General features: G+C 44.5%; 2 protein-coding genes, 1 long non-coding RNA gene, 1 other non-coding gene and 1 pseudogene across 4 annotated transcripts; 2 read left to right on the top strand and 3 right to left on the bottom strand.

The window, feature by feature from the left end:
• Nucleotides 1-2,739: 2,739 nt before the first annotated feature.
• Nucleotides 2,740-19,277, bottom strand: LGALS3 (galectin 3). Its single transcript, XM_004279328.4, has 6 exons — nt 19,144-19,277; nt 12,190-12,211; nt 10,392-10,751; nt 8,847-8,935; nt 4,836-5,001; nt 2,740-3,050 (listed from the first exon to the last, which is right to left on the bottom strand). Exons 2-6 carry the CDS (start codon nt 12,205-12,207, stop codon nt 2,895-2,897), a joined length of 789 nt encoding a protein of 262 aa, XP_004279376.1. The 5' UTR covers nt 12,208-12,211; nt 19,144-19,277; the 3' UTR covers nt 2,740-2,894.
• On the top strand, nt 6,162-6,268 carry LOC117196413 (U6 spliceosomal RNA). Its single transcript, XR_004476581.1, has one exon. It is a non-coding gene; the product is annotated as a U6 spliceosomal RNA (small nuclear RNA).
• Nucleotides 18,738-41,143, top strand: LOC125963562 (uncharacterized). The gene is made up of 3 exons (XR_007475688.1): nt 18,738-18,946; nt 22,830-22,929; nt 39,830-41,143. It is a non-coding gene; the product is annotated as an uncharacterized LOC125963562 (long non-coding RNA).
• LOC101285291 (calpain small subunit 1-like) lies at nt 30,770-32,235 on the bottom strand (annotated as a pseudogene).
• A 15,313-nt stretch (nt 41,144-56,456) lies between the features above and the next one.
• LOC101275199 (60S ribosomal protein L23a-like) lies at nt 56,457-56,963 on the bottom strand. The gene has a single exon (XM_033404657.2). The coding sequence runs from the start codon at nt 56,961-56,963 to the stop codon at nt 56,550-56,552; it is 414 nt and encodes a 137-aa protein (XP_033260548.1). The 3' UTR covers nt 56,457-56,549.
• Nucleotides 56,964-57,785: the final 822 nt, after the last annotated feature.

The raw sequence follows: 57,785 nt of genomic DNA, 5'->3' as shown, positions 1-57,785 counted from the left end.
TCTTTCATTTAATCAAAATACAGTGTTAAACTCTGACAAATATTTGCATTCCTTTATACTTTATTCTTAATTTGAACTCTTAAATTTGTTGATGTTGAACAGCTTTGCATAGTGCATTTTCCAGGGTACGTTGAGTTTCTTTAGATGAGCTTTCTGGATTCTGAAGTCAGTTTACATGCTGCAGTTTCACATGGTTAAATTATAAGCGGTTCCCATTAAATTCTTGTATTTTTTTTTTTTCATTTTCCCCTTGACGTGACTGACAGCCTTTGAAGGAAATGCTGCCTTCCCTTAAAGAGAATTATATCAATCACTTAATGCGTTCGAAATATTTTCTCTTTTATGAAACTCTTAACTACAGGATTTGTAGAAGACAGGGTGATCAGAATAACAGAGCACCAAGATGACTCATTGTAGCTAAAGCTCGTCACCAGACCTGGATCCAGTTATTTCTGTTTGCAAATGAGGTGAGTGTTCGAGGTATTCACCAAACAAACAGCAACTTTATGGATAGTCCTTTAAGGTGAAGAGTTTGCAAACAAGAAGGGAAAGCACATCTACTTTTGTTGTCAGAGGAAGGTATGTTAGGCTTGTGGAAAAGACAGTATTTATTATCAAGCCCACGTGAGCAGTTAGGAGACTATGTGAGGTGCTGGTTTAGAAGCATATTCTCAGAATGCCTAGTCTTAACAAAATATAAAAGCAGCTTTAACAGCCCATTAATGAATAATCCAAGCAAGACATTCAGAACAAAGAAACATTTTATGTAAAAGTTAGGGTTTTCTAAGGGTCCAGGGCCATGAACATGTAAAAGAGATGGGTACAAAGCAACCCAAGACTTAGAATCTATATAAAGCAATATGCAACAATGGGACTGCCCTGGTAGTGCAGTGGATAAGACTCCGAGCTCCCAATGCGGGGGGCCCGGGTTCGATCCCCGGTCAGGGAACTATATCCCACATGCATACCACAACTAAGGAGCCCGTGTGCCGCAGCTAAGGAGCTGGTGAGTCGCAACTCAGGATCCCTGGAGCCACAACTAAGGAGCCTGCCTGTTGCAACTAAGACCTGGCGCAACCAAATAAATATTTTTTAAATGCAACATAACAATAAAATAATGTTTGCCCTCAAAGATAAAGTAGATGAGAATAAAACAATGTGAGTAAACATGATTTTTTTTGGTAGGTTTAATAAGATGTACTATTGAATCATTTAGAAAGCTTTTGGCTATTAAGTGATAATGAGTTGAACTCGAATTGGCTTAACAGTAAGGAAATTTATTATTTCACAAGTTGTCAGGGTGATTTCAGGCACTTTACAATCAACAGCTCAATGATGCCATCTAAGTCCAACATCTGTTCATAGTTCATTCTGGCATCCTTGGTGTCAGTGTCTCTAAAGCTGGGTCCTTTTGGAGTCACATGATGGTGCTAGTGGTAATCAGAGCTGTGTCCTTCCCTTTAGTCTGGTTAGGCCAGCTAATGCCACATCTCCATCTGCAGATCAGCTGGGGTTTGCTTAGACTAATCAGGTTTCCCTATTTTATCTGGGATTATACCTGGGTAAAACCAGGACTGTTAGGAAGCAGGGAATGAGTTGGGTAGGCAGCCATCAATGTGTCCTACAACTAGAGAGAGTGTCCTTGGGCTATTGGACTCTAGAATTATGAGGTATTACGAAAATCTTTAAAGACAAAATGAAAGAAAACTGGGTAGAACAAGAGCCTTTCCAAAAAGAAAAAAAAAAAGGAATTTCCATTTATTGAGGACCTACTATATGACAACCTCTTTGCAAACAGTATTTTATTCAATGGTCATAGTAACCCATTTTATAGACAAAAGATGTGTTATAAAATGTATTATACAGTTCGTTTTACAGACAAAGGAACCAAGGCTCAGAGGATTTAAGTAATTTTGTATAAACCAAATTCCCTTTTTTCTCCATAGCTTACTATGTTCTTCTGTTTAATCACTGGAGTACAACAGTCAAGATCAGAATGTTAGAATAAGGAATTAACATACTTTTTGAAATGAGACGTGATGTGCTGCTCACATCCCACTTTAGGACTAAAGGACTCACTTTTTTAGTTGCTATAACTTTTTGAAGCTGATTACATTTCTAATTAAAAACCTACTTTTTTTTCCCTCTATAAATCTGGAGATTTCATAAAACCAAAAGAACCCACGGGAAGATTGTCTGATACTGGTATCCATTACTGATTTGAAAGCAGTGAAGTATAGTTTAGAGAGATGAAATAGTTAAAAGGAGTCCAGAGAAATATACCAGAATGCTAACAGTAATTGTCTATGGGTTGCCTATATGTAAACTTTTTCTTTCTGCTTTTCTCATTTCCTGAATATATTATGTTTCCTGAAGTAAGAAAATAGAACAATTTCTTTGTAGCATCTGTTGGAGAGGTTAATTTGGGGGTAGTATTTACTCCTATTTACTTTTTTTTTTTTTGTCTTTATTGAATGTTACAATATTGCTTCTGTTTTATGTTTTTTGTCCATGAGGCATGTGGGATCTTAGCTCCCTGACCAGGGATGAACCTGCACTTCCTGCATTGGAAGGCAAAGTCTTAACCACTGCACTGCCAGGGAAGTCCCTCCTTTTTAAAAAATAGTTTAGCAAATATTGAAAACTTTGGGAGACTCTGATGCAGTATTAACATTGCTACATATTTCTTTTTCCATTGAGTCCATTGCGCATTATCAAGAATAAACTGCCCCAATTAAATGACATGTGAAGACAGGTAACTCTTTATTAAATGGATGATTTGCAAGAAGGACATTGATGAATAAAGGTAAAATTTTTCACTCACAGTGAACATGAAACTTTTAAATGTGTAAGGTTTACATTCAATTTCATTTCTTTAAAAAGTATCTGCCCCTTTATATCATGGTGTGCGAAGCACTGGTGAGATTTATGTCACCAGAAATTCCCAGTTTGCTGATTTCCCCGAGATTTTTCACCCGATGATTGTACTGCAACAAGTGAGCATCATTGACCGCAACCTTGAAGTGGTCAGCTTCAACCAGGACTTGTATCTGAAATGGCACGTACACAAAACTGTTAGGAATGCCCATTCATCACAAAACCAGTGTGGCCTGAGCTCAGGATGTCCAGCATTTCACCTTTATGATCAATTGTAGAACTAATTAAAGTCAGAAAAAGTAACTTTACAGCAAAAATAAACTCCAACTTATTCAAGATTTAAACAAAACAAAATGATAAAATTTTTAGAAGGATATATAGTTGAAGCCACAGAGGAAAAGATTAGGTAAAGTTTTTGGATGGCCTCAACCACCTAAAACTAAAAATAAAAGTAAATGCTAAAATAGGAATCCTCTACTTAGAGTGGCAAATGTTATGAAGATTGATAATAACCAGTTTTGGCAAGAGTAGGGGAAACATACTCTCCCAGTAGTTAGAGGATGTGTTAATCCTTACATCCTTTTGGAAGCAGCACTTTGGCAATATCCTTATCTAAATTTTAAACATGTATATTCTTTGAGTAAAGTTATTCTAGGAAGCAAAGATTTATAAGGATAGTTATCACAGTATTTTAGTAAAATAAATAAAACTTTCCCGGTTTTATTTGTTTGGAATATTTCCATACTCCAAATTTTCATCAGTAGGGTACAGGCTGAATTATTACACATCTGAACAATGAAGTACTATTAGGTGGCAATGTTCTCATAAGGAAAGATGTCCACCAAATGTAGAATATGGTCCCTGTTAGACCCTGCCCTTGAGCTGGCGGTCTAGCTGTTTTTTTTTTAATTAATTTATTTTTATATGTGGCTGTGTTGGGTCTTCGTTGCTACGCACAGGCTTTCTCTAGTTGCGGCGAGCGGGGGCTACTCTTCGTTGTGGTTCACGGGCTTCTCACTGTGGTGTCTTCTCTTGCTGCGGAGCACGGGCTCTAGGCCCATGGGCTTCAGTAGTTGTGGCTCATGGGCTCTAGAGCACAGGCTCAGTAGTTGTGGCGCACGGGCTTAGGTGCTCCGCAGCATGTGGGATCTTCCTGGGCTAGGGATCGAACCCGTGTCCCCTTCATTGGCAGGTGGATTCTCAACCACTGCGCCACCAGGGAAGCCCGGTCTAGCTGTTTTATAACCCAATCTATAGTCAACCCTTACCTGATACTGTGGACCTAATAAATATTTGTGAAGCAGTGCTTAAAAATGAAAAGTGTGTTGCTTGTCATAGAAAACACTGGAAAGTTACTCATGTTGAAACCTTTGTGAGGATGGGGGAAGCAGTAAAGGATGGAGGACTTTTTAGTTAATTTTTAAAAATCTATAAATTTTTCTTTTCATAAAACAAGTATGTATTACTTTTAGAATTTAAAAATTTTAGGTTTTTAAATTTTTTTTGACTATGCCACACGGCATGTGGGATCTTAGTTCCCCAACCAGGGATTGAACTCACGCCCCCTGCATTGGAAGCATGGAGTCTTAACCACTGGACCACCAGGGAAATCCAATATTTCGTTTTGATTGCCATGCTAACTATGTTGTTTTGAGGAATTAAGTCTCAGCCCAACTGTACCATAAAGACTCTCTACTTTTTTTTTATTAAAGATGCTATTTTTCTCACTTCCAGAAAAGCTTAAACTCAGAAGGGTGGTAACGGGTGATGGTAAGGTGCCTGAATGGAGTTGGGGAGAGTGCCACTATTTCTGAGACCTGTCCCCTGGTATGGAGAGCAGATGTACTGGTTAGGTGTCCCAGGACAGCTGATGAAAATTCATTTCCAGTGCATTGTGGTTTAAGAGTGATTCCCCATGAGAAATATACATTATCATTATAATAGTAGCAATAACTTACTTTGAAAGGTTTACCACTTTCAAATGGGAAAAACGTCTGTCTTTCTTCCTTCCCCCAGTTATTATTAAGCTTCGAATTGCAAACGATGACTTTCCTGTTGTCCTCATTGAAGCGTGGGTTAAAGTGGAAGGCGACATCATTTCCTGTCTTGAAATCTAAAGCAAGTCTGTTTTAAACCAAAGACCAGAGTTAGTAAAATTATTCAAGTTGTACATTTGTATCAAGTGAAGAACATAAAATTTTCTAAAGAGCAAATCATTTATAAAATACAGGAAAAATTTCTAAACAGAAAGCAAATAAACCAGAGAATGGGTTCAAACTGGAAAGTATACTGGGCCAAGTACAGTAGTTCCACTTTATGTGCAGAGGGTATGTTCTAAGACCCCATTGGATGCCTGAAACCATGGATAGTACCGAACCAAACATCTATTTAGCTAGCTAGCTAGCTGGCTAGCTATCCACGCACACTTTTTTCCTATACATGTATACCTATGATAAAGTTTAATTTATAAATTAGGTACAGTAAGAGATTAATAATAAAATAGAACAATTACAGCAATATACTGTTGTAAAAGTCATGTGAATGTTGTCTTTCAAAATATTGTACACATTTAATGCCTTTTCCATCTGAACTAAGCACTTATGCACTGGGGCTGTAACTTTTGCAGTTTGAGGTATGACAGGAAAAAAAAAAACTAGCATGAGTTTCTTTCCTTTCTCACAATTTCATGGACAGAAGATTTGTACTTACTATAGATCTTAGCAACCTCAGCATACAATTTTTTTCTTTCCATTAAGTCAAGAACCTTCCCTTTTTCACTTAAAAGGAGACTTTATAGCTTCTCTTTGGCATATATGAATTGCCAGCATCACTACTCTTGCTTTTGGGGTCATTATTAAGTAAAAGGTTACTTGGACACAAGCAGCAGGGTACCACGACAGTGGATCTGATAACCGAGAGCTACTAAGTGACTAATAGGCCAGATATTGCTGCACAAAGGGATGATTTCACGTACTGGGCAGGATGGGGCTGGACAGCGTGAGATTTCACCATGCTGCTCACAACGGTGGCAACTTAAAACTTACGAACTGCTTATTTCTGGGAATTTCCATTTAATATTTTCAGACCGCGATTGACCCTGGGTAACTGAAATCGTGGAAAGCGAAACCTCAGATAAGGGGGGACTACTGTATTCGATGTACTACCACAGTATCTCAAAGTACACAAGACTATGTGTTGAGTTTTTTGGCCTCGTTGTCTTTGGTCAGATCCTTCTATTCAGCTGTAATTCTCTTTTTACTCTCTACACATGAAACAGTCAAGGTGTGCTCGCTTCGGCAGCACATATACTAAAATTGGAACGATACAGAGAAGATTAGCATGGCCCCTGGGCAAGGATGACACGCAAATTCATGAAGCGTTCTATTTTTTTTCCCTGGTGGTGCAGTGGCTAAGAATCCGCCTGCCAATGCAGGGGACACGGGTTCGAGCCCTGGTCCAGGAAGATCCCATGTGCCGTAGAGCAACTAAGCCCGTGCCCCACAGCTATGAGCCTGTGCTCTAGAACCCACGTGCCACAACTATGGGTGCCTAGAGCCCGTGCTCCACAACAAGAGAAGCCACCGCAATGAGAAGCTCGTGCACCACAACTAGAGAAAGCCTGTGTGCAGCAACAAAGACCCAACGCAGCCAAAAATAAATAAAAATAAATTTTTTAAAAAAGAAAATTCAATTGAGTAAAATTTTTTTAAAAAAAGCAAGGTCTGCTTTCTAGACCTACTAACAATGATTCCTTGGGTATTTAATTCACCCAGTAACAGACACATACAACCACCAATGATTAAATTCACAGGGAAAGGACCAATATGGTCAAATGGCAATAGAAGTTGTATTTGACTAAATATGCAATGCCTGTATTTTCTCAGCAGTGGAAAGGAAGATAATTGTCAACTCTACCGCCGTACAGATATTTTTCTTTCATGTAACTGCTCACATAGATTTTGCAGATCAAAGCAATACATTTCTCAGTTTACTACCACCTTAATCATTTCAACCAAAATTGGTTTTGACCTGCCACAGTCTCAGTCGACATCTCTATTGTTATTGGAACTAACCTTTTTAGTGCAACAGTCATAAATAAGGCAAAGATACCAGTGTGGTCCTGCGTGACAGCAGCTGCAGCAGGAGGAGAGCAGATATTACCAAATCGTGAGTGCTGTCTGCAGAGGATCAGGGCGCTGGGTCCTATGTTATTTTGGGAGGCAAGATGGATAAGGACACAGGCAGAGGATATATATGTTGTGTAACTTGCTGTGAGACAAGCTTTATTATGTAGGGAAGTATTGTGCTGAGAGAAGCTGTATAGGCTGTGTGGAAGGAAGAGCTGGCTTAGGGTAGTGACTACCACGTAGAACCAGAGCAGGCTGGCTGGAGGTGGAGTGAACTGGTTAGCTGAATGTAAAACGATCAGATCAGAATCTGAGTCCACCTCCTAGTAACAGAGGAGGTTGCTCCTGCCGATTCACGCGGATCAAGATGACAGGCACTCACAGGCGCTGTTTATAGATTCTTAAATAAACCTGTGTACACAGCTGGAATTTGTACCTTTTGTGTCCTGTCTATAAGACCCAGAAACAGATATTAGTTAATCTAGGAGCTTTAATAGTACTACTAACCTCAAGGACAGACATACTGAACAGCTTCAGGATAGCCCTAGCCTGCTTGTATTATATATAAATATAACCAGTGGTGATAACCAGAGCCAAGCATCCCAGGGCAGCCTGTAAATCAGCATGGATTTTCCTAAGTGAGCTCAAAGTCTTACCCGCCCCGAGCTCACCCCACCAGTACCAATGGCAGAGGCTGACTTATTTTTACAAAGTCTTTAACTTGCAGAGTCTTTTCAAACTTTTTAAGTAAACAGTGTCTACTCAGAAGACTGGGGTTCCCCACCTTGTCACTTATCATCTGTAGACCAGGCCGACACGTGGGAATCTGTGACTGCTGTTTCACCCGGTATGAAGACGGAAATGGCGGCCAAGCTCACAAATCTGAGAGTGCACCAAGATCTGCACAACTGCAGGGAGATTTGTACCACTATGAGGACAGAGAGGTATAATTTTTTTTTTTTTTTTTTTTTTTTTTTGCGGTACGCGGGCCTATCCCGTTGCGGAGCAACAGGCTCCGGACGCGCAGGCTCAGCGGCCATGGCTCACGGGCCCAGCCGCTCCGCGGCATGTGGGATCTTCCCGGACCGGGGCACGAACCCCTGTCCCCTGCATCGGCAGGCGGACTCTCAACCACTGCGCCACCAGGGAAGCCCCGAGAGGTCTAATATTTAAGCTCTCAGATCAACTAGACATCTTTTTGTCTTTGACCCTAGTTTTTTTTTTTTTTATATTTATTTATTTGGCTCCACCGGGTCTTAGTTGCGGCACGCATGATCTTCGTTGCGACATGCAGGATCTTTCAGCGGTGGCATGTGGGATCTTTTTTAGTTGTAACCTGAGAACTCTTAGTTGAGGCATGTGGGATCTAGTTCCCTGACCAGGGATCAAACCCCGGCCCCCTGCATTGGGAGCAGTCTTAGCCCCTGAACCACCATGGAAGTCCCTGACCCTAATTTTTGATGGGCTTTGTGTTTTAGACAATCTATGGCTCAGAGGTGGAGGGATGGCCAAACATGACATTACAAAGGCTCTACTTTCCTTTAATTCTAAGGCTTTCACTGCCTAGAAGAACCAACAGAATGGGTTTTCCTGCTCTTCCTCTTTGTCCTCACAAAGTAGAACTCTGTTTTATTCTGGTTCTGGGAGAAACACAAGATTTAGTGAGGGAAACCTTGTCTTCTTGGTGGGAATGCGTATTGATTTATGGGGAAATCCCAAACTATGGTATAGCCAAGATTCTAAATGTGCAATTTTAAAAACTCTATCAAAATTCAAAACAGATCACCCTTTATTCCAAAAGCAATCAGTAAATATGTTAGACTTGCTGACTTTGCTCTTTACCTGTTTGCATCGGGCTTTACTGTGCCCAGGATTGTTATCAGCATGCGAGGCATGACTCCTCCGGAAAAAGGCAGGTCATAAGGCACATTCTGGGAATTTAAAAAATATATATATATATATCACTAAAGAGTCATGTTTTCTTGAGGCAAGAAAGAAAAAGATATCGCTAAAGTTCAACCACTTTTAATATGTGTGAATAACACATAACCCTACTTTAGCCATCTTTTCAGACTCTCAGGCCACCTTGCCCAGGGCCTGAAGAGAGAAGGCTCCCTACACAACTGCAGCTAATAATCGAGAATAAGGCCATCAGTTAATTGGTGCCAAAGGCAGAACATGTTCCCTTTCGGAGCACTGTATCTCTCATGACAAGGCCCATCCCAATCTATAACTCATCCACTTGACCTATTTTTTGGAAAGACCCTTGTCATATAACATTCTCTGTCAGGTTGTTCTGCTCCCTGTGGGCAGGCACTGTGGTACCTTCTGGGCTTCTGAGGCCCCCTATGTTCCACTCACACAAGGCCCTGAGGAGTGCTTCGAATGTGGCAGGTACTTGATATTTGTAGAATGGACACTTTCCAATTAATACCTTCCCCAGTTCATTTTACAAATATTTCTTGACCTTCTATGTTCAAGGTGCTGTAAATATTCCCAATGCTCTGTCCTTGGCCTCTTCTCTTCTTCCTGTAAAATTGTTTCCCCCTGGGTTCGACCATCACCCAAGTCTTTTCTCTCTAGCACTGATCTGTCTGATCTGTACTAGTCCTGTGCTTCCTCCCGGAACTCAATAGTCCTGTGCTATTGAACTCTTTCCTCATATCTGTATCTTTTCTCCCAACTACACTATTTGGAAGGGAAGGGTCTGTGTCTGAGATGTGGCTGGAGCCCCACAGTTTTATGCTTAGAACTCATTTATTAAAATGGGTTTTAATGTAAGTGAAAATTTAATCCTTAGATGACAAAATTATCTTTAGAAGGTTTTTAAAAACCCGATTACCGTGGTTCCCCCAAAGGTTCCCTCTATGACCATGGGAAGGTTGTATAACTCTTTATTGCCCCATTTCCTCATTTGTGAAGTGGGGATAATAACAGTATCTTAGAGGGTGCTTATGGGGTTGAATGAGATCATCCATGTAGAAGCACACAGCTGGCACATGTTATATACTCAGTGTTTATTCATAATAATAACCAAAACTTCCCCCATTGCTATGATCTTAACTTGATTTATATTAAAGCTGCTTTACAGATGCCTTCAAAAGATGCACTAGCTTCTCTTTAACACTACACATACTGAACGCAACATGAGCAGCAATTTTTTCTATTGGACCAACATACACTGTGGCTGGTCCTTGCAAAGCAGCTGTAAGCAGTGAGTTTAAAGCTTCAGCTCTCCCAGGAGCCCTTTGCAGGTCAGTACCCAGAGCCAGCTCCCAGCCACAGCACCTCAAAGTGATGGCACCACTGCTCCAGACAATTGCTACGGGCTTCATTAGCTTTGTCCTGATCACAGTCAAGCATACGAAATGACTAACACCATCTTACCAGGGGTCCAGAGGGGACGCCATAAGGGCCAGCAGCAGGGTAGGCTCCAGGAGCACTTGGCTGTCCAGGAGGTGGGTAGACCCCAGGCCCAGGGTAGGCACCTGGTGCAGTTGGTCCAGGATAACCAGGTGCAGTTGGGCCAGGGTAGGCCCCTGGAGGTGCCTGGCCTGGGTAACCCCCAGGAGGGGTTACCCCTGGGGGTAACCCCTGGCCAGGGTAGGGGCCGGGTGGTACCTGGCCAGGGTAGGCCCCAGGATAGGATGCTCCCGGGTAGCCTCCTGCCCCAGCAGGCTGGTTTCCCCATGGACCAGGCCATCCTTGAGGGTTTGGGTTTCCAGACCCAGATAAGGCATCATTAAGCTGGAAAGAAAGACATAAACAGTTACAGGATGAAAGACATTCACCACAACAGAATTTTCAGGAATATGTGATCTAAGAATTAGAGCGACATGCTGAAGATATGAAATTCATATCAATAAAATTTCCCCCACCTATTAGTTTTGAGTTCCTAAGACTAAAATTAGACTTTAGGATTATACATGCTTGATCACTCTATTCTTGCTTCCCATCGTCTCAGATCATTAAGGGTTGCCTTTTCGTAATTTGCTAAAGTCAGGAGCTAGCCATCAAAAGCACATACTTTCTGACACGAGAAAAACAATCATGAAAATCAAGATGCATGTGGGCTGGAAAACCTCCACCAAGCTGGCGCTGGTTGCCTTGGCCTTCCCTTGGCTGGATGTCTACTGCACTTCAGGTGCACCAGGTTAGTCACCACTTAGTGGCATCCAGGCTAGTATCAGAGAAGCTGCCTTGTACACAGGGATGTGGAATCACAAGATCTGGTTTGAAATCCAGTGCCATCCTTCAAGAGCCCCAAACTCTTGGAGCCATCATGCCACTTGTACAGGACTTAGTGTCTTTGTCTGTGTAACAAGGATAATGATCTTATCTCATGTGATTGTTGTGAGGAACAGATGAGGCAGCATTTGGGACGGCTCTTTATAGACCGCAAGATGCTGTGCCAGTGTTGGTTTGTGTCCTTTCTCTCCAGGAGGAGACTCTGCCTTCTCCCTCTCTGACATCTACAGTATTTAGCAGAGTGCTAGGTGGTACATGGAAGATACTCAGTAAAAACTTCTATGTTGATTGAATATGATCTGCCAGGATTGTCTGACCCTTTGGTGCATCAGGAACCCAACCCCAGACCTGGTATCGGGGCAGCAGAGTGAGGCTGTGAAGGGAGCCCATGGGGTCTGGGGGAGGGGGAGAGAGAAACAGAGGGCTGGATGATGACGGAAAGTAAACCGGATTTAGAAAACAACTCAAGCTCCTGGCTGTAGGTGGTGTGAGTCATTCTGTTAAGGAATTTGAGAATACATAAGCATGCTAATAGGAATTTATTTTGGCTGCTTCTTACTCCAGCATTTGGGAAAGGAGGAGTAGAGGGCACTGCAGGATTTAAAAAAAAAAAAATCAGGATGCTCAGACTGTACCACACTGCCCTTTGTTCAGCTGGTTTCTCAGCTCCTGCCAGTGGAATCCACCCACTTCTGTCCTAGGCCTTGGGTAAAGGGGTTACTGTTAGTGAGGCCCAGGCCTCTCTCTTCCTGGCTTTCTTCCCAAATCTGTTGCTGGAAAAACAAGACTCCAGCTAACAAGCCCTCATTGGACGGGTGAGGCCAGAGGAAGCCAAGTGGTGGGAGAGTTAGGAAAACTTGAGTGGTTAAAAAAAAAAACCTTCAACCTGCATGACTGTATACATATTAGGGTAGGAAAACAGACATAAAACACTTACCGAAAAACTGTCTGCCATTTTCCTGAAAGGAGAAGCAAACAAACAAACACAGGTTATTGATCCTAAAAGATTTCACTGGTTTCCGTATGAATTTAACATCACAAACAGCTCATTGTGCAGGTCTAGTCAGTGCACAGGCATTCTCCTAACACAAGCCAGTCTATTACTCAAATATGCTGAAATCATTAGCGGGGAACCACAAAAATATCCCATCAAAGGGCAGAGATGCACTCCACCTGGATCACCACGCCCTATTTAACTCATACCTTTAAACTCTAATCACACTAGCCTGTGGCCTGAATCCTGGGAGTACCAGGCGACCCAACGCAGGTGGGAGAGGGGGGAATAAAATGCTTTGCCCCTTTCCTAGGTAACAAATGTAAACGGTCCAGGGTTTTTGGTCCTCCTTCACCTTCCTTCCTGTGTTCTTTTTCTACTACCTCATAAAAAGTGTTCAGTGCAGTAATCTCACCCACCTCCCCTCCGGTTCCCTCTAACAGCCCCACACCCTCCTCTGGGTTTTGGGAGGAAGCAGTTGGTTCTTCCTACTGAGATTTGAAAGACAATCCTTGCCTTCCCCGCCCCACCCTCCAAGACCTAGTTGCTGCTGTTGATTTATTCCTTCATTGGTACACATTTATGCCTACTCTGGGCCAGGCACCGGGTGGCTCCTGTCTGGGTTTGAAGATGAAATCGACCAAGATGTATGGCCAAAGGGTCCAGAGGCCAGAAGGGGGTCACAAGTGATGGACGCTGTGAGCCAGACTGCATGCTGTGGGAAGTCACAACGCGAAAGATGACTTCTAACAGGGGAAGAGACAGTGTTGCTTGAGCTAAGCCTTGAAGGAAAGGTGAGATTGTGATGTGGAGCAATAAAGAAGAAAGGCGGGCACAAGATGATTCCCTTTTTTTTTTTTTTTAAAGATACTTGTTATTCCAAATGAAATGTCTGGCAGTATAACAAACAACTAAGGTTTAAAAAAAAAGTCAGGGTTTCCCTGGTGGCGCAGTGGTTGAGAGTCCGCCTGGCAATGCAGGGGACTCGGGTTCGTGACCCAGTCCGCGAAGATCCCACGCGCCGCGGAGCCTGCGCGTCCGGAGCCTGTGCTCCGCAACGGGAGAGGCCACAACAGTGAGAGGCCCGCGTACCGCAAAAAAAAAAAAAGTCAGACAATGTGGAGGAAAATATTTTTGGGTAGGATGCTACCAGAAAGGGTTGGCCTTGCCCACAGCTGCCTCAAAGGGTAGCCCCGAGACATCATTCTTGCTTCTCCGGCTCCTCCCCCTGTGCCAAGGCCCCATCCAAACACGATCTTTTACACCTGCTCCCGCTGCTGGTGCTCTCTAGCGGTGAGGGGAGGAGAGTAGCTTTGGACTCCTCAGGCCTGGGTGAGTTTTCTCAGCTCAGGATCACTGGTGCTGTGGCCAAAATTACCTGGACTTGAACAATCAGAATCTCTTTTTCCTTAAGTCGCCTATTTGTGATAGTTACTCAATTATTATTCTTAAAATAAACGAGTAAATGGTGGCTACTTGATAGGTCCTAAAAATGTAAAATATTAGATTTTATTGTTAAGAAACCAAACAGGCAGACCTCCTCCTAGAACTTAATGTGTGCTTTATTTATACACCAGACATTTTATCCTACTCTGCTGTAGGATAGAATACTCCTTCTTTTTGCACCTTTCTTTTAATCTGGGCATTCTCAAATATATTTGGAAACACTCAGGTTGTCACTGTTACCACTGTGCCCACCTTCCAACGTGGAAACTGCTAGCAATTTGATTAGGAAGTCACGGTGACTCTCCCAGGGCTTATAGTCACTGTATTTAGTATATAGTATTTGACCTTTTAAAGCAAAAGTCAGGTGCTCTTCTGTGCTTCCTTCCCCAAAAGGCTACCACTGCCTTGAAAACTGTGCTGCTACCCCGGAAAGAACTTAAGAGTTGTTAAAGAGAAAGAAAGGACATTTCTTAAGTCAAGAAAATAAAGCTTCTCATTTTGGATGCCAGTAGGAAACAATCTTGAACTTCATAGTGGGCAGAAAGCTTAGTTCCTTTGATTACACTCCTGGGCAACGTATCAAAGCCTCAGCAATAACACTGTAAGTGTTTTGACTTCTTTTAAATATCCCCATTGTGTTCAGGCTTATTCCCAACCTCACACCACTGACATTTCAGGTGGGATACTTTGTAGGGAGGGGCTGTCCCCTGCATTGCGGTATGTGCAGCAGCATCCCTGGCTTCAACACACAAGATGCCAGTAGCACCCCTCCCCCGCCATCGTGATAATGCAGAATGTCTTAAGACATTGCCAAATAACCCTGGGGGAAGCGGGAAGAGGGCAAAATTGTGCCTGGTTTGAGAACCACTGGTGTAGGCTAATTAGCATATGTATCCTCACATAAATGTACCTATGCAGGTCAATAAAAAACAGAAAGGTAGTTTCAATTGTTAAAACTAGCTAAATCTGTTCCATTGGCCTCATAAAGTGTCGTATTAACATAAATCCAATTAAACTTAGATGTGTTTAAAGGCTGATCATAACCAGAAACTCACACAAAGACATTTACATTTCTAAAATGTAACATTTATTCTTTTCAAAGTTTCTGTTCAAGCATATTCAGTTTATTTTCCAACTAGCCCCAAACAATTTAAGAAACAAAGCAGATTCCACTTTATTTCTACTGTGTTTCACATGACACCAAGGATGACAGTTTGGATTGTGTTGTGACACATTAGACAAGCCCATTAGAATAATGACACCCTGCATTTATGTGGTGCTTTTCAGTTTACAAAGCACTTTCACATACCTTACCTATTTTGATTCTGATAATAATCTTATGAGATTGACAGGGAAAAATTAATATCCTCACTTTAAAGGTGAGGAAACTGAGTCTCAGAGAGGTAATGTGGTGACCCAAAGTCATTCTGTCATTGGCAGGCCAAGGACCAGGGTCCAAGCATCCTGACTCCTAATTCAGGCTGATTTTACACTAGTTTAAAACCTCACACTTTGAAATTTTATAGTCCTTCGAAAGTGTTAGTTACTTCATTTAGAAATTCATTCTCTGGCTTAAACATTCAGAACTGCATAAACATGCTGAAATTGTAAACAAATTAAAAAGAGATCATGGGGACTTCCCTGGTGGCACAGTGGTTGAGAATCCTCCTGCCAATGCAGGGGACATGGGTTCGAGCCCTGGTCCGGGAAGATCCCACATGCCGTGGAGCAGCTGAGCCTGTGCGCTACCACAATGGGAAGCCCCGCCCATAGCAACGAAGACCCAATGCAGACAAAAATAAGTAAATAAAATGAATAAGTTAAAAAAAAAATCATGTTTTTGTCAGAAAACTAGCTGGGTGACTCAGTGTGCAGTGATATTGAATACAAGGATGGCATTTTGCACAGTCACTTTGCTAATTATAACCACATCTAAACCGATAAAGCTTACTTTTCCAAAAATTGGGTATGCATTGTTTTGATTATGTCAACTCCCAACCATCAGATCTCTGATGAAACAGGTTCTAACCATGTTCTTTTGAAATCAACGTTAGCAACCTTAGAACTTAAAAACAAAAAAAGGAACCAAAAAAAGAATAAAAAGAAACACACATCTATTTGGGTAAATATCTTCCCTACTTGCCTGGAAATTTTCTTTTTTTTTCTTTCTTTCTTTCTTTCTTTCTTTTTTTTTTAGAGGAGTAGCTTATAGAGACAATCAAATGTAAAATTTTAAAAATCTTCCCACTCCACAGGTACTATAGGTTTGTGAACTCTGGCATTCCCAGAATCAGAGAATTTTGAAAAGCCAGGATAGAAACACTACGTCAAAGACAAAAACATTTAAAAACTACTACCTGAGTCTTCACATTTGGAAAAACCTACAGAAAGTAGTTCAGTATTGCTTTGGAATAAGGAATTTAAACATGAGTCAGAACGCAGGCCACTTTAATCGGTTGTTAATTGCAGCTCTGCCCTTCAATAAAGAGTAGCTATCCACTGTACTAAGCTATTCTAGGCCCATGCAGCAATTAATTCAGTTGCCAGGGTTCCCAGGAGCACTTCTGAAATTTCTGCCCACAAAGGGCCCCAACTTTTATACGAGCTGTAAGGGAAGTAGATCACAAACGTATTTCCTCAGAACCCCAGGCACTGCCCACACTCCTCCCCAAAGAACACAGGACAGGCAGTCTACGACCTGGACTTACTGAAACACGGAACAGGCCTTGAGGAACGCCCACTTACCAAAGCCAAATTCAATGATGCTGGTTAGAATAAAGGAAACTGGTCCTTTACTAGGATTTCTTTTTCATCATTGTTCCTCAGCATCAAGGAAGGTAAAGTTACTTTGTGCCTCTCAGTTACTGATTTTTTTTTCCCTTATGGAAAAGCTGAACATCAGTCAAGAGAGAACACATGATACTTAGTCAGCAGCACATTGGAATTACTGCCCTGGCAGGCTTACCACTCAGAATTTAATGAGAAGAACCCGTTCAGGCACCAGACACAAAATGTTAACTAGCTGTCCTCAGAGAAGCCTGTGTCCCAAACTATCACAGGAAAGAGAGGCTAAGTTTTAGATCAGTTACTATGAGTCTCAGGTATATGAAGTTTACAAGCCAACTGGTATTTAAGGTAACATAAGAGTCTCAAGTTTTACTATATGAATAAATATCTGTATTACAGTTAAAATTTAGAGTCTGACTGATGAAGGTTCTAGGCAAACAGTATCTAAATCACAGGTGAGACCAATATTGGCCTTTGACCTCACTAGCAGTAAGTAAAAAGTCTTTATAAAGCACTTCTGCATATTTGTGGCATAGCAAAATGTCATTGATTAAGGACCCCTCAACAGAGTGAGATTTGCTATTCCATTTTTTTTAAAACTAGCTTTTGCACTTCCCTGGTGGAGCAGTGGTTAAGAGTCCGCCTGTCAATGCAGGGGGCACGGGTTCAAGCCCTGGTCCGGGAAGATCACACATGCCGCGAAGCAACTAAGCCTGTGCGCCACAACTACTGAGCCTGCGCTCTAGAGCCCGCGCTCCACAACAAGAGAAGCCACCGCAATGAGAAGCCCGCGCACCGCAGAGTAGCCCCCGCTCGCTGCAACTAGAGAAAGCCCACGCACAGCAACGAAGACCCAACACAGCCAAAAATAAATAAATAAAATAAATAAATTTAAATAAATAAATAAAAATAAAAAAGGCATTGGTGACTTACAAAAGAAAAGCATGTCTTAAAAAAAAAACAGGGCTTCCCTGGTGGCGCAGTGGTTGAGAGTCCGCCTGCTGATGCAGGGGACGCGGGTTTGTGCCCCGGTCGGGGAGGATCCCACATGCCGCGGGGCGGCTGGGTCTGTGAGCCATGGCCGCTGGGCCTGCGCATCCGGAGCCTGTGCTCCGCAACTGGAGAGGCCACAGCAGTGAGAAGCCCGCGTACCGCAAAAAAAAAAAAAAAAAAACCAAAAAAACCCCCAAAAAACTAGCTTTTGGGGTCAATCTATCAAGCAATGCTCCTTCTTTTCTGCTTCTTATGTAACCTGGTGAGGCACCACCTAATATTTCTAAGCTCAAAACATTTCAAGACCCATCATCAAACTTCTCCCAAGAATATGAAGTAAATGCTGATTCTAAGTATAACGCCCACACATTATTAACTTAGGAAAGAGCTCCAATCTCCCATAGATCAAGGATGAGGCATAGCCATCAAAGGATTGAAAGACTCTCCTCTAGGGATTCAAAGTCAATGTCTGAAAAGGAGACTATTGTGGAACAATAAATTTTTATTATTAAACTTTAACTTTTATGGAAACAATTTCCTAGTATGAAAGATAAACTTGAGGCAAATGAGTCAGAATTTTGGAAGCTGGTGAAAATTTTCTCTCATGCTCTGTGCCAAGAGGTCAATTTTCATTGCTATCATTTTCTTCAGAACTAAATGAGCCTTTCTTCCATTCCCTTTCCAGAATCCTAGAAACAGACTGGGTCACTGAGGTCCAACTGTCCTCATTGTCCAGCAACCCAACTCCCAGGAGTCAGTTTACAAATATTCCACGGTATCTGGAATAGGAATCGCTAAGGGGAGGGCATGAATGAAGCCTAAGGCACGGCCTCAAGCCCTGTGTCCCTGAGCTCTTACTCCTCAAAGTGCATGCATTTTAGTGCTTTGATTTGAGCAACTCACAATCCAGAATAAATGCTCAAACATGTTTGAAAAGCCTCCCCACCCCCGCCTCAGCTAGGCCTCTGCACCCTGGGACCAACATTGTGCCACACCCCACATATCCCCGGCACAGATGTGAGATCGTTAATGCCCAAATCTGGACAGGGATGAGTCACTGATTTGCAAAAACTGAGGGTGTACGGTCTTTGTCAAGCCGGGCACATGTCCACTCAACCTTGGGGCAGCACCCTTTTCTACGGGATCAGCATCCTGAGAGAGGCTGCAGCCCTTGACCCTGTTGGCCAGGTAGCAGGGCGCATTCCCATCCCACAGCAAGATCAAGTGGTCGACAGCCAAGTCAGGGGTCGTGGAGCCGCCCGACAGAGTCCGGGAGCAGTACCCTCTGTGGACTGGGGGCAGGAAGGCCTGCTTCCTCCCGCCCAGCTGGAGCGCGCGGCTGGGGTGATGCGCGCGCGCCCGCCGCTCACCGCCGGCGGCCCTGGGCGGCCGACGACGGGAAGGCGCGACGCCGGGGCTGAGCCTCCCAGTCGCCTCAGAGGGTAACACACCCGTCCGCCTCGAGTAAATGCAGGTGAGTCCTTGTAAGGCGTTGCTAACTTTCCCCGAGTCTCAGACTCCGCTCTCCCTTCTCGGCGACCCCCTCCCGCGGGCCTCCAGGAAGTCAAGCCCCGGCCGCGCACCGAGCAGCGCCCGGGCGCCCTCGCCCTGACAGGCTCAGCCGCCAGCAAGCCCGTGCGCGCCCCAGTCCCGGCGCCCCGCGCCACTCACCCGACGCCTCGGCACTAGCTCGCGCGCTGCGGGGGTGGCTTCGGCAGAGGTGCTGTCGTCCAGGCTGGGCGGCGGCCGGCTCTGCGCCTCAAATACGCCGGGCCAGGCCCGCCTTTCCCGGGGCGGGGCCGCCACCCCTGCCACCCACGGCCTCGCTCTGCGGACCAGGCGGGGCGAGTCCCCGGCCTCGCTGGACACCCGGGCGCCCAGGCGCCGCGGTTCCAGGGCGCAGAGGAGACGCCTGACTCGGAACAGCGGCGGGTGGGACCCTGACCCGAGGCCTCCATCCCCGCAGCGTCCAGTCGGTCCTCTCCGCAGCCGCTGGAGATCGGGGTTCACCGCCCTCTCACCAGATTCACCTGCTAACTCCTCAGACCGAGATAGGGAGAGTCTGCGAAGCTTTTTGTGTGTGATTCTTTGGGGAGTTTTGCTTGCTTACTTGCTTTAACCGTGTTTACTCTTTTTCTGCCTGAATCTCAGGCACTGTCAGCCCTTCTGCATTTACTTTACCTAAATCCCTTCTCAGCATCAAAGCCTTCGCACAGTGACGTGGGTCACAGTTTTCTGAGATGCTAGGTGAGATGCTCCATGTTCTTGGCCTTGCTTTCATTCCCTTTATGAACTGTGATGTGGGTCCACACCTCAGACTAGGAGCCCTAAATTGTTTTGCTGTTTGCTCCCCACTGCATCCTGAGCATCTACCCTGTGTTTGGTAAATATTTGTTTAATGAATGAATGATTGAAATGATGAATCACTTCCTATTGGGAAGAGTCCTGATAAAGGAGGGAAGAATTAAATAAAATAAAGCTATGGCTCCAAAAAGGTTGTTACAACAAGTAGTGATGCTTCCAAGAGAAATGGTATTTGTTTGGTAGCATTTAGCTGGGTAATAGCTGAGTGAAATGGCTAAGGATGTCAAAGATGAATTTCTTTTTAAGTTCAGACTCACAAAAATTAACTCGACTCACAGACATCGAAAACAAATTTATGGTTACCAACGGGGAAAGTGAGGGGGGGATAAGTAGGAATTTGGGATTAACAGATACATACTACAATATATAAAATAAAAAACAAGGAACTACTGTATAGCACAGGGAACTATATTCAATATCTTGTAATACCTATAATGGAAAAGAATCTGAAAAATAATATATATATGACTGAATCACTTTGCTGTACACTGAAACATTGTAAATCAACTATACTTCAAAAAAAAAAAAGATTAACTCAAAATGGATTAAAGACCTAAATGTAAGACCTGAAACTATAAAGCTCCTAGAGGAAAACAGGGGAAAACTCCTTGACGTTGATTTTAGCAATGATTTTTTAAGATATGACACCAAAAGCACAAGCAATAAAAGCTCAGAGTAAAAAGTGGGAGTACATCAAACTAAAAAGCTTCTGTACAGGGACTTCACTGGTGGCGCAGTGGTTAAGCATCTGCCTGCCAATGCAGGGGACACAGGTTCGATCCCTGGTTTGGGAAGATCCCACCTGCCGTGGAGCAGCTAAGCCAGCGAGCCACAACTACAGAAGCTCATGCACTCTAGGGCCCGTGTTCCGCAACAAGAGAAGCCACCACAGTGAGAAACCCGTGCACCGCGACTAAGGGTAGCTCCTGCTCGCCACAACTAGAGAAAGCCCGTGTGCAGAAACAAAGACCAAATGCAGCCAATATATAAATAAAAAGCTTCTGCACAGCAAAGGAAACTATCAACAAAGTGAAAAGGCAACCTACAGAATTGGAGAAAATATTTGCAAATCATATATCCAAAGAAGAGGTTAATATCCAAAATATGTAAGGAATTCATTCATACAACTCAATTAAAAAAAAAATCTGATTAAAAAATGGGCAGAGGAATTACGGTGGAAAAAAAAAAAAAAAATGGGCAGAGGAACCAAACAGACACTTTTCCAGAGAAGATATACAAATGGCCAACAGGTACATGAAAAGGTGCTCAGCGTCACTAATCATCAGGGAAATGCCAATCAAACCCACAATGAAGTATCACCTCATGCCTGTTAGAATGGCTATTATCCAAAAAGACAAGAGATAAGTGTTGGAGATGATGTGGATGGAGAAAAGAGAACCTTTGTGTACTTTTAGTGGGAATGTAAATTGAAACAGTATGGAAGTTCCTCAAAAACTTAAAACTAGAACTACCATATGATCCAGCAATTCCACTTCTAGGTACATATCCAAAGGAAATCAGATCACTATCTTGAAGAGATATCTGCTCCCCCATGTTCATTGCAAAATTATTTATAATAGCCAAGACCTGAAAACAACCTAAGTGTCCGTGGATGAATGAATGGGATAAAGAAAATGTGAGATATATATCTATAGCTATATACTGTCTCTATATCTATACACATTCATACACACACACACAGTGAAATATTATTCAGTCATAAAAAATGGCAGGAAGGAAATTCTGCCATTTGTGACAACATGGATGAAACTTGAGGGCATTATGCTCAGTGAAGTAAGTCAGAGAAAGGCAAATACCGAAATGATCTCACTCACATGTGGAATCTAAAAAAGTTGAACTCATAGAAACAGAAACATAGTTTGATGGTTGCCAGAGGCTGGGGGATGAGAGAAATGGGGAGATATTGGTCAAAGGGCACAAACTTCCAGTTACAGGATGAATACGTTCTGGGATCTCACGTATAGCAAGGTGACTATAGTTAACAATACTTGAAAGTTGCTAAGAGAGTAGATCTTAAATATTCTCATCACACACACACAGAAAGGTAACTATGTGAAGTGATGGATGTGGTAACTATTGTGGTAATCATTTCATGTATATATATATATATATATATATGTATATATATCCATTATACATAAATATATCTCATTTTATGTGTATATGTAAATGAAGTTTAGATAATATTAATGGCTACTATTCATCAAGCACTTCTTATGTGCTTTGTATTATACCTAGTGCTTTACATGCATATATGGGGGGGGAGGTAGGTATTTTTATCCCTATTTTAAAGATGAAAAAACTGAGGCATAGAGAATTAGATATGACCAAGATCACAACACAGATCAAGTTGAAAGTATGTCAGGGTCTAAGAAATAAGCCTTTGGAAATGGGATTTGCTATTCCACAGATTGAGGCAAAGAATACACCAATGAACGACGGAAGGAAGGGAGGGAGGGAGGGAAAACGCCACTGCCAGCAGACCACCAAAGATTGGTAGATTTAGAAGTTGGAGGGGATCATTCAGAAAAGGAAAGAAGAATTGACCTCACCGTGAAATGATCTCTGAAAGAACAGAGGAGCAGACTTGCTCTTTTGATTCCAGTGTTTCAATTCTGAGGGACAGTTTTCTATCTTATAGTGGGATTCTGTGTCTGGCTGATAGCATATGTGAGAAAGCCTCTGTATTTGCTTGACCTGTGTCTGGGAGCTTTTGGGTTTTTGGCTAGAGGAGGAAGGGACTTGGTGCTAGACAATGGAGTAAGGACAGAGAACTAGGCAGGGGATGTCGAAACCAATTCCAGTCCAGCCTCTTTTGCTGGGCTGGAGCCCCAGGGAGAGAGGAATGGGGCCAGAAGCTGATGGGGCTGTCTTTGTGAAAGCTTTTTGAGAGGTGGCGTCAAGGCCCAAGTGACAAAATACAGCTCTGGGGTATAAGGCATCTGTCCTTTCCCCTTCTGCACACACCCCAGGACTTGCTGGCTCTTTGCAGATTTCCAGAGCAGACTCCTGGGACCGACGTTGGTGTTCTCACCAGGAAGACCCACTGGCGCTGGGAGTTCCCTCATGTAGGTAATGGACATTTCCCAAGGGGCGGGCAGAGGCTGCATCTGCCAGGGGCTGGGGTGGGGGGTAGGGGAGTGAGGTGAGGTGGCCGGCACACTGGTTTGTTAGCATGAGTAGGGTCCACACAGGTTACTTCTTTGGGGTGAACTGAGCAGGGGAGGGGCTGCAGAGGGCTCTGCTCTGTGCCAGAACGGACTATGGGAGGCATAGTCCCACAGTGGGACAAAGGAGGCCTCGCTAGAACTGGCCAACTGGGAGTTGTGATGTAACTTGGTGATAGTTACATGTGTTCTGTGTTTTGGGCAATGAGTTCACTCAGTAAACCAAAGTGGAAAATGGAAATGTGGCCTCGTGGTGTAATCTCTGATACAATAGGATCGAAGGGTAGAAATTTATGAAAAGTCCAAATTACATTTTATGTCTGCAGAATATATTTAGATATATAAATATTTATCACTCCATGTATCTGTAAATAACTCTGAAAACTAAGATACATTAATGTTTTTAAAATGTATGATTCATGATGGACTGCAACGTTCCTGTGAACTCCGACATTACATTAAGGTGACCCAGGTAGCCTGACAATGTTGCTTGCGTGGGCCTTATGATGTCAGATAATGAAGGATATGTAATATATAAAGCTGTATTGCCCCTAAGAAAGTTGAAGGAAGCAAACATTTATATTTGGAGTTTAACTCTGACTTCCCTCCTATTCTCCTCCCCTTGCTTACACACTGGGGCCACAAGGGCCCCCAGCGGTTCCATCCCTGCACACTCCGAGCTTAGCATCCTTGCCTCGCTGTCCCCATATGTGAAACTCTCTCTTCCCATTACCGACTCTGTCACCTCCTTCAAGTCTTTGCTCGAATGGCCCTTCTCCAGGAGTCTACTATTCAATATTTTAGCACCTTATTCAAAATTGCAGCTCAAAAGTTCCCCAGTTCCTCGTGCTGCTGGTCCCCCTTTACCCTGCTCTAATTTTTCTTTTCTTCATGGTATTTATCAATTTCCAGCATGCTACAGAATTGATTTATTTCTTGTACCTACTGTCTATTGTTGGTTCCCCCTGACTTTCTTCTACTCCCCTCCCTGACCGCGGAGTTCTTTGCTGTATTATTCACTGATGAATCAAAGAGGCACATAGTAGGCACTCAACATTTGCTAAGTAAATAAATTCATAGTGTGAGCACTGGAGAAAAACCCTGTGGCCGTTTGATTTTATCACTTTCAGTGCTTTTCCCTCGTAGTTAACTATTTAATGCCTCTTAAAATGATTAAAATTTTAATAATGAAGAATTCAATTAATAGGTTGCTATGTTTGTAAAATAACAAACAAAACAATAAAAAGCAAAAAAAAACGTTTTAAATTTTTTTGCGGTATGCGGGCCTCTCACTGCTGTGGCTTCTCCCCTTGCGGAGCACAGGCTCCAGTCGCGCAGGCTCAGCGGCCATGGCTCACGGGCCCAGCCGCTCCGCGGCATGTGGGATCTTCCCGGACCGGGGCACGAACCCATGTCCTCTGCGTCGGCAGGTGGACTCTCAACCACTGAGCCACCAGGGAAGCCCCTCCTTGGTACATTTTGCACAGGAAAGTCAAATTATGTAAACTCTCCTTTTAACTTTGTCTTATCCTTTTGTTGGAAGACATACATAAGTATTATCATCTCATTTTTACTGTCAGGGAAAGTGACAGTTATCCAAGCTCATCCACGTCTAGGAACAGAACAGAAGTCCTGACTTTTACAACTTATCTAGACAAACACGGAGCAGTGAATCCTTGCAGGGACTGGCTTATGTAAACTAGGGAGGAAACCAGGTATAATCTGGTTCCTAAATAATTCCCGTCCTCTCTAAAATAACCAAATAATTCATTGTGTAAAGATGAATTCTTTCATCCAGCTTTCTACCATAGGAGGGAAGTGTGCACATGAAGGACTCACTTGATGGAATTGGGAAGGTGTCTTGCATCCTTTAGGATGCATTTGAAAGTGCCTTAGTGGCTGGTGCTGTTTTTTCATTGCTGCCCCCTCTAGGCTTATACATAGAAGTCACTGTATGCTGGGGATTGTTTATGAAAATATAACCCCTTCTCTGAAGAGGGTGCCTGGCAACCAATTGACTTGAAAGCATCATCCATAGTAAGTGACTAACCTATGAGTATTAAAAAGGAGTTGCCGACAGGAAGGGCCTTTGCCTCTTCAGAAAATGCTGTAAATCTTAAGACTTTGAGTCATGAGGCCACAGGGCGAGGAGTGTCATCGCTGTCCTTAGAGGGCTAGCCTCTGGTAATAAGAAAAAGGGATGGCCAAAGCAGTCGTTATGAAGACAAGAGATGAGTCACCCTCTTGCCTTTCTTTCCAGTAAAATCCTCGGTCATTTCAGGGATAGATAAAGCTCATGCCCTTGCTACTTAGTGGGCTCATCATGTGGTCAGACATCTTTTTCGCTTCACTTTCTTAATTGCACATCCCCAAGCACCGCTTTTTGGTGTCAAATCCGTGCCCCTTAGAGCTAACAAAAGGGTTTTGCTATGATCAGGTGTGCCTGGGAATTTATAATTTGTATACATGCAGTAAATGAGTCAACAGTACCCTACCCAAAGCCTATAAAACTCTTCCAAGATAAGTGTAAAAAGCAATCTAATAACATCAATAAAAATATCATTGAGTGACTACTATATACAAATCACTATGCTATTTGAAATAAGGGACAAGCCCAGTATTAGCCCTCGAGCAATAGTTTGGCTGATTTCTACTGATAAAGAGATTTTTAGGACCCTGCCGTGAAAGCAAGGACCCTGCGAGAGGCCTCTCACCAGGATGGGGAGGAGGAACTTTGAGGAAGCTGGTGGCATGCCAGAAGATCCTGAGGGCGCCTGAATGAGGGGAGCTTTTGTTAGAGAGAGCCAGGGGAGAGTAGACAAAGAAGGGAGCAAAGAGGGTGAGTAAAGAAAAGAGAGAGGGCTTCCCTGGTGGCGCAGTGGTTGAGAATCTGCCTGCCAATGCTAGGGGACACGGGTTCGAGCCCTGGTCTGGGAAGATCCCACGTGCCGCGGAGCAACTAAGCCCGTGCACCACAGCTACTGAGCCTGCGCGTCCAGAGCCTGTGCTCCGCAATGGGAGAGGCCACAACAGTGAGAGGCCCGCGTACCGCAAAAAAAAAATTGGGAGAGTTCCCTGGTGGCCTAGTTGTTAGGATTCCGGGCTTTCACTGCTGGGGCCCGGGTTCAGTCGCTGGTTGGGGAACTGAGATCCTGCAAGCCACACAGTATGGCCAAAAAAAAGAAAGAAAAAGAAAGAAAGAAAGACTTGAACCAGAACTGGCTTTCAGTGTTGTTGCCATAGCTGCTGCTATTTGACTCATGTTCCAGGATTTCCCTGCTGAATCTCACACCGCCCATCCACAACTCAGGGGCCTGGGGGACAGCCTGCTCTTGGGAGGTCTTTTCTGGGAACTTGGCATTGGGCTACACCTTCTCTACAAGGTGGCCTGTCCACTGTCAGCCCAGGCTTGCTCAGATTCACGATTATCTGGTCTTCGTCCCCAACAAATACTCACGGCCTCCACCTTGCTGCATTCTCCAGGACTGTCATTTTTCTCCCCACCTATCCCTCAGCAGATTCTATCCTCTTCTTTTCTCCCTCCCCAAATCATACATACACACCCAAATTATGCAACCTCCTCTCCCCCCAGCACAGAATCACATAGGCTTGCTTTACGTGGATTTCCCTCAGCCTTTGGCTAAAACTGGAACAGTCAATACACTCTCTGTGTGTGTCTTCTCCAACCTGCCAGTCTGTTAGGTTAGGGGAAGCAAAGAGGAGAAGGCCAGCTGGAAAGCACTTCAGCCGCTATAGATGAGCATCTCGTCTGTGGAGCAAAGGGAACTCTGGACATTGCCAGGGCTGTGGCGGGGTGGGGTGGAACAGAGTTGACAGGCTTCTGCCCACAGGTCCTTCCAATCTGCACACTGGCAAGGTGCTGTGCATATTTTCAATGCATCTGCTGGTCAGCAAACAAATATCTCTGTGGAATGAACTGGGAGATCTGGTTTGTGCAGAAAATAAGAGAACATGGAGGAGGATTCCCCCCTCTGCATGTTTGAAGGGCATGCCATGTGCTCTGAACCCACAAGGGCAGAACCAAGGTGGTAAATCTCGAAGAGAAGCTAAGAGGCATATAAGTATGCCTGGCTGTTTACTATAAACTGTGGAAATCTATTGCCTACAAAAGTACATTCTGACGGGAATAAAGACCCAGACCTACTAGAGAATGGACTTGAGGACACAGGGAGGGGGAAGGGTAGGCTGGGACAAAGTGAGAGAGTGGCATGGACATATATACACTACCACATGTAAAATAGATAGCTAGTGGGAAGCAGCTGCATAGCACAGGTAGATCAGCTCGGTGCTTTGTGACCACCTAGAGGGGTGGGATAGGGAGGGTGGGAGGGAGGGAGATGCAAGAGGGAAGAGATATGGGAACATACGTATATGTATAGCTGATTCACTTTGTTATAAAGCAGAAACTAACACACCATTGTAAAGCAATTATACTCCAATAAAAATGTTAAGAAAAAAAAGTACATTCTGAATCATACCCAGAGTGTTAGGCAGTGATGTGATAAGTACTTTTCAGAAGAGACCTAATTCTTTCTAATCCAAGTGGTAAGTCAAAGCTCTCCAAATCCCTTTTTATCATTAACTGTAGGGTTAGAGCAGGATTGACAGGCTCCTGATAGCCATGATCATGGGATCCTCAAGGGTCTTACAGTCCAATAAGGAGCTTCTGTTTGTGCTAAATCTAGCATAGAATTGGAGGTGACGTTGGAATTGGGCCGTGAAGAATGCAGTTGGTGTTTATAGAGATGAGAATGTGCACTATAACATTTAGGTGAATAAAAGCCCTTTCTGGGGCCAAAGAAAAGGTCAGAACTGGGTAATCGATTCCTGGTGATGCACTGGTGTAAAAGTAAGAACAAATATACCTGCTACTGATACAGGATTCCAATAGATTGACTGTTATTTATTAGCTCTCTTGTAGATAAACCACAGTTTCAGCTATAATCGTTATCACTACCCAGTGCTCATTCTGCCTCTGCCAACTCATTTCTTCCTTCATCCATCATGTCGTCATTCAGACGTAATCATATCTACTATTTTCCAGACACCATGTTAGAAGTAGAGGACATAGAAGTAAATAAGACACCCACCCATCCGTCTCTAAACTTTCTCTCATGAACCTTCCCTGACCTCAAGGAGCCCCCAACTATTGGGTCAGGCACACACATTAAAAATTAAGTACAGCGGGCTTCCCTGGTGGCGCAGTGGTTGAGAGTCCACCTGCCGATGCAGGGTACACGGGTTTGTGCCACGGTCCGGGAAGATCCCACATGCCGCGGAGCGGCTGGGCCCGTGAGCCATGGCCGCTGGGCCTGCACGTCCGGAGCCTGTGCTCCGCAACGGGAGAGGCCACAACAGTGAGAGGCCCGCGTACTGCAAAAAAAAAAAAAAAAAGAAAAATTAAGTACAGGGACTTCCCTGGGGGTCCAGTTGTTAAGACTCCGTCCTTCCACTGCAGGGGGCACAGGTTCGATCCATGGTTGGGGAGCTAAGATCCCACATGCTGTGCTCGGCCAAAAAAACAAAAAGCACAACTAAGTACAGTACACTGTGATAAGTGCTGGAGTTGAGGAGTATGACACATTCTGGGGGAGGACAGAGCAAGGAACATGTGTTCTTCCTGGGAGTGGGGAAAGGTGGGGCAGGGTCAGTGGAAACAACTTGGCCAAAGTCACTGGGGTAAATGTGCCAGGCGTAGTAGCAGTGATAGGAGTCAATGTTTATATTGGGTTTATCACATGCCAGGAGCTCTTCTAGTGTTTTCTATCCTTTAACTCATTTCATCCCTATGAGCTCAGTAGGATTATTCTCCTCATTTTGCCGATGAGGACACTGAGGCACAGAGTCAAATAACTCGCTCAGGGTCACACAACCAAAGTGGCAGAGTTGAAGTTTGAAACCGGGCAGGGCAGTCTCAAGTCTGTTCCGTGAACCACGATGCTATACTGCCTGATCTGGGAGGCACAGGGCATATGGCAGTAGGTAGGTGTGCTGTAGTTAGAGTCTAAATGGCCTTTAATGCTGTATGCTTTATTCTGGTATGAGGGAGCCTTTCTAAACAGGCATGAATAGATAGATCTTTGCTTCGGAGAGCTAAACCAAGGTCTGGATGATTGATGATGTGGAGAAGAGAGAGACTGAAAGGAGGCAACCCCCAGAGACTATTGTAATACATTTTTTTTGTATTTTTGTTTTTGCGGTACGCGGGCCTCTCACTGTTGTGGCCTCTCCCGTTGCGGAACACAGGCTCCGGATGCGCAGGCTCAGCGGCCATGGCTCACGGGCCCAGCCGCTCTGCGGCGTGTGGGATCTTCCCAGACCGGGGCACGAACCCGCGTCCCCTGCATCGGCAGGTGGACTCTCACTGCGCCACCAGGGAAGCCCTGTAATACGTTTTAAGAGAGTATCCAGAGCAGGGGTAATGGGAACGGTGAAGGGTGATCTCATTTGTTCACCAGGGAAGGTTTAGAGCTGGATGGCAAATACCTGGCATGTGTACCACCACCCAAAGCAGAACCGATAGCTGATCACGGTGCTTTCTCTTGGTTAGGCCACAAGCTGCCTCAGCATCCTTCCCAACACAGTAGTGCTCCTCCAGGCAGCCACTACTAACTGGTTAGAGTCGGTACATTAGGTGAAACCTACTTGCCATCCCTTGTTGGGATAGACATTCTGGGTGTAGAGCTCAATGGCAGATACAATGCCTGAATGAGGAGGAAAGTGTGATCACAGATAACTTGGAGGCTTCTGACTTGGGTGCCTGAAGGGAAAATGATATTATTGATTGTGATAGAAATGGAGAAGCAGGGTGGGAGGGAAAACCATGAATTTTGTTTTGCACATCCTTAGATCTGAAGTTCAACAGGGCATCCAAGAGTAAAGGCTGAGATGGAAATATGGATCTGAGCCCAGGAGAGACCCAAACTGGAGCTGTGATTAAAGAGAGTGTCACTGACGCTTGGAAAGTGAATGGCATCTCCCAGATTGGAGAGAAGACAGAGAGGGCTGAGGACAGAACCCTGGGAACACCAGTGGCTTGGCAGTGTAAGGAGAAAGAAGAGAGCACCGTCTGGTAGGGAAGAACGTTCGCAGATGGAGGTAGTTGGGGTGTTAGGTCCTGGGAGAGGACCACGATGCCAGAGCCACGATGAAGCTGCGATGAGGATTTGTAATGGTGGGATCCTTGTTGCCAACCTTGAGAGAGCATTTCAGTAGAGTGGGGTGGACGGAAACCAACTTACATGGTTTGCTGGCTGAAAAGAAGGTGAGGAATATAAAACTATTCTGTCAAGATGTTTGGAGGCAGGGTAAAAGGGAAGAACCAGAGCACGTTGCTGACAGGGAAGAAGGTGGATGAGATTGATGTTGGAGAGGGGAAGCAGCTGGGATACAAGGAGGCAAAAGGGACAAATTAAGAACAGGGAGAATTTCCTCTTGGAAAGATAAGCACTTATCACAGAGTGTAATTTACATCTATTGGTGTGATTCTGACCACCAGTCCAAGGCTCTGTCTTTTTTCGGTCATTACTTTATCCCCAGTGCCCAGGGAAACATCAGGCACTGGGACTTCCCTGGTGGCACAGTGGTTAAGAATCCGCCTGCCAATGCAGGGCACATGGGTTCAAGCCCTGGTCCGGGAAGATCCCACATGCCGTGGAGCAACGAAGCCCGTGCGCCACAACTACTGAGCCTGTGCTCAGAGCCTGCAAGCCACAACTACTGAACCCGTGCGCCACAACTACTGAAGCCCACGTGCCTAGAGCCCGTGCTCCACAACAAGAGAAGTCACCGCAATGAGAAGCCCCTGCACTGCAACAAAGAGTAGCCCCCGCTTGCTGCAACTAGAGAAAGCCCGTGCACAGCAACGAAGACCCAACGCAGCCAAAAGTAAATAAGATTAATTAAAAAATAAATGAAAATTAAAATGGTCTTTAAAAAAAAAACACCACCAGGCACTGAATGAATACATGTTGAATAAAGTGAATAAATGGTTAAATAGCATCCCCTTTTCTTAGACATGAAGGAAGGAGTCACTAGGACTAATATTCTTGATAGCAAGTGGTGGAGACAATCTTTTTTTTTGTTTTTTTTTCAGAGAGAGCAGCAACTAGGGTGCATTTATTTCCTCCTGGGCCTGGCAGGCTGGGAGCAGAATACAGACAAAGGCACTGGGGCATGTGACCTGTTATGGCCTGGAGTTCAGCTGCCTGGATGGTAACTGGATGGGTGTGCCAGGGTGTGTAGGGACTGGAGTGATCCTCCCAGAACTGAGAGAAGGGCCCTTGGGGTGTGCAAGCAACACAAATGTTGGGCTTGGCACAGATGCAAGAGAGGGGTTATGGAGTAGATGTGAGATGGGTGTGCTGGGGCAGGGTGTGTTGAAGCATGTTGGGCCCTGGCTGTTGACTGAGAATCCGGGTGCCAAGGGCTGGGAGAACAGAAAGGCCCGTGGGTCAGCAGGAGCCATGAAGATGTGACTGCAAACAGGATCAGCCCTGGGGGAGACCGAAGAGTCCAAGGTGACTCCTACAGCGAGGAGACAAGGGGGCAGGTCTGTGACTCCCGTTCAGGAATACATGGTCAGCTGCAGCCACTCCTGGGTGTTCACCTGGGTTTGTCCAGTGCCATCTTTGTCAAGAGATTTGAAGGCACGGAACATCGCATCCAGTCTGACCAGGCAGCTGATGAAGTTGTCAAAATCAGTGTTCCCTCCCTCATCTGAGTAGCGTCGGATGATCATGTTGTAGAGATGCTCATTCAGGAGGAATCCTGCTGCCTCAAAGGCCCCTGGGAGCTCACTGCTGCCAATGGTCCCTGAACAGTCAATGTCAAACTGTTTGTATATGGCCTGCCACTTTTTGATGTTGTTCCACAACTACGTGAATTCCTTGAAGCCCAGCTTGCCGGTCGTGTCACTATCCATAACGTCCACCATGCTGCGACATGTGTCAATGCCAAAACCATCAGTCTTCAGATCAGGATGTCGGGTCACGACTTTGTTGAGAATGTTCACAAGATCTGTGGCACTGACCTCCATGTCCTCTCCAGCCAGCTGGGCAAAGAGCCTCCGGAACTGCCGGGCCTTCTCACTCTCATTGGCCTGGATGTTGGAGTATTGGGTGCGAGGGGGCGGGGGCTCTGGGTTGTACTGTGCAGACGCCTCACCCATTCTGTTCTTACCGGACAAGCCTCTTCCTCCAGGCCCCGAGACAATCATTTTAACTGGTAATAAAGAAGGTGATGAAGAGTGCAGGTGTGGGCAGAGAAACTGGTGGTCCAGTTATGATCAAATCCACCAGAATTCATATAAAAGCTATACCAGAATTTTCACTCTTAAAGACAAAGAAAGAAAGGCAACAGTCAATATTTCCTTTAGAAATGCACACTAAAAGTGATGTGACTAAGTATTTCTAAGGCTCAGTGAGTAACGATGGATATGGTACTTCTTTTATACTTTTCTTTCAAGAGATAACACCCAGACAAACATAGAATAACCAGCTTTGTCTTCTAGCATTTCTCTGATAGGTGGAAACTTTCTAAAATAAATACAGGTGCACTATTTTTTCAAATGTAAGTGCGATCAGGTCTGGGAAAAAAGTGTTTCTTCCACTTGTGTCTTTTTTTCCCTTTGGGATTAAAAAATTTTTTTTCAGTGTTTTCCCTTTGACATAGCCTGTGAGGAAACAAAATTGCATAGCTTTTTTTAAAAAATAAATTTATTTATTTAATTTATTTATTTTTGGCTGTGTTGGATCTTCGTTGCTGCGCACGGGCTTTCTCTAGTTGTGACGAGCGGGGGCTACTCTTTGTTGCGGTGTGCGGGCTTCTCATTGCGGTGGCTTCTCTAGTTGTGGAGCACGGGCTCTAGGCACACAGGCTTCAGTAGTTGTGGCACACGGGCTCATTAGTTGTGGCTCACAGGCTCTAGAGCACAGGCTCAGTAGTTGTGGCGCACGGGCTTCGTTGCTCCGCGGCATGTGGGATCTTCCTAGACCAGGGATCGAACTTGTGTCCCCTGCATTGGCAGGTGGATTCTTAACCACTGCGCCACCAGGGAAGCCCCAAAATTGCATAGCTTTTTGCCAAAAAAAATCATAATTCTTGCAGCTTCGTCATTATATTTGTACCTCCTTATAATTAAGATGAGGTTTGTAAAAAACATTTTTATTCCTTTAATGATACTATAGAGTCTATGTTATTCCTTCTGCTCTTTCTCATCTGCTTATCTGCTTTTTCGGAACAGTAGGCACTTTTACACGTCAGTAGTTTCCAGGTTACTGAGATCTTTAGACAGCTCTCTCTAACTGTGTCACTCCCCGTTCCTCACCACCTCATTATATTTTCAACTGTCAGTGAACTCTGGGGCAGGAATCAGGTCTGCCACCCCAGGACACAGAACAGGCCCTAGGGCCTCAGATTTCCCACTTCTTGAAGAGACAGAACCCCTGTTTTTTTTTATGGGGACTGTACAGGTTGGTTGCTAACTCCTTAATTCTCTCGAAACAGATTTGAGATTCTTAGAGGAAAGGTCAGAGTGAGGAAAATCCAACATGGTTTTGAGTCGGAGGTCAGTTGGCCTTGTAGGAGCCCCCAGGGTGGGTCCTCGCAAAGCTGGATAAGAGGCAGATTCAGCCATCCCAAAGAAATGGGTCCCTCTGACCATCGTTCCCTAAAGCCAAAATCTTACGGAGTAGATGTGTTAATGTTTTGGGTTAGGTCCCTTTGGCTGTGTTTTAAAAGAGGATGCTTGGTGGTTCCTCATATTATCACAATGACATCAAATCATGTGTTTCTGTGTTTGGACATCAGGGTACCTCCTATTCCTGGCTCAGTGGGTTTAGAGGTATGTGTCATGTGCCTAAGCATAAGAGCCTCTCTGGGGAATCCCTTCGTCTCCTGTTGCTACAGGTGAGTGTGTCCAAGCATTTAGAAATAGGGCGTCCTCACAGCTTAAGTGCATGTGAGGAAAACATAGATAAAACTCAAGCCAAGTAGCATGGTTTATTGGCTTGCATTGAGTTGGCAGTAGAGACTCTCATGACCCAGGAGACGTGCTTCAGACAAGGACAGAGTCTTGCATCTGGGTGTAGCCCCTCAGGGCAGTTCACAGCTCCAGACTTGAAGTCAAAGGGAGCCTCTGTGGTTGAATGGATGCAGTGGACGGTCTGATGTTAGTCAAAGCCATATGAACTGTGGTTCAGTCCTCCGTGCACCTGGGCCTGGTAGGCAACAAGGCAGGAGGCCTGGGGGTTTAAGGGCAAGAGATCCAGTTCCCATATTCATAAGAGCCTCAAATTTGGACTTCTGCACTACCTGCAAATGAGGTTATGAATTCAGACACAAAGCTGTAGTTACAGGAGGGAAAGAAGACAGTATTCATCATACAATTTTAAATACACAAACATTAAAACTTACTATGACTTAAAATCTTATTTAGCCATTGTTCATTTTTTAAATATCCTAGGAGCCTCAAAGATGGAATTGACCTGCCTTCACTCTGCTTTCTTGCTCTTACTAACAGGGGCTGTTAGTAAGTAAGTGTTGACTGAATAACTAGGAGGCAGGGAGTCTGAATAATACACGATTATGGACAGTTTACCAAGAGAAACAGTTCTACACCCTTTTCCTGGCAGTCATATATCTCCTGTTCGCCCCCTGAGAATGTACTGCTCCCAAGGGAACACAGCCAGCTGCTACCACCCCTGCCAGGGCTGCCAGAGCTGCAGTGAGCCCAACAGCTCTAGCACAAGACTCAGCTTCCTCCCAACCCCGGTTGCTCCTCGAATGGCTCCACCCATCTACTGAGCACCTTGGGTGGTGGGGAGACCAAGATATATCTGGAAGAGGGCACGTGAAAAGAGACATAATGATAGTGCAGGTTTCTCCCACTGCACGAGGGGAGACAAATCTCATGATGATTTATAGTTCATGTTTTGCTGCAGAGCTGAGCTCTCACTGCCCCGCAAAGCCTTTGGGATGAAAGACGACACTAACGCTCATTTCTCCCTTGGCTGTTCACACATAGTCAGTCGTTAAAGCCACACCTGAAGCCTTTCATCCAGAAATACATTTAGGTTAATGAATTCAGAGTAGCAGTATAATCCTCCACAGAGCTTTGGTATTCAGGCTCTTTCAGTTAAACAGTGTAAGGCCCAGGACACCAAGAATCACCAGTCAAGATAGACGAACCAGCAGCAATATCCATGGGGTGATAGGAATGATCATCTCTTTTCAGTTCGATCCAACAAATATTTATCTAGGCTTACTCTGTACAAGCACTGCCAGGTCACAGGAGGAGAGAGAATTCGCTTCTTGTCCTCAGAGACATTGGGAGCAGTTTGGTGTCATTCACACTTCAGGCTTTGGAGTCCGATAGACCAGTGTGCAAAAGTGCTTGGCAGAGAAACTGTCACATACAGGATCTGAGGAAAGGGTGTGGTTCCTCTTCTTTTTTTGCCAGAAGCTTTGCTCTCACCAGCCCTGTCAAGGACTGGCCTCCTGCCCCTGAGTCCCAATTCTTGGCTGGGCCCCTGCACTGTGTTGCCAGAGCTGGTGGAAGCCAGGCACCTTGTTGGCCCTCTGCTCAGGTCTGCTCCTTAGAACTAGACACCATGTTCCTTGGGCTCTCCAGGATGCTTATCTGTGGCCAAAGCTGAACCTCCTTGATGCGGCCTGCCTGAATTTCTGGGATCCATCCCTGACCCGGCCTGTCACGAGACCAACTACATCTAGGCTATGTCAATTTTACTACTGAAAAACCTCTGATGCCCCAGCTCCAGGCAAATCAGTTTTCTTAAACCTCACCTTTGGTCATATCACACCTGTTCAGAAACTCTCAGTGACTCCCCATGACCTCTAAATTAAGATGAAATCTCAGCCTGAGGGTCTCGGTTTGGCATAATCTAGCCTAGCCCACCTCTTTAGTCTCATCTTTCTTCTCACCTGTGTGTAACATACCAGCCTTAGTGGCTCCACTCTTAGGGGACTAATTGCATTGCTTGAGTATGTTCTGATCCTTCCTTCCCGTGTCCTTTGCCCTTGCTAGACTTTGATGGGATTTCAACATAGGAAAATAGAGGGAGATGGAGGAAGATGGCTAAAGGGGGCAATAGGAACATAGATGACATAGATCTGGGAGTGTATGGAGACCAGAGAGGAGATATGTTTGGTTACTGGATATTGGGCACTTACAATCCCAGAATTATAGCCCTTAAAGAGGAAACTTAACGTATCATCTGGTCTACCCCTGGCCTTCATGCTGGAGAAATATTTTTGTTCTTATTCTATATATTAGACCACAAAAGCTCAGAGAGGTTAAAATGACATAAATGGAGGTAGGGAGAGAAATGTTTAGGCAGACAAATTGAGGGCATCCTATAGAAGAAGCCTTTGATGCCAGGTCAAACAACTTGTACTAAATTCAGTCAATGATGGGGACTACTGACATCTTTCACTGGGGTAGTGACGTGATTAAAGCTCTGTGGGGGGCAGTGTTTCCAGACTGTGAGATATGATCCATTAGTGGCTCACAAATTCAATTCTGTGGGTCTCACGATAAAAAAAATATCAGAGTGCAGTATTGTTTTGTGTGTTTTGTGTGTGTGTACTGGGTTGTGAGGTAAAAAAATATATATATATATTTTTAATTAATTAATTTATTTATTTATTTATTTTTGGCTGCACTGGGTCTCTGTTGCTGCACATGGGCTTTTTCCTAGTTGCGGTGAGCGGGGGCCACTCTTCATTGCGGTACGCGGGCTTCTCATTGCGGTGGCTTCTCTTGTTGTGGAGCACGGGTTCTAGGCGGGCGGGCTTCAGCAGTTGCAGCACGAGGGCTCAGTAGTTGTGGCTCACGGGCTCTAGGGCACAGGATCAGTAGTTGTGGTACACGGACTTAGTTGCTCCACGGCATGTGGAGGGATCCTCCTGGAGCAGGGTTCGAACCTGGGTCCCCTGTATTGGCAGGAGGATTCTTCACCACTGAGCCACGCAGGAAGTCCCTAAAATATATTTCTTATTGTGAGTCATGGCCAAAAAATTTTGAAAGCCCCAGAGTTAGGAAGACTAATCTGATGACAAATCAGAGGCTGAATTAGGGGTGCGGAGGAGGAAACTGGAGGCTGTGAGTCTAGTTAGGATGCTCTTGTCATAGCCCAAGGGGGCAGTAAGAAGGACCTGAATGGGAAGGAGAAGCCATGGGAAGAGAGATGAGGGGAGGACGTGAGGTATTCTGTGAGGTGGGAATGTAGGGTCTCAGGATGTTGCATTGTGGGGGGCTCAGGGAGAGGGAAGAACCAGTCAGGGATGACTGAAAGTCATATGCTGTTACCCACAGCCAAGGGGGGAAGTTGGAAGAAGGGGCTGGTTTGAGTACTAGCACAAAAGACTGATGGAAAGACACACAACCACCGTCAGGTACTGGATCAGTCAGGTCCCAGCAGTAGAAGGAATCCACTGTCATGGTTCCAAAGTAGAGACTGAAGGAAAGGAGGATTTCCAGAGCTATGTGCAGGCTTAAGGGAACCAACCTGGGATGATGAGGTGCCCAGAGATTAACCACGGAAGGAAGCCCAAACCTTGGCACCACTCCCAACTTCTCTTCCACTCTCCCATCCCTGAAACAAGTCCCTGACTGCCATTTGGTTTGTCGCTATCATTACTCCTAGTGCTATTATTTCTAGCCTCATCACCACAATGGGTAAATGTTTATTGAACCCTTACCCTGTGCCAAAGGCTCTACATTTGATTTAATCACATTTATGTCATGAGTTGTTTCTATCAATATTTCTGCTTCACAATTAAAGAAATAGAAACTCAGGGACATTAAAAAAAAACTTGGCTGAAAACAAAAACAAAAATAAAAACAAAAAAACTTGGCCAAGACCACACAGTTAATAAGTGGCAGAGCTAGAGTATGAAGCCAGGCAGTCTGATTTTTTGACCACTGTTATTCACTGCAATGCACTCCTAATTATTGAGAAATAGAAGATAGCAAAGGTAGCAAATGACAGAGCAGTTGAGCAGCTTCCCTGGTGGCACAGTGGTTAAGAATCTGTCTGCCAATGCAGGAGACATGGGTTCGAGCCCTGATCTGGGAAGATCCCACATGCCACGGAGCAACTAAGCCTGTGCACCACAACTACTGAGCCTGCGCTTTAGAGCCTGTGAGCCACAACTACTGTGCCCGTGTGCCACAACTACTGAAGCCTGTGTGCCTAGAGCCTGTGCTGTGCAACAAGAGAAGCCACTGCAGTGAGAAGCGTGCGGCACCGCAACGAAGAGTAGCCCCCGCTCGCCGCAACTAGAGAAAGCCTGTGCGCAGCAAAGAAGACCCAACACAGCCAAAAATAAAAATAAATTAATTTTTTTAAAAAACCTTAGACAAAAATACTTAGACTAAGTCACTGGTCATGTGGGACTTACTCTAAATTTGATACAAGTGGGACTAGGCAACTCGTGGTCCCTCTTTCCTAATTCCTTCTTCAAAGCTCTAGTGGGACTTGTCAGTTTTTTTTTTTTTTTTTTTTTGGCTGCGGAGAGCGGGGCTACTCTTCGTTGCAGTGCGCAGGCTTCTCATTGTGGTGGCCTCTCTTGTTGCAGAGCACAGTCTCTAGGCATGCGGGCTTCAGTAGTTGTGGCGCACGGGCTTCGTTGCTCTGCGGCATGTGGGATCTTCCCGGACCAGGCCTCGAACCCGTGTCCCCTGCATTGGCAGGCAGATTCTTAACCACTGCGCCACCAGGGAAGCCCCTGTCAGTTAGGTTTTATCTAGAATATCATCCTCCCACTCACCCACCACCTACAGTGTCAGCTGCTAGAGTCATGATCTCCAGTTTTAGCTGGGAGCAGAACTGGGTTCCCCTAGTTGCCCAACCATGGATTCTGCAACCTCTTTCAGAACTTCCTTCTCAGTTTTTCCTCTGGTTAGGGCCTCTTGGTTGCCCTTTGGCCCTTCTCTGCAATTGCTTGAATCAAGTCCAAGTTGGGAGCCCCGTGATTCCTCTCAGGGCCGCAGGCTGGTGCGCAGATTGTAGAGTTGCCCCCTTATGCTCCCTCTGCCCTCCTGCACTTCGAAGTCTTGCCTTTTCCCATGATCCAGTTCACATCCCTGTGTAGGGTGCCTGAAGTGTGTGTTACCTAACCAAGTGTTACGGCTCGGTCTATCCTAAGTCCAGATTCACACAGTCCAAGCAACTCTGTGAGCCTCATTTTCCAGCAGCTGAGTGGCCCCCGCCGAAATCCCAGGACCTGTCTGTCTGCCTTCCCCCTGTACCTCCAGCTGCCCCCAGCTGCCCACCATCCTGTACATCAGCCCCCTCTGGACCTCTCACGAGGCCCTCTTCTCACATCAGAAGGGCCTGATATCCTGCTCAGCTCACTGATAGGAGAGGCTTGTGCAGGATTAAGCAAGGCTTGTGCAGGATTAAGCAAAGCTCACGCCAGCAACCCCGTGCTCTCCCCAAGCTGCCTTCTGATGACTCACTGCCCTCACGCCCATGCCTTCCCTCCCCACTTTATTTCAGGAAATGACTTTTGAGAACGGTCTCACTATTTTTTTTTTAAGAATAGAAAAATACTTCTCACTTACACAGAATAAGAACAGCAATCCCTAATGCTGTTAATAACACACACACACACACACACACACACACACACACACACGTACACACACTCTCCAAAAGGGGCTTTCAAAAACCAGGCTTACATGGAAGGGGACTGGTAGGGTTCTCCTGGTGAAAGTGGTAGAATATTAACTACCTTGTTTCCACTGCTCCCACAAATAGAGAAATCACTTCAAGCTGGATAGGAAAAGAACAAGGGCGGTCCAGAAGAATGTAAGCCTGAGATCAGCCGCATGTCAAGAAGAGAAAATCCAGCTACTTTAAGGGCCATCAAGTTTCTATGTCCAGAAATATTTTGTCCCAGGATGTGGGTTGCAAATTTTTAGTATTATAACTTTTTCAGACAAATCTTATATGAACCTTAATTTTTTTTAATGTTTAAATAATTTTTTTGTATACATTTAAAGTTAAAACTTATTTAACATTCACTTCTTGTAAAGTTAATCTATGAGGAAAAATTATTGTCTTGATGAATACCAAATTTGGAACAATTAATATAGGTATGACCATTGCAATCTTACATAAGCTCAGCATTTAATTTACTTCTATACATTATTTTAGTTGCAAAGAGTAAACAAATATTTATTAGAAAACAAAACAAAAACAGCTTGCCTTATCACCTGTTATTAAAACTGATCCAGAAATTTGAAAAAAGGAGTACTAGAACATTTAAAAATTTCCAGATAATCATAATTAAGACTATTGAATTTCTTGTCCAGGATACAAAAGTCAGTCATGAACTACCCAACACTTTTTATAAGCAGTAGAGCCAGGTGACAGGTTACGCATTCACTTGTGAAAGATCACTGAGGCCTGACAGGAGCAGGGACCAAATAGATGCTTCTGAGTCTGGTGTGACTGAGTGCTGCATTTTGGAGAACTTTGTTACAGGAACAGACATAAAAGGTCAGTGCAGACCCATAACCTTCCTAATCAGTGGTACATGACTGACTAGTCTATGGTGGTAGAGTCAGATGGTGATGGGGGAAGGGTGCCAGTGACTTGAAAGGGCATAAGGGGACTCTCTGCAGTGCTGGACATTGTCTATATCTTGATATGGGTGGCGGTTATATGGAGTATATATGTATGAAAATTCATGAGCTGTATACCTAAGAATTGTGCATTTGACTGTAGGTAAATTATACTTCAAAGTCCTATTGGCTGAAAGAGAGAGGGAGAAGAGAGAGAAGCAGGGAGGGCCCAAGAAACTCTATCCCAGGATTTGCTCATAAACTTGTCAGCAAAAGTTTATGTGCCACATATATGGAATCTTAAAAAATGGTACTGATAAACCTAGTGGCAGGGCAGGAATAAAGACACAGACATAGAGAATGGACTTGAGGACACGGGGAGAAAGGGGAAGCTGGGACGAAGTGAGAGAGTAACATTGACATATAATCACTACCAAATGTAAAATGGATGGCTAGTGGGAAGCTGCTGCGTAGCACAGGGAGATCAGCTCGATGCTCTGTGAAGACCTAGAGGGGTGGGATAGGGAGAGTGGGAGGGAGACGCAAGAGGGAGGAGATATGAGGATATATGTATACATATAGCAGATTCACTTTGTTGTACAACAGAAACTAACACAATATTGTAAAGCAATTATACTCCAATAAAGATATTAAAAAAAAAGTTTATGTGCCAGTGTTTTCCATTGTTATGATTTGATAGCTAACACAGCTGCATGTTTGTGTTTTTAATTATAGTTTTAAATGTATGTTAAAAAATGAAATCCAGGTATATTTAAAATATAAAATTCAAATCAAATATAGCTAGAAGGTGAAATTCAAATCAAATTCAAATCACTAGTGACCTCTCCATCATTCCCAACAATATGCAAAAACTCCTGGAAGATTGAAGATGCTCTGGGTGACCAGAGATGACCAAATGGCTGGAGGTCAAGCCAGTGGAAAAGGCGAGCACAGCGTGCACAGCCCCTTGGAAAGCACACAGGCCTCTGCGTGTACCACCTGGGTTCAAGTCCTAACTCTGCTGGTTACCTAAGGTCCTGCATCTAGTACCTTATCAAAGACACAGCTGCAGTTTCCTCATCTGTAAGATGGGTATAATGCCGTCTGCCTCAGAGTTGTTGCGAGGTTAAGTGAGAATATAACTAAAGTGTCCAGCACACTTAGCTGGCCCCCAACAAATGTTAGTTCTCATCTCTTCTGCATCCCATAATACTGGGTTTAGAGGGGGTCTGCCTACCCTGAGTAAGGCATGCCTTTGACTTGTTTTCCCAGAGGCAAGAGGGACTTGCATCTCACCACACACAGCCAAACCTGGCACCTCCTTGCTGCCAGTGACACATCTGCAGGACTATACACAGGCCCTGGACAGAAACGTTCAACACAAGTGGAGGTGCTAGTCATCCTACTTTAGAAAGAAAATGACCAGAATGTGAGTGAGCAGACTACCCATTCCAGGCCCTGGCTCCGCAGCCACAGGAGCAGAACAGAAATTTGTGAGAGGACAGGAGGAAGTTTCTTCTCTTTCGAGGTTTCTCCTACCTTTTCTTTTCCTCAGCCAAGCTTGGGAAATGGGAGAAAACTAACCAAAGGCAAGAAGGCAGAAAGTGGGAATTCCCTGGTGGTCCAGTGGTTAGGACTTGGCACTTTCATTGCCAAGGGCCCGGGTTCAATTCCTGCTCGGGAAACTAAGATCCCGCAAGTTGCATGCCATGGCCAAAAAAAAGAAGGCAGAAAGCATCTCTCACCCTTTGATCATGAGAGTGAAAACAAACATGTTTCATGTTTCTCAGAGCATATTCAATGCCAGGTTCAAGATGTCCTGTTGGGGAGGTGGTGTCCATACCAGAGATGGGTGTGGCCATCACACCAGTGTGTTAGCCTCCGCATTCTCGGCTTGCATGGACTCCTACCATTTGATCAATCGGAAACATTTCCTTGTAAGGATGAACGCTTAGTTTGGTCTCAGGGCCAGGTGTTCCCCTTCAGATCATTGCCTGAAAGAAATGGTTTTAAGCTAGGAAGAAAACAAGTTAGGTCTGTCTCAATTATTCTACGTGAACCTTCAGGTTCCAGCAAACCTGCTTCTCAGGTGTACCGTATTTTCATCTTCCAGTTTCAGAGATCTGAACCAATTATGCCCTGGAAACAGATCTCAGTTTCAAAGCACTCCTCTCTGCCTGGTATTCAGGGTACGAAGGGCTACATCCTGCTTTGGTAAACTCTGTCCTGGTAGGAGTTCAAGACCAAGAGTAGTTAAAGCTGGAGCCCAGAGGCTTGTAAGAGATTTACCCAGTCGCCCTGAGAGAGGTCGCTTCTCAATCCTTAGCCCTTTTTATTTATTTTTTAAATCTTTTTATAAATTTATTTATTTACTTTTGTGTGAGTTGGGTCTTCGTTGCTGTGTGTGGGCTTTCTCTAGTTGCGGCGATTGGGGGCTACTTTTCGTTGCCGTGTGCGGGCTTCTCATTGTGGTGGCTTCTCTTGTTGTGCGTGGGCTTCAGTAGTTGTGGCTCACAGGCTCTAGAGCACAGGCTCAGTAGTTGTGGCACACGGGCTTAGTTGCTCCGTGGCATGTGGTATCTTCCTGGACCAGGGCTCGAACCCATGTCCCCTGCATTGGCAGGCGGATTCTTAACCACTGCGCCACCAGGGAAGTCCCTTTAGCTCTTTTTATAAGTAAGGCTGCATGCCCTCCCTCTGCTGGAGACTTCAGACCCCGAAAGGTATTTGCCTTTCCAGAGGCCTCTTCTTTCAAGTCAGCCCCGGGCTAACCTAACCTTGTGCAGTTCTGACCGGCTCTGCTAACCTTTTATTTCACTCTCACAGACCTGGTGAATGCCTTCGTGAACTGGCCTTGAAAAAGTTTTACAGACTCCACAGTCTGGATTTTCTCTGCCAGTACTCTGTTTGCTTGTTATGTTGCAAGAATGGGACCCAACAGCCTCCATACCCCACGACTCAGCCTCGCTCTAACGAGCTGTGTGTTGTAGGCCTTCCTGGGGCAGCGCCCCCTCTAACGTCGGCCAGGTGCTGCCTAGGCCACCAGAGCCCTGCCTGAGCCAGGACGCGAGTCAGAAACACTCCCCACAGGCAGGCAGAGGGAAAGGGAAGGTGAATTCCGGTGTGTCCCACTCCCCAACACTGCAGCCACTCTTGGCCTTTCCCCGGCACCAGTTAAGAGTTAGGAAGAACTTCTGTAGTGAGATCCATTTTTTTTTTTTTTTTTTTTTTTTTTGCGGTACGCGTGCCTCTCACTGCTGTGGCCTCTCCCGTTGCGGAGCACAGGCTCCGGATGCGCAGGCACAGCGGCCACAGGCCTCTTGGCTGCTAGTGCCAGAGTGTTGCCTGGTTCCTGACCACACCCGTAGATTTGTTTGCTTTCTTTCATTTTGGGGAGGATCTTTTTATTTTTTTAATTTATTTTTAAAATTTCATTGAAATATAGTGTTGATTTACAATGTTGTGTTAATTTCTTCTGTACAGCAGAGTGACTCAGTTATACATATATATATTCTTTTCCATTATGGTTTATCACAGGATATAGAATCTAGTTCCCTGTGCTATACAGTAGGACCTTGTTGTTTATCCATCTTATATATAACAGTTTGCATCTGCTAATCCCAGACTCCCAATCCTTCCCTTCCCCTCCCCCACCCCTTGGCAACCACAAGTCTGTTCTCTGTGTCTGTGAGTCTGTTTCTGTTTTATAGATATGTTCATTTCTGTTGTATTTTAGATTCCACATATACGTGATATCATATGGTATTTGTCTTTGTCTGACTTACTTTGCTTAGTATGATAATCTCTAGGTCCATCCATGTTGCTGCAAATGACATTATTTCATTCTTTTTAATGGCTGAGTAATATTCCACTGTGTGTATATATATATATATATATATATATATATATATATATATATCTCACATCTTCTTTATCCATTCATCTGTCAGTGGACATTTAGTTTGTTGCCATGTCTTGGCTATTGTAAATAGTGCTGCTATGAACACAGTGGCACATGCATCTTTTCAAATTATATTTTGTCTGTCTATATGCCCAGGAGTGGGATTGCTAGATCATTTGGCAACTCTATTTTTTAGTTTTTTGAGGAACCTCCATACTGTTCTCCATAGTGGCTGCACCAATTTACATTCCCACCAACAGTGTAAGAAGGTTCCCTTTTCTCTACACCCTCTCCAACATTGATTATTTGTAGACTTTTTAATGATGGCCAGTTTGACCTGTGTGAGGTAGTCACTACCTCATTGTAGTTTTGATTTGCATTTCTCTAGTAATTAGCGATGATGAGCATCTTTTCATGTGCCTATTTGCCATCTGTATGTTTTCTTTGGAGAAATGCCTATTTAGGTCTTCTGCTCATTCTTTGATTGGGTTGTTTTTTTTGTTTTGTTATTGAATTTATGAGCTGTTTGTATATTTTGGAAATTAGGCCCTTATTGGTCGCATCATTTGCAACCCATTCCATAGGTTGTCTTTTCATTTTGTTTATGCTTTCCTTTGCTGTATAAAAGCTTATAAGCTTAAAGAGGTCCCATTTGTTTATTTTTTGCTTTTATTTCTATTGCCTTGGGAGACTCACCTAAGAAAACATTGGTATGATTTATGTCAGGGAATGTTTTGCCTATGTTCTCTTCTAGGTGTTTTATGGCATCTTGTCTTATATTTAAGTCTTTAAGCCACTTTGAGTTTATTTTTGTGTATGCTGTGAGTGTGTGTTCTAACTTCATTGATTTACATGTGGCTGTCCAAGTTTCCCAGCACCACTTGCTAAAGAGGAATTTTTGTTTTGATACAATTTCAATTTTACAGAAAAATTACAAGAACAGTACAAGGAGCTCCTACAATCTTTGATCCATTTATTTGCATTCTTGCCTTATTTGCACTTGGGTGCACACTCTCTCTCCTCCCACCCCTTCCTTCCTTCCCTCCCTCCCTTTTTTTTTTTTTTTTGCTGTACATGGGCCTCTCACTGTTGTGGCCTCTCCCGCTGCGGAGCACAGGCTCCGGACGCGCAGGCTCAGTGGCCATGGCTCACGGGCCCAGCGGCTCCGCGGCATGTGGGATCCTCCTGGGCCGGGGCACGAACCCGCGTCCCCTGCATCGGCAGGCGGACTGTCAACCACTGCGCCACCAGGGAAGCCCCCTCCCTCCCTTTTTTTTTTTTTTTTTTTTTTTTTTTTTTGCGGTACGTGGGCCTCTCACTGTTGTGGCCTCTCCCGTTGCGGAGCACAGGCTCCGGACGCGCAGGCTCAGCGGCCATGGCTCACGGGCCCAGCTGCTCCGCGGCATGTGGGATCTTCCTGGACCGGGGCACGAACCCGCGTCCCCTGCATCGGCAGGCGGACTCTCAACCACTGCGCCACCAGGGAAGCCCCCCCTCCCTCCCTTTTAAAAGTGAGTTGGAGATGTGGGCCCCTTTACTGCTAAATACTGCAGTGTGCATTTTCCAGGAAGACATTTTCTTACCACAGTTCAGTTAACACAATCAGGGAATTAAGCATTAATCCAATACTACTATCTATTTCATCAACTGTTCCCAAAATGTCCTTACTTTTTTTTTTTCTCTCCAAGTCCAGGACCAAATCCAAGATCACACACAACATTTAGTTGTCAGATCTATTTATTTTCCTTTATTCTGGAACATTCCTTCAGCTTTTCTTTATGTTTCTTGACCCTAACATTTTAAAAGAGTACAGGCCAGTTATTTTGTAGAATGTCTTTCAATGTGAGTTTGTTTCATGTTTCCATGATTAGATTCAGGTTATGCATTTTTGGCAGGAATATCACAGAATTGTTGGTGTGTCCTTCTCCAAGTTTCCCAATCCAAGGCACATGGTATTGGATATTGGTTTATATCAATATAGCGTTGTTAGGTTTGATTACTTGATTAAGTGCTTTCTGCCTTAATAATAACTGTGAAGTTGTTATTTTTTCCTTTGTAGTCAATAAGTAATTGGGGGGCATACTTTGCAACTCTGTAATTGTCCTTTTTTTTTTTTTTGAGACTCATTCTTTTTTTTTAAATTTTTTTGGCTGTGTTGGGTCTTCATTGCTGCGCACGGGCTTTCTCTAGTTGCAGTGAGCGGGGGCTACTCTTCGTTGCAGTGCACGGGCTTCTCATTGAGGTGGCTTCTCTTGTTGCGGAGCATGGGCTCTAGGCGCGTGGGCTTCAGTAGTTGTGGCGTATGGGCTTAGTTGCTCCACAGCATGTGGGATCTTCCCAGACCAGGGATTGAACCTGTGTTCCCTGCATTGACAGGCGGATTCTTAACCACTGCGCCACAAGGGAAGTCCAGTAATTATCCAATTTTCTGTCAAACTTTTCCCTATCAGTTTTCTACCTCTGTTATTTTGGTGTTCTACTGTAGTGAAGAGGTTTCCCTTTACCTCCATTTATTTATTTGTTCATTTATTTATTTATATCAATATGGATTCTTCTTTTATTTAGTGGGGTATAATCCATTACAAATATTATTTATTTTGATGCAAGATTGTCCCAGATTGGGCCAGTGGGAGCCCCATCAAGCTAGCTTCTGAGTCCTTTCAACATGATTCTTTGAGTATTTCTTTACTTTTTGGCTCAACAAGATGTTCCAGGCTCATCCTGTACTTTTCCTGCCCCCAACCCTGGAACAAGCCATTTCTCAAGGATCCCTGGTTCCTTCAGTGGGGAATGGTATTTAGAAACCAAGGTCTGGGAGTTAAATATGCTCATTCCCACTGTGTCATTGCTTCTAGTCCCTTTTAGCAGACAGAATTAGATTATATTACCTACATAAACACACAGAAATAGATTATTTTCTATCTATAAATAGATTATTATTTCTAATAATGTATTAGAAATATATTGGAGGCATATATAGAGCTATATTAGTCATATATAGTTATATGGATAACTCCAATTCCAATGCAAAAAACACCTTTTCTGTATCTGTAATTTCTCTCCCCAACAATTGGAAATCAGACTCCCACTTACCTCGTGCCCAAGAATATACAGCTTGTAGTTTCAGAATTGCTAATTCCTAGCACTACTAAAAGTAAACCTAACCAAGGTTCGATTTGTTTACTGTTTTTTTAGGTAAAATTTACATACATTGAAATGCACAAATCCTAAGTATACAGTTCAACGGCTTTTGACAAATAGCTGTACCCACATAACCCACACTTCTTTCAAGATATGGGACATTCATCTCTGTATCTTCTCAGAAAGTCCCATCATGTTTCTTCCCAATCAGTCCCCCCCACCCACCTTAGGCAACCACTGTTCCAGTATTTTGCTTAGTCTGAAGACATCAATTAGCTGCCCTGGTTTTGAACCCCCATCTTCATCTTGTGCTCTACTCTGGGCTCTCCCGCTCCAAGGCTCATGCCACCTCAGTGCCTGGACTTAGATTTTGTTGTGCTGCTCTTCCTTGGCAATCCCAGATTTGATTTCCAGTTCCTCTTCCAGTCTTTTGCAATCTCTGGTGCCAATGAGTCTGCTCCTCCTACAGGCTAGATGCTGATTCGGTTCCTGCACTAGTCTACACTCCTCATTCCTACTGGACTTTTGACGCAGCTCCAAAGAATATCTAACCAAGCAAGGTTAGAAGCTCCTTGAGGGAGGTAACAGTGTTGTTTTCCTCCTGTCTCAGCACCAGCTCCCTGTCCGGTGACAAGACATGTTCAGTAGATACTTCTGAATTAAATGAAGTCTTCTGGGACTTCCCTGGTAGCGCAGTTGTTAAGAATCCACCTGCCAAGGCAGGGGACACAGGTTCGAGCCCTGGTCCAGGAAGATCCCACACACCACGGAGCAACTAAGCCTGTGAGCCACGACTACCGAGCCTGCGCTCTAGAGCCCACGAGCCACAACTATTGAGTCCACGTGCCGCAACTACTGAAGCCCACGTGCCTACAGCCCGCGCACTGCAACGAGGAGTAGCCCCCGCTTACCACAACTAGAGAAAGCCTGTGCACAGCAACAACGAAGACCAAACGCAGCCAAAAATAATAATAAATAAATAAAATAAATGGAGTCTTCTTAGTCACTTTAACGAGGTCTTCCTTCCACTGTATCCCAGTTCCCAGTGCAGTACCAAGCCCAGAGTAGGCATTCAAATTGGCTGAGTAAATCATGAGCTAATTCCATTAAATTGTTGCTGAATCAAAGTGTCGTTCCTTTTAGGAGTCCACATTTTCAAAGAGGACAGCTATGAAGGGGCAATTCTTAATAACCCAAGTGGAATTAATCTCATAGTGGAATTACAGGCAACAGGGAGCCTGGATGCCATAAAGGGGTCATTATATTCTGCTGATGGTTCCCTTTTGCTGTCTACCTTTCCTGAGTTTTCTCTCTCCTATTCCATTTTCATTTGTTTCCTTTGGCCCAACAGCAAATTTGCTGTCACAGCTTCTTCTAAAGAGCCCTGTAGAAACCAGAATCTCCTAGTGGCAAATCTTCTAAAGCTTTCTGCTTTTATCCCTGCTAGCAAGACTGTGGAGGTTGACACCAGCAGGCAGGCAGCCAGGGGCTCTGTAGGGCTGCATCCCCCCCTCGACAGATGACATACATTACGGGATTTGGTTCCAACTCTTTAGCTCAGGTGCCTAGCTGTGGAGGATCTGCCTCTGCCATGCCTCTCACCCCGTTCTGACCTCATGCATCTTACTGAGATTATCTGAACTATCTACTTCCTAATGAGTCTGCCGGCCTGCTGGTTGTGATAAAGTGTAAAGCTATCTGGCCCTAATCTCAAATTTATGATTAGCCTCCTACTGGGGGGGGCCACCACCCAACCCACTAGTCATTATATTTGGAGACAAGGCCAGGGGAACATAGGCCATTCAGTACCCCATGTAGAACTCCATCCAGTTGAGCTGGACTGGGCCACAACTGAAGTGGGCTGTCTCACTTTGATCTAAAGCCAATGGTTCTCTGTCACCGTTGGCTTCAATTAGAGTCATCTGGGGAAACATAAAAAAATTCTGATATCTAGGCCCCGCTTTCTGAGCTTCTGATTTAATTAGACTGGGATGAGGCCTGAACATGTTTATTCTTTCTTATGAAATGAGCTTTTATATGAGTACAAAAGTACTTTTGTATAAAAAAAGCGCTATAAGGCCATCACTAGTACGTTTGAACTTATTATTACAAATTTTCTTTATAATTTTAATTTTTGTGCAATGTTCCATGGAGCACACATATTTTTTTTTAAAAAAAAAACATAATCCAATGTATGTATGTATTTATTTATTTATTTGTGTCGGGTCTTTGTTGCGGCACGCGGGATCTTCGTTGTGGCATTCAGGATCTTTCATTTCAGCACACGAGCTTCTCTCTAGTTTTGGCGTGCGGGCTTTCTCTTCTCTAGTTGTGGCACGCAGGTTCCAGAGCTCGCGGGCTCTGTAGTTTGCAGCACACGGGCTCTAGTTGAGGCGCGTAAGCTCAGTAGTTGTGGCGCGCACGCTTAGTTACCCCGCGGCATGTGGGATCTTAGTTCCCCGACCACGGATCGAACCCATATCCCCTGCGTTGGAAGCCAAATTCTTTACCACTGGACCGCCAGGGAAGTCCCGAGCACACATATTTAACCAGTCACCTGCTGTTTGTTGAACATTTAGTTTGTTTCCAATTTTTAGCTATAATAAAAGGAAACAATGAGAGCAATCTTCACATAAGTTTTCCTATTTGAGGCATTATGTATTTCATTAGGAGAAATTTCCAGTTTTATTACTGGATAAAATAGTATGCAAATATTTTATTTTATTTATTTATTTTTTGGCTGCACTGGGTCTTTGTTGCTGTGCACGGGCTTTCTCTAGTTGTGGGTACCGGGGGCTACTCTTTCTCTGCAGTGGTTTCTCTTGCTGTGGAGCACGGACTCTAGGTGTGCAGGCTTCAGTAGTTGCAGCCTGAGGGCTCTATGGCACACAGGCTTCAGTAGTTGTGGCGCATGAGCTTAGTTGCTCCGTGGCATGTCAGATCTTCCCGGACCAGGGCTCGAACCCGTGTCCCCTGCATTGGCAGGTGGATTCTTAATCACTGCGCTACCAGGGAAGTTCCTGAAAATATTTTAGACTCTTGATATTGTCCAGTTGCTTTTCGACAGGCTTTTAACCAATTTACACTCATTCCAGAATGGGTGAAAATTTCCATTTTACCCAGCATCGGTCATTTGCTAACATAACAAAGCATTTATTCTATATTTCAATGTTTATGTCTATATTTGAGGCTTATATTTTTTAAAAAGCCTCCCCAAGAGAACAACAGTAGGCTTGACTAAAGGTTGGCCCAGTGCTGGGGGCCCTTTTCCTCAGCCCTTGGAGATCTTGTCCAGGGGTGGCAAAGGCCCAGGAAAAGAACCCCAAGGAAATGTGCACCAAGGGGAAAAGGAGGTTTCCTCTGAAGGCCTCAGGCCAAATGGGCCCCAGCCATCCTCCCTGGGCCTTACTAGAGAGGGGCTCTTCTCCTCCAGCTGCCTTGGGTTGGAAGTGACCCAAAGAGAACCAAGAGCACATGATCCCAAAGAGGGAAAACAGGAGAAAAATCTGTTATGCCTAACCAGGAGCTTGGAGCCTCTCCCAAAATTCTGGGTGAATCTACTTCCCAGCCCTCGGTCCTGACCCACAAAAGCCTCTGGCTGTGCTGACCACCCCCATCAGATGTGCCTCCTCCATACCCCATTCCCATAGCCTTGGTTTTTTAGATTGCTTTTTAAATTACTATAGAGCTACTGGTACAGCATAAACAAATACTATAGAAACAAAAAATGGCAAATGTGGAAAGATTCCCCCTCACCTCCTACTTCCATTCCCTTCCCCAGAGGTAACCGATAAGTGTGTATCCTTCTAGATCATTTAACAGTGCTAGCGTGTGTGAGATTGTATGTGTATGCATACAGGATTTTTAAAATATATAAATGGAATCATGCTATATGTAGTTATCACCAACTTGCCTTTACCATTTAACTTTAAAGTGTAGACCACTTTCTGTGTTAGTTAGTATAGAGCTGCCTGATTCTTTTTCATGGCTGCATGATAATCCATTGTATATAATGAGATCATATAATATAACACATTTTGTTGTTGGATGCTTCACTTGCTTCTCATTTTTCTCTTTGACGACAGTGCTGCAGTGAACTCATTTGTGTGCGTGTTGTTGTGCCATCTACCTGACTCCTGGTGTTGGGCTTCAGCTATGCATACCCTAGGGTGTCTCCGCTACGGCCAGCACTCATTTAGGCTTTGGAGGAGCTCGAGCAGGCTCAGTCCCGACCTCTGCTCTTGTCCTATTTTTCTGCTGTTGTGGTCCAGAATACCTTATGGCCCAGCTTCCAGAGTTCTGACAGCACCACCACATCATGCAAAGGTGCAAAAAGTATGGCTAGTGTCCCTCTGACTGTTGGGAGGGAAGAAAAGAAGGCCAGCTTTTCCAAATGCAATCCAGTTGGAGAAAGTCTGAAAGTGGCTGCCTATCAAAGTGGTTTTCAAGATCCTCACTCTTTTGCCCCTGGGAACTGACATAGGAGATACAAGGAGCTGAAGTGGTGTTAGAAGCTCTCCAAAGCAGCAGAGGGAGCCAGGGAGTATGGTGTGTGTGTGTGTGTGTGTGTGTGTGTGTGGCCCTAGACTAAATGTCCTTGGCCCATGGATGGAGATAGCCAGTCCTTGATCTAACGTGTTGTTGTACTTTTGTCCTTTAAGATTTTCAAGCCCCCTGGCCCTGTAAGAAGCAGTAAGGGCTAATGAGAAGCAGGCTGTACTCTGGGAAACAGGAAATCTAGTTCCATTTATGACTTCATCGGGCCCTACCATGGAATTCTGAACAGCTTCAGTTTGCTGCCCTGTGCTTTGGGTCTCTTGTCTAGAGGTGCCATCTGCGTCTTTAGGGTGCTGGGGTTAGAGTTCTTGTTTTTCCTGCAAGATAGTGCTAGTGTCATTGGCTGTTAAAAATGGGACAGGCCGGGGAGCTTTGCCATTTGGGGGAGATGTTTGCTGTGTTTGGCTTATCCTGCTTGCGTGTTTCCTTCTTTTTTACTTTCTGGACACACAGAATGAACATATGTTTGTAGCAGTGGAGGCAGGGGCTGAACTTCCCATGTGGCAGCCTCCTGAAATGTATTCTTGCACGCACAACTGCAAAGGCAGATGTTGACCTGCTCTCTCAACCCTTTGGGAACTCTCTGGGGAATGGTGGTGTGGTCACTGTCAGAGCAGAGCAACAAACAAGTCTGCTTTAATCAGGGATGAGCTACGTTTGAGCAGTACTAAAGTTGCTCATGCAAAAGTAATTTATTTAGACAAATCAGGATTTTAAAGCTTTTCATTGAAGTGTAACTTACATGCAGAAAAGTGCATGAATTATAAACATACAGCTTAGTGAATTTGTGCAAAGTGAACACACCTATGTCACCCATATAACTCCTACCTAGGTCAAGGAGTAGAACATTATTGGCACCCCAGTAGACCCTGTATCCCCCCCTCCCATTTACTAGTCCTTTGAGGTATAACCACTAACCTTTCAACACTTTATATTAATTTTGACTGTTTTGAACTTTATGTATATTTGTGAAATTTATTCACATTTTGCATAGATTCTGTTCATTATTCTCATTACCACATGGAATTCATGATAGAAGTATACCACAGTCCATTTATCCATTCTATGTTGGTGGGGTTTGGGGTTGGTTTTCATTTGGGGCTATTGCACATTATGTTGCTATGAACAGTTTTGCACATACCTTTTGGTGCCTGTGGGCACCCACTTCTGCTGTATACATTCCTACAGGTGGAATTGCTGAGTCACAGGGTTTGCATACATTCAGGGTTTTTTTTTTGCGGTACGCGGGCCTCTCACTGTTGTGGCCTCTCCCGTTGCGAGCGGAGCACAGGCTCCGGACGCACAGGCTCAGCGGCCATGGCTTACGGGCCCAGCCGCTCCATGGCATGTGGGATCCTCCCAGACCAGGGCACGAACCCGTGTCCCCTGCATCGGCAGGTGGACTCTCAACCGCTGCGCCACCAGGGAAGCCCTACATTCAGCTTTTAACAGACCTTGGAAACAGCAGTGGCAAGAGTTAGGAATGTAGTGGGTTTTTTTTTTTTAATAAATTTATTTACTTTTGGCTGCATTGGGTCTTCATTGCTGCATGTGGGCTTTCTCTAGTTGTGGCGAGCGGGGGCTACTCTTTGCTGCAGTACACGGGCTTCTCATTGCGGTGGCTTCTCTTGTTGTGGAGCAGGGGCTCTAGGTGTGTGGGTTTCAGTAGTTGTGGCACATGGGCTTCAGTAGTTGTGGCTCGCGGGCTCTAGAGCACAGGCTCAGTAGTTGTGGCGCACAGGCTTAGTTGCTCCACGGCATTTGGGATCTTCCCAGACCAGGGCTCGAACCTGTGTGCCATGCATTGGCAGGCGGATTCTTAACCACTGCGCCACCAGGGAAGCCCAGGAATGTAGTATTGATAGGGGACAGAGCACAGGGCTAAGATCAGGCCCCAGACCTCTGGTCACCTCCCAGGCTTGGATTACAGGGGAGCCAGAGTAAACCACTCACTCTCTGTGTTTCCTCAACTGTAAACTGGAAATAATCAGTACCTGCTCTATTCCTTGCTGTGGGTGGGAAAGCCCTCTGCAAAGTCTCAAGCTGCATGAATGGAAGCTGTCATTAACATGGAAGCAGGGGAGGGAGACTTTTAATTATTAATGAGAACTAAAGAGCAACTATACTGGTGTGAATTTCCGTTTCCAATGAAGAATCCAGAGATTAGATTAACTGCTCTGCTAGACAGAGTGGTATTGCCAGAGGGGCCTGTAATATTATTCTCTCAAACCCAGACACATAGAGTAACCTCCCAAGCCTGTCCTCCTCTGTATGGTACCAGAAGATTCCTCACCTGCCTGGAGCCCCAGGGGTCCTCCCAGTTTTTCCTCTCAGTCCCCAAGTGCCCAACTTCTTTGTTTCCTCTGCATCACCCTGAGTTGTCCTGATCTGGAAAATCTGTTTGGTTTGACTCTGCCCAGCTGGGCCAGTTTTAAGGCACCAGGAAAGCCAAAGGACACGAGCATTCCACACCCTCTTGCATTATTGAATGTCAGGTTTGAGTAATGTCAGGGAGGTGCTTTGGTCTCACAGTGACGCTAAAAGTTCACAGCCATTTATTCTCCCAAAGGTTGTACTATGCTAACTCAGGGGCTGTCAAAATTAATAATTAATTGAAAGTCGTGTCAAAACCTCTTCCACCCTATTGGTTCCCAAGCAGATAGTCACACAAGTAGATGGCAGTGCCCTCTTCTGGCCAAGGCCACACTTGCACGGCTGTGGCTAGGGTGAGGGGCTTGCGACACGGGGCTGGTTGTTCACTTGGGAGCAGGCTCATCTTGGGGTTAGTCTTGGATAAATCACATTTGGGGATCCACCCTTCCTTTCCTCTTCAAAAACGAAAGATCACAACTATGATGGCTAGTTTTATGTGTGGTTAACATTTAAATCAGTCCTTTTTTTACTCTCTGAATGTGGCTGGACCTTATCCTTAAGAGCAAAAACTGAGGTTTCCCAAATAATTTCTCCTTCAAGGCCGCAACATAGGAACTCTGTGTTTCCAACCTGCAGATTTTGAATTCAATACTACAACATCAACTCTTCCCTGAATTTCCAGGTTGCCAGCCTGCTCTATAAATTCCAGACTTGTCAGTCCTCACAATCATGTGAGCCAATTCCTTAAGATAAAACTGTGTGTGTGTGTGTGTGTGTGTGTGTGTGTGTGTATACAGTTGACCCTTCAACAGTGTGCACTTTAATCCAGTATATAGTCAGCCCTCGTATCCATAGTTCCTCCACATCCACGGATTCAACCAACCACAGACCGTGTAGTACTGTAGTATTTACTATTGAAAAATATCAGGTAAAAGTGGACCCACGCAGTTCAAACCTGCATTGTTCAAGCGTTTCAACTGTATGTATGTGTGTGTGTATATTATATATATATGTGTGTGTGTGTGTGTGTGTATATATATATCTCCTGTTGGTTCTGTTTCCATGGAGAACCCTGACTGATGCAAAACCTAGTCCGAATTCCATTTTATATCAGTGACATCTCATTTGAATATATTGAATGTAAAGAGACACGAAGTATATAGCAGGTGACTTTCTGAGTTCAGGTTTAAGTTCCAGTCCCATTTCACGTACTAGCTTCATGAACTAGCTACTCAATTATATTTAGCCTTGGTTTCTTCATTTGTATAAAAGAGAAAATAGTAATATTTACTGAATAGGCTATTATGAAGATTAAGACAAAACATGTGTGTAGAATAGTGTCTGGCTCAGAGTAAGTATTCAGTAAATGTTAGTTATTATTATTAAGATTATTGAGGGAAGTTGTCAAAGAAGGGGATTTAAAGAGTGATGGGTACATGGCAGGGGAGTTAATCTTGCTCACCTCCCCCCCTTGTCTCTCCAAACTCTCATGTACAGGCAGTCTCAGCTTTTCACTACCTGTTCCTGGGGGATATTATAAAGCAATTTCTTATAGTGTCCTGTTTCTTCCCATCAGAACCCAATCAAGCTTAAAAGTTGGATTCCAATTTAATGGACTAAGCCATTATTATGTCACAAAAGCAAAGTACAATAAATCTTGGTAATTATTTAAAACAGCAAAATTATTCTTTTAAGTCTTAATATGGGGCTTCCATAAAATTTAATCTTCACACCACAATACAGCTTATCATCAGTTAGCAGTTTTGTTTGCCTTCTGACAATTTAGAAGGACTTTCACACCGTGATTTAGTAGGTCAAAACCTGTGTTTTTTTTTTTTTTTATAGGGAAAACTTTGGTATTTAGAATTAGCCAGCTGACCTCAGTTTAGATGATCCCAATTTTGTTGGCAGTATCCAAAGCATCATAGTCAGGACCCAGTTAAACATATGCCTTCTTCTCTCCATCAGGCCTGATCAGGGTGTTGACCTTAGCCACGTCAATGTCATAGAGCTCCTTCACAGCCTGTTTAATCTGGTGCTTGTTGGCCTCGACATCCACAGTGAACACCAGTGTGTTGCTGTCTTCTATTTTCTTCATGGCTGACTCAGTGGTCAGGGGGAACTTGACGATGGCGTAGTGGTCAAGCTTGTTTCTCCTAGGGGCGCCCTTCCGAGGATATTTGGGCTGCCTCCTGAGCCTCGGTGTTTTGGGCCATCGGAAGGTAGGTGGCATCGGGATCTTTTTTTCGTGGCTGTGGATGCCTTTCAACACTGCTTTCTTGGCCTTCAAAGCTTTTGCTCTGGCTTCAGCTTTGGGAGGGACAGGGGCTTCCTTCTTCGCCTTACGTGCCATCTTCGTGCAGTCAAAACCTGTTTTTAAAGTTAGCCAGATGGCTATATCTAGGTGGATGAATTTGGGTTTTAAATATATCTATATACATAGTTATTTTTAAATATATACATAAATATATACATAGATATATTTGTGTTTCCTCCAGTGATTCATCAGAAGGATCCACGAGACCCAATAGCAGGTTATATACTCACTGGGATTTATGATAACAAAGGTACAGAGTAAAAGCAGCAGGAGAAAGACATGCATTAATGGCATCCAGAGAGGTTCAAAACAGGCTTCCGATGTCCTTCCTTCTCGGAGGTCACACAGGAGTACTCTTTCTCTTACTGTTGACTATGAACACGTGTGAAATGTCTTTGCCCATAGAAGCTGTTTGAGTCTCAGAGTCTAAAGGTTTTATGGGGAGCTGGTCACATAGGTATATCCTGTTATGCAACCAACCATGACAACCGAAACTCAGGACCTTAATAATGAAACCAGGTGCAGATCGTAGATTTTGATGTTTGTGCAAAGCAACCTGACAAGCAGGTATGACACAGTCCATTGCTCCAGGTGTGTATAAGAAACCCATCAATCACTAACAAAAAGAACACTCTAAGCCCACATTCCCAGCGGTTGGCCAAGGGTTAATCATGGGTCCTTGAAGACAGGTAGGGAGTAGGCAACCAGACCTGCTGTGTTAACTCTTTCCTCACAGTCTGAATTTTCTTAAATGTCTATAATTCACCTCTGTTACTTTGGTAATCAGAAAAGTAACTAATAATATAAAGGCATCTGAAGTTAATGATTTTCCTTTTTAGTCATTTAATGATGCTGCTT

The sequence above is a fragment of the Orcinus orca genome, chromosome 2 (genome assembly GCF_937001465.1).
Source record: "Orcinus orca chromosome 2, mOrcOrc1.1, whole genome shotgun sequence".
In the NCBI taxonomy this organism is placed as follows: domain Eukaryota; kingdom Metazoa; phylum Chordata; class Mammalia; order Artiodactyla; family Delphinidae; genus Orcinus; species Orcinus orca.
The sequence above is the reverse complement of the archived record's forward strand: the minus strand, read 5'-3'. Positions and strand labels throughout refer to the sequence as shown.

Bases quoted from the DNA above. Each gene is read 5' to 3' on its own strand.
- LGALS3 (XM_004279328.4), bottom strand. The intron at 5,002-8,846 runs GTAAAGAGCAAA...GGTTTAAAACAG, and splicing joins GTAAAGCCCGATGCAAACAG to ACTTGCTTTAGATTTCAAGA. The intron at 3,051-4,835 runs GTAAGTTATTGC...GTGCCATTTCAG, and splicing joins AAAGTGGTAAACCTTTCAAA to ATACAAGTCCTGGTTGAAGC.
- LOC101275199 (XM_033404657.2), bottom strand. From the start codon at position 56,963: ATGGCACGTAAGGCGAAGAAGGAAGCCCCTGTCCCTCCCAAAGCTGAA.